The 72,089-nt window shown below is 38.9% G+C and overlaps 1 protein-coding gene and 1 non-coding gene across 2 annotated transcripts; one reads left to right on the top strand and one right to left on the bottom strand.

Moving 5' to 3' along the window:
• The first annotated feature begins 19,982 nt into the window (after positions 1–19,982).
• On the top strand, positions 19,983–68,519 carry NDFIP1 (Nedd4 family interacting protein 1). The gene is made up of 8 exons (XM_043465153.1): positions 19,983–20,234; positions 45,587–45,674; positions 50,867–50,997; positions 54,766–54,853; positions 55,799–55,923; positions 58,184–58,250; positions 61,413–61,518; positions 67,475–68,519. The coding sequence occupies exons 1-7, from the start codon at positions 20,172–20,174 to the stop codon at positions 61,514–61,516; spliced, it is 666 nt and encodes a 221-aa protein (XP_043321088.1). The 5' UTR covers positions 19,983–20,171; the 3' UTR covers positions 61,517–61,518; positions 67,475–68,519.
• A 443-nt stretch (positions 68,520–68,962) lies between these two features.
• Positions 68,963–69,069, bottom strand: LOC122441186. The gene has a single exon (XR_006269306.1). It is a non-coding gene; the product is annotated as a U6 spliceosomal RNA (small nuclear RNA).
• Positions 69,070–72,089: the final 3,020 nt, after the last annotated feature.

Here is a 72,089-nt window from a genome sequence, read left to right as displayed (position 1 = left end):
TTTCCAAGTGACTACCTTTGTCTTGACCTCAGGGTTCAGTGGCCTCCCAGAAGCCCTGGTGCTGTTTCTGGACCTGACTCAAGTCTGTCAATCAGAGAGCTTCCCTGGGAAGCTGAACGAGGAGTTCATGATTGGAGCTATACCATGTAACATGAGTGGTCATGGTTTTCTGCCCTATGGTTCAGAAGAGCAGATGGAGCTGATCTTCCAGGAGGAAGGTAAGAATGAAATACGTGTCCATGCTAGAGAGGTAAATGAAGCATGAGGAGTCCTACTGGTATTTAAGTCTCTGGATGCAGTACAGATTTGGTCCAGCTAGATGTTCATCCTTGGGTCCTGTCATCCTGGATTCTTAGCATAAATGTCAACTTTTTTCACCCCTTCTAACTCAGTAGGCTTCTGACTACCAAAAGAGTCTGAATAAGCTATACTTCAATCTACTTTTTCTTAAAATTTAATTTTATTGTTTTTTATTGCAGTGTAGTTGATTTACAATGTTATGTTAATTACTGCTCTACAGCAGAGTGGTCTGTTCTCTATGTGAGCCTGAATCTGTTTCATAGATAAGTTCATTTGACTTTTTCTCCATAATGCCAGACTCATAATAACTACCTTAGAGCTTTTGATAAACCTCCCTCTGTCAGCAATGTTTCCCCCCCAGATCTCTACAGAGTTGCCTCCTTACAGATCAGATTTTACTTTCAAGGTCACCACCTATAAGAGGCCTTCCCTGTATACCCCACCTTAGGAGATCTTGTGACTCTATCACATCATCCTCTTTATTTTCATGACCATTTCTTCTATATTGTTCCTCTCCTGCTGCTCCTTCTAAAATGAAGGTACCCTAAGAGCAGGAACGTTGTCTTCATGTCTGTATTTCCAAGCATCTACAATAGTGCCTGGTACATTGTAGGCATTCAGTAATCATTTTTTAGGATTGTATTTTTTAATCAAATATTTATAAAGTGCTTCTTATGTGACAGGCATCATTCTAAGAGCTTTGTTGCTGTTGTTTTAGTCGCTAACATGTCCGTCTCTTTTGCGACTCCGTGGACTGTAGCCCACCAGGCTCCTCTCTCCATGGGATTTCTCAGACAAGAAGATGGGAGTGGATTGCTATTTCCTTCTCCAGGGGATGTTCCCAACCCAGAGACTGAACTTTCATCTCCTGCTTGGCAGGTGGATTCTTTACCACTGGGCCACCAGGGAAGCCCACTAAGAACTTTACAAATGAACAAATAAAGTTCTTAGCTTTCTGTTATGAATTCATGCTCTCTGAAAGTTTCCAGTTCCGTCTTACTAGGAAGAAGATTGGAACTCTTCAATAAATATCAAGTTATGCCCATGTTTCAGGCACCGGGCTGAGTACTTGACAAACAGTATCTTGTTTGACTTCTCATAGTAACCCTATAAGATGGTATATTTGCTTGAGACTACAATTTGGTTCCAAATAGGAAAAGGAGTACATCAAGGCTGTATCTTGTCATCCTGCTTATTTAACTTATATGCAGAGTGCATTATGAGAATTGCTGGGCTGGAAGAAGCACAAGCTGGAATCAAGATTTCCGGGAGAAATATCAATAACCTCAGATATGCAGATGACACCACCCTTATGGCAAAGAATGAAGAGGAACTGAAAAGCTTCTTGATGAAAGTGAAAGAGGAGAGTGAAAAAGTTGGCTTAAAGCTTAACATTCAGAAAACTAAGATCATGGCATCTGGTCCCATCACCTCATGGGAAATAGATGGGGAGACAGTAGAAACAGTGTCAGACTTTATTTTTTTGGGCTCCAAAATCACTGCGGGATGGTGACTGCAGCCATGAAATTAAAAGATGCTTACTCCTTGGAAGGAAAGTTATGACCAACCTAGACAGCATATTAAAAAGCAGAGACATTACTTTGCCAACAAAGGTCCGTCTGGTCAAGGCTATGGTTTTTCCAGTGGTCATGTATGGATGTAAGAGTTGGACTATGAAGAAAGCTGAGCACTGAAAAATTGATGCATTTGAACTGTGGTGTTGGAGAAGACTCTTGAGAGTCCCTTGGACTGCAGTCCTGGGTGTCCATTGGAAGGACTGATGCTGAAGCTGAAACTCCAATACTTTGGCCACCTCATGCGAAGAGTTGACTCATGACTGATGCTGGGAGGGATTGGGGGCAGGAGGAGAAGGGGACGACAGAGGATGAGATGGCTGGATGGCATCACGGACTCGATGGGCATGAGTTTGAGTAAACTCTGGGAGTTGGTGATGGACAGGGAGGCCTGGCGTGCTGCGATTCATGGGGTTGCAAAGAGTCGGACACGACTGAGTGACTGAACTGAACTGAACTGACAATTTGGTTACATATACCTAAATCCCAACAACGGTGGCTTAACCTGCTAAAGATTTGTTTTTCTAATGCAACATGAAATTTAGAGTATGAGGTCCAGGATTAGGACAGCATCTCTATGAAGTCATCAAGGATCTGGTTTCTTCTGCTTTCTGGCTCTGTCATTCTTAATGTGTGGCTCTTGTAGCTGGAAAGATGGCTACGGCTCCTCTAAATGTCATTTCCATGCTTTAGGTGGGAACAGAGGGAAGATTTAAGGGCAGAGAATATATATCAGATGAGTATCTCCCTTTTGATCAGGTATATGCCAATTTTCTTAGAAGTTCCTTATATAAGAAAAATATGAGTACTGCTTACATCTCTTTGGTCAAACTGGGTCACTTGGCTACCCCTAACTGCAAGGAAATCTGAGAAGTTAATTTTTTTTTTACTGTGCTGGGTCTTCATTGCTGTGCACAGGCTTTCTCTAGTTTCAGTGAGTGGGGGCTACTCTCTAGTTGCTATGCATGGGTTTCTCATTGAGGTCACTTCTCTTGTTGCAGAGCATGGGCTTTAGGGCACGCAGGCTTCAGTAGGAGTGGTGCTTTGCCTTAGTTGTCCCGCAGCCTGTGGAATATTCCTGGACCAGGGATCAAACCCACATCCCTTGCATTGGCAGATGGATTCTCAACCACTAGACCACCAGTGAAGTCCGAGGTGAGCATTTTTAATTGGGCGCATTGCTGCCCTGGGTAAAATCCAAGTTCTGCTGGTAAAGAGAAAAGGAAGTAGATATTATGTAGTGAATTAGTTGTGTTGGCATGGCAAGGTTCCATTATTATATGCTCTAAAGAGTGACAGTCACAAGTACTCTAGGTATTCTGTGTGTTCAAGGTAAATGGAAACACAAAATGTTCTGAAGTTTGTGTAGAACTTTGGGTGATTGGATTAGGGAAGAAGCATTTTATTTTACAGATGGAGAAACCAAGGTTATAAGTGGCAAAGTGTTTTGCTTAAGATATAGCATCTAAAAAGATTGAAAGGAGAAAAAAGAGACGTAGAACTAAGATTTAAACCCAGCACTGACTAATTCCTAATTTCTTAAAAATTAGGCTTTCTGAGATTTAAATATAGTTAAATTGTGATTTTTCTGGAATTGAAAAAGCTATCTTTTCAAGATAGATTTTCACAGTAAAACATTTATCATTGATTAAGCACTTACTATATATGATTTTTAAATGCATTATCTCATTTTGAAAATGGCTTTATGTTTTTTAATAAGTATTCTTAATTGTTGTAAAAAATGAAGTAATACACACAAAAAAAGCCCCTTAACTCCCCAAAACAAGCTACCCAAGCAGTATGGAGAAAAATAAAGGGAAAAATATCTTAAGAAATCCCACCCCAGGACTTCCCTGTTGGTCAAGTGGCTAAGACTCCACTCTCCCAATGTAGGGTGTTGGGGTTTGATCCCTGGTCAGGGAACTAGATCCCACATGCTGCTAATAAAGATCCCACATGCCACAGCTAAAATCTGGTGCAACCAAATAAATAAATGTGAAAAAGAAAGAAAAAGAAATCTCAACCCCAGAGGAAACCAAGATTAGCATTTTGGTAAACATCTTCCCAGACATCTCTCTTTGCAGATTCACATATTAGATGTGTGTTTAAATACATGAGTGGGAGCAGACCATGTGTCTTCCTATAGACATAAATTGTCCCAGTTGATCATTCCAACAACCTGTAGTCAAAGCTATGGTTTTTCCAGTGGTCATGTATGGATGTGAGAGTTGGACCTTAAAGAAAGCTGAGCGCCGAAGAATTGATACTTTTGAACTGTGGTGTTGGAGAAGACTCTTGAGAGTCCCTTGGACTGCAAGGAGATCAAATCAGTCCATCCTAAAGGAAATCAGTCCTGAATATTCATTGGAAGGATTGAAGCTGAAGCTCCGATAATTTGGCCACCTGATGTGAAGAATTAACTCATTGGAAAAGACCCTGATGCTGGGAAAGATTGAAGGCAGGAGGAGAAGGGGATGACAGAGGATGGGATAGTTGGATGGCATCACTGGCTCGATGGACATAAGTTTGAGCAAGCTCTGGGAGTTGGTGATGGACAGGGAAGCCTGGTGTGCTGCAGTCCACAGGGTTGCAAGGAGTCAGACACGACTGAGTGACTGAACGGAACTGAACTGATGGGTTAGGTATTATTATTTCCATTTCATAGGCTTAGGATAGGCCCAGGACACACAGTTAGAAAGTGGTAAAATAAGACTAGTTTCAGTTTTACCTGAAACAACCACCCCAAATCCCTGGCAGAATCCCAAATCCCTGGCAGAATTAGAATTGGACAAAGCAAAAGTCTCTTTGCCTGAATAGTTTAAAAAATATAGATAGATAGATAATAGATAGATTGGCATACTATCAAGACACCTTGGTGATAGGAAAGTACAGGTGGCTCAGTAGACTCAGCAGTTGTCATGAATAACTCATTATGAATAAACTAAAGCATTTTCAGTGCCAGAGACTTCTGAGACATGTTAATCAGAAGTCTGTGTGAAGCGGTGCTGCACTCAGAGTGACCCCACCTGGCCCCATCAGGTGACTGAGTCTTCTAGGACTGTCAACATTACCTGCTTATGATCTTTGCACGTCATCTTCACTCTGGTGCATTACAGATGGTTTTTTTCATACCATTCCCCCACCCCTAGTTCTGCTGATGCTTTGCTTTCTAGTTGTATTTGCCAGATGTTCTGGACCATGCTGAAATAATCTTTGGATCTGTAGGAGTTTGAGTGAATGAATGAAATAAGGGTCCCTCCGCTCTTTTTGCTGAATAGCTTTATCAAATGCCAAGAGGCCCACTGAAGTCATTAAAAGATGTTTTGACATTAATAGGGTACTGATTAAATTATGACATGTCCATATGTTGGGAAACCATATGCTGATAAAACAAATGGGGTGAATCAGGAAAGAATGCCAAGATGTATTATTTAGTAAGAAGGAAAAAAAACAAGGTGCAGAACATAACATAGAGCATTATTTCTCTCCTTTTTTTTGGTAAGTTTTTAAAAATGTGTGTATACATATATAGACTTTTTCTGAAAGGACACATAAAAATTATTAATAGCTAATAGTTGTTACCATTAGAAAAACTGAACAGAAGTTATCACTTGTTATTCTATACTTTATTTTATATTTTCATACTTTTATATTATTTTATACTTTAATATTTACAATCTTAAACCTTATACATGTATTACTAGTCCAATATTATAATAATTATCTAATATCAATAGGAGTGATCTAGACAGTGAGAATAGGGGCCATTAAATGTCTTCTCCTCTACACTTCTCCATGCTTAAAAACTATTCAAACTTATTTTTAAAAAATCTCTTCAGACAGATTTCCTTCCTCCTTCCCTGGTTGCTCAGATGGTAAAGAATCTGCCTGCAGTTTGGGAGACCTGGGTTTGATCTCTGGGTTGGGAAAATCCCCTGGAGGAGGGCATGGCAACCCACTCCAGTATTCTTGCCTGGAGAATCCCCGTGGACAGAGGAGCCTGATGGGTCACAATCCATGGGGTCACAAAGAGTTGGACATAACTGAGCGACTAACACTTTCATTAAAAGAACGGGAAAATTCATAAAACAATCCAAAGGAACACAATCTGAGAAGCAGTGTAACTGACTGCAGTTTGGGGAACAGATTTATTTTTTTCTTTTCCAATTATTGTAATAAATCAAGCAGGACAGCCAAATAGTGCCAGTGAAGTTCAGTGGTGGTGGCTGCCCTAACCTTATGGGGAAGAACTTAGAGGCTGTGTCCGGGCTTGGCTGTGATTGGTGAGCCGTGGCTGTCCTGGGGGTGAAGGTGGGGAGTCAGGAGGGCAGATTTCCCATGGGTTGATGTCGCTCAGGGACAAGTTCTCCTCAAGTTAGTTCCAGCCTCTTCCCAACACCCAGCATGCCAGCCCATCACAATGTGCTCACCACAGTGTGCCCCCCACAATGTGCCAACATCCCAGGGGGAGAATCTAGGTTTAATGGAAACACGAGAGAACACGAAACCCGATGGTGCATGACATTAGCAGTGAACACTGGGAAACGTAAGTCACAGCTGTTTGTTTTAGGACAGGGTGAAAATCACCATTGTTTCATGCCAATAGGGGCTAAAGCCAGAGAAAACCTGAGTACCTACTAATCAAAAGGGCCAACACCCCCCTATCAGATAGTGGCCCTGCCATATCCCTCATCCTTAGTGAGCTTCTCTGGCCGAGAAGGAGATAGAACTAGGGTGGTGTGGGCTGAGACCAGCAATTTCATCTCTAGGGTCTCCAGGTATGTGTGAGGCACCTCTGAAGAGGTGACATCTCAACTGATTGCCAATAATACAAAGGAGCCAGCCACTGATGCAGCGTGACTGCTGCTTCAAGTTGAGGTACTGTGGGATTTTTCAGGCACTTCCAGGTCAACATGTCACCTCTGGCCTGGTAAGACTGCCAAGGTTTCACTAAGGGCAAAGAGGCATTTCCTGAAAGGGACTTTTTGGACTTTGCTACAGCTTTTCTTCAGTGCGTCTGGTGGAGTACACGGCTGTCTGGACTATGAAGGTGCTTCTTGCGCTGCCTGCTGCCAGCACTGACTAACTGGACTTAGTGTTGCTTATTATAGCAGCACTGAGTGGTCTGTTTATCCTGTTTCTCCCAGAGCTACAATTAGCCGGCACTGAGGGGTCAGGCAGCCCTGGGAGGAGGTTTGGGAGCTTACAAGGCTAGGTCTGTTCACCTCCAGAGGCACCTTTGGGATTTCGTCAAGTCGATTTGATTTAGTATTTAAACTCTTTTGTTTGCTTTTATTTTTGTTTCTCAGTACAAACAGCAAAGGATGACCAAAAAAAAAAAAAAATCCCTCTCCTTTCAAAATTGGCAGATGAAAGATATGAGTCAGCAGGGTTGCTTGATTTTCTACTATGGGTGCCCCATCCCTTCCCGAAAATGCTAGAGATAATCCTCCATCTCCCCTGCCTTGGAGAGACCATGATTTGTCCCTTAGAGTTGGGTGAAGCCAGGGTCTCCAGGGGAGCATAAACAGCATGATGGGAGTAAGTGACTGGGACAAAGACTAGAAATCTTATTTCTAGACGCACCTTGTCTCATTCTTTCTCTTAACAAATATAGTACATTTATGGTGCTCCCACCACAAAGATGCAGCCCTGGTTTTCCAGCACTTAAGAGTCTAGCAGGGGAATTGCTTCTGTTAATAAACTGTGTCTACCTTTGTTTGTTTGTTTTTTTCTCTACCTTTGTTTTGCTTGTTTGATTTCTTTCCCCGAACCTTTCTGTGGCAATCCTGCTCATGGCAGGTTTAATGGGCAAAACCTATTGAATGTTTAAGCTAGTTTAAAATTCAAACCTCTAGTACCTAAATAAGTGAATGAAGGTACTTGGATCCTGTTCCTGCAAAGAAAAGAACTTAAAAGGGCTAGTGTTAGTGAGTCTGTACACTGTACTTCAGCATCATCCCCATCTTTATCACCATATTATTTTGAATCCACCTAGCCATGTCCTTCACCAGACTGCCATTTTCTTAATTAATTTCTTAAATCTCCTTTGCTTAGTGGTGGTTCAGATTAGCATAGACTGACAAGATCAAGGCCTCTGCTATTGACATTATATTTGGCTTTAAAGAAATGAGGTTAGGGAATTCCCTGGTGGTTTAGTGGTTAGGACTCTGCACCTCCATGCAGGGTGCCTGGGTTTGATCCCTGGTCAGGGAACCTGAAAGCCAAAGGAAAGAAACAAGGCTCAGAGGAAATAAACTTTTTGATATCCTGAACAGATAGCACATGGAATTGGTATGACAAGAAAGTATAGGGCTTTATATGACTTCCCTGATAGCTCAGTTGGTAAAGAATCTGCCTGCAATGCAGGAGATCCCAAGTTGATTCCTGGGTCAGGAAGGTCTGCTGGAGAAGGGATAGGCTCCCCACTCCAGTATTCTTGGGCTTCCCTGGTGGCTCAGCTGGTAAAGAATTTGCCTGCAATGCAGGAGACCTGGGTTCTATCCCTGGGTTGGGAAGATCTCCTGGAGAAGGGAAAGGCTACCCATTCCAGTATTCTGGCCTGGAGAATTCCATGGATTATATAGTCCATGGGGTCACAAAGAGTCAGACATGAACAACTTTCACTTTCACTTAAACAGGACTTTATACAGAAGATAATTCCCCTTTTAAAGGAAGTGCAGAGTTCACACAAAAAAAGTGAAAGGGAAGTCATTTAGTCGTGTCCGACTCTTTGCGACCCCATGGACGGTAGCCTGCCAGGCTCCTTCCTCCATGGGATCTTCCAGGCAAGAATATTGGAGTGGGTTGCCATTTCTTTCTCCAGAGGATCTTCCTAACCCAGGGATTGAACCCGGGTCTCCCTCATTGCAGGCAGACTCTTTACCCTTTGAGCTACCAGGGAATCCCTTAGCAACATTATTCCTAACAGCCAAAAAGTGAGGATGATCAAAATGTCTATCAACTGATGAATGGATAAACCAGCTGTGGTATATCCATACCATGGAATATTCACTAACAATAAGAGATGAAGTAAGGATACACATGCTATAATATGAATGAACTTTGAAAACATTATGCTAAGTGAAAGAAGCCAGTCACAAAGGTCACATGTATGATCTATTTATATGAAATGTCCAGATTAGGCAAATCCATAAAGATGGAAAGTTGATCAGTGTTTGCTGGAAGCTGTGAGGGGTGGGGGAGAAGTGAGGAGTGACTGCTTACTAAGTGCAGGGTTTCCTTTTGGGGTGGTGAAAATGTTTTGGAACTAGATAGATGTGATGGTTGCAGAAGATAGTGAGGGTATTAAATGTACATTTTAAAAAGAGTTAATTTCATGTTATATAAATATCTCAGTTTAAAAAACTAAGTAGAAATATATGCTAATATATGGATAAACTTTGAAAACATGCTAAGTGAAAGATGCCAGACACATAGGACCATATACTGTATGATTCCATTTGTATGGTTACATTTGTAATGAAATATCCAGAATAGTCAAATCCATAGAGACAGCAAATAGATAATGGTTGCACAGGACTGGAGATCTGAGAATGTAAAACTGTTCCACGCTGCATATATCCTTAAAACCATTGAATTGTACATGTTAAATGGATGAAGTGTGTGGTATGAGTGTTGGATGTCAATAAAGCTTCTACATTAAAAAGGGATGTATACATTTAAGCTTTTGAAAAATTGAATCATTTCAGGGATAGTTAGGGTAGCTCGCTATCTATAGCTTGAAGAATTCTATCTCCTTAGTTTATCTAATTTGTGTGCTGAGTTTGCGAATTGAGTTTTCTGAAACGCAGGAGTAACAATGAGCATATGAACAGGTGACTGAAAAAAGAACCAGGGGTTCAGAAATAAGCATATGTATATAAGGAGATTTTGTATATGATAAAGGAGATGTTCACAATTTTTTTTTCCAAATTTTATTTACTTTTCGGCCACACCATAGAACACGTGGGATCTTAGTTCCCTGACCAGGGATGGTACCTGTGCTCCCTGAGTTGGAAGTCTTAACCATTGAACTGCCAGGGAAGTCCCAAGGAGAATTTTTAAATGATTATTAAAAAAAAATGGTATGAGATCTAGCTTGCCATTTAAAAACCACCACCACCAACAATAACTGAATTTCTACTATATTCCTTGTTCCCAAGTAAATTGAATTGGACCAAATAAGTATACGTTAAAAAGAAAACCATGAAGTTACTGGAAGTAAACATAGGTGAATGTATTCACGATCTTGGGGGTGAGAAATATCTTCCTAAATTAAAGCAAGACTTTGTTTTGTTTTTAAAGGAGACGTAGATTAGACTACATTTTTTAAAAATGCAAAGGACTTCAATACAGCAAATAACCTTCTCTCTCCTCTTTTCTTTTACTCAGTCTGTTAAAATTTGATCAGTCTTTCAGGGTAGAGCTAAAATTTCCTTCCCCTGTGGTATCTTTCCCAAACATTCTAGCACATACCATCATTTCTTCCTCTCCTGATCAGAAATACAGGGGTGGAAAGAGGAGGTGGATGGATTGTATTTTCAGAGCGCTGTGTTGAGGATTCTGAGTTGTGTTGACCTTGGTAGGAGTGATGGAATTGATTGTCGCTAACTATCTGGGCCTGGGGTAGGTGGCCTTTCCTCTGCCTTTGGGTATCCCATCCTAAGTACCTAAAGCTCAGGGAGCCACATCTTAGACTTTTTTTTTTTTTAAGTCTTGAATTTTGCTACCATACTTCTTCTGTTTTATGTTTTGGTTTTTGGTCTCAAGGCATGTTGGATCTTAGCGCCCTGACCAGGGATCAAAGCCATGCCCTTGCATTGCAAGGCAAAGTCTTAACCACTGGACTGCCAGGGAAATCCCCACACTTCTTGTTCTTAGTGATATGTCTTTGTGTTGCTGTTGTTGGTACTGCTTTTATATTCCCTTAGAATCTCTCGTGGAGCTATGTACAAGAGTGCCCAACAAGTATGGCAAAAACCACTACAATATTGTAAAGTAATTAGCCTCCAACTAATAAAAATAAATGGAAAAAAAAATAAAAGTTCTGTTCTAATAAAACTTTAATAAAATAAGTGGATATTATAAAAAGTATGATTAATATAAATGCTATTATAAAGGAAAAAAAAAAGAGTGCCCAACAAATACTATAATGATGCTGTAAAAAAAAATACTATAAACAGAGTATGATGGCATTCTGAAACCAGTGCTTTCCAGGAGCTGAGTGGTTCCCAAACACAGAAAATACCCCCAAGTGACCTCTAGTGTATGGTGTGGGGGCCAGGAGGGTGGCATGGACTGGGTGTGCTGGTCAGAGCACATCTTTACTTTTTATTTAAACAAAACCTGTTTACCTTCAACTATACCCACTACATGTGGGCTTTGTATGTGGGCAGGAAATGAAAGGGTTTGTTGAAACAGAGAAAGCTGCCCATGAAGTAAGAATTAACAACCTATTTACTGAATGAATGAATACGTGAATAAAATAAAAGAACCCAAAACAGCTCTAACATGACAAGGTGTTCCATGGAGCTCAAGCATCACATGCTTCTGGCAAGAAGCTAGCGAACAGGTCTTTGTATTAAGACTAATTCCAGGTTAACACAGCAGCAGAGACTCAGCTGGCAGGTCTGCCCACAGCTGAACAAGGCTCTCTTCCTGTCTTCTCAGTTCTGCTGGTTGGTTGAAATTCATTCCTACTCTTTCCGGCGTCTTGCACCCTGTTTTAGCTGGCATCAGCCCAGCCAGGACTGCTTTTTTGCAATGGTTGGTCTTAATCTCATCTCAGCACACAAGGAGTTAGCCATAGAAAGCACAGGCCATGAAAACTCCCTGGGTCTCTGCGGCTGGAAAATCTGTGTCACCAGAGGTATCACTAGAGAAGTCACTTCTTCCGCTCACTGCAGTTCTGAAGATGCAGGGAACACAGGCAGAGGCCTGTGATAGTTCCTGGTATTTGCAGGTTACAAAGTACTTTTGTATACATTGTCCCTTTTAGTTGATCTTCAGGAGGTAAAAGACTAAGCCCGAGACCCACACCTTTTTCCTTGAAATCTGTCTATTTTAGAAGAGCAGTTTTTGCCAAAATTCATATGAAAGGTTGTTTCCCCCTGCTTTCAAGACATTTTTGTCCCTTCCCCAATAAGGGAAATCCAGACTCCTGGTGGGAGGCAGGCTTCTGTTTAGGCAGCTGCTAGGTTAGTAAGGAAGGGCTATACCTGGGGTAGTGATGTCTGTGTTTGGAAGGGAAAAGGGAGTGACATTTTTAGGCTGCAAGCCTCTTCTGGGAGAGTTGAGGACAGATCTATTTTTAGAGGCATTCTATGCCACCCACAAAGAACTCAAAAGGTAACCAAGCACCTGGCAGGTTTCCTGCGGGGAAAGTTGTTAAGAGCTGGAGAGCTTCTGCGTATTCTGAGTCATGATGAAGTTTGACTTCATCATCAATCTGATGCACAGAGAGCACAAAACGCCCCCACCCCCACCCGCCCCCAGCCTTGTTTTGAATCATATTTGGTTGCATGATGACAACACACTTGGAGATGGCACAAATTCTCAAATCACGAAAGATTGGGCCTCATACTCACAGAGAGGCCAAGGTGATGTGTGTTAACACCAAATGGTAGATGGTATAGTTCCAATATGGAAAGAATCTTGTATCGGGTATCAGCTCTGCCACTTCCAGGCTATGTGATTATGGGCATGTGATTTAACCTCTCTGAACTCACTTTCCTCATCTGTAAAATGAAGCATCAAGTCAAATGATTTCTAAAGTCCTTTTAGCCCAAGTCTTCTATGACACACACAGAGGCAAGATAATTTTCAGGCAACTTGTTCCCTCATCTATAGAAAAGATGGATATAGACTCTACCTCATGTATTTACTGTGAGTGGAAAAAAAAGATAATAAATGTAAACTGCTTGACACACTCCCTAGCATAAAGTCAGTGCTCAATAAATGTTATTAAAGCAATGTTCATGTGAATAGTGACATCACAAGGAGCTTTGTTAGCCCAGTGGATAATAAAAAGTGTGCCTGAAGACTTTTTATGGTGACAAACAGCAGTGGGAATTTAAGCTGGTATTCTGGATGGCCTACAGATGAGTATACTGACCATATTTGCCAGTGGAATGACACTGGCTTAACAGGAAAAGGGAAGACTAGGTAAGAGAATGTTTGGTGTTTCAAGAGCCAACTGTGCAGCTTCCATTCCACCACCGAGTAGATAGCCAGTTAGACCATTTAAAATCAAAATCTGAGGTTTTGTGACCTGTTTTGTCATCATCAATTCCGGAAAGGCTGTATTCCCAGGGCGCCATCCACCTAGTACCACCATCCTATTAGAGCACTGCTGATACAAGGCAAGGAATTTGGTATACAAGCTGGCTTGTCTTTGTTCTATCTACAAGTTTTTGTTACTGAAGATGTGGTGATGTGGGCGAGACCCACACAGGAATAATGTTAGAGAGGAGTTCCTGAATAATTTGGCCTGGATGTCAACACTGCTTAAAAACCAAGGTATTATTCGCAGGTCTGTATGTAATCTAATTTAAAACTAGAGATTCTCTCTTGTACTTTGCCTGAGGTCTGCTCTAAGTCGCCTGGGAAGAGTTTCCTGAAGACCTATAGGAACCAGCATGCAGGCCCACAAGCTGCTGCTGAGTTTAAACCAACATCAGTGTCTTCCAGAGGGCGCCCCCCGCTCCCCCCACAGGTCGCTTCTCTTTTTTGTCGTAATTAGCACACACTGTTTCTCCCCTGACGCACCACAGGCATAAATATGAGCTTTAGTATTTCCCTTGTGTAATGGTGTTTTTTATGATACTCCCTAAACACAGTAAGGAAACTACCAGCCTGGGAAATGTGAGAAGCCCTTTTCTTACCCTTCCAATCAGCCTGAGGGTTAGAGATTTAAGCATTTCCCTAATCACCTTGTTCTTTTTTCAAGGAACTAGTTCATGCAATTGGTTGGTACATTGTGTCCAAAGATGAGGATCAGTCACTTGATTTCCTTGTGGACGCTTTGCTGTTCCTCATTCCTTTGCCACCCACAATGCCCCTAAATAAATTGTGAGCCACTTGTCAGGGGAGGATCACTCAAAGGTTTTGTGGGATCACCTCCTATGGTTGCACAGATTGTGTATTGCCCAAATGCAGGGTGGGGGTATCAATTGCATAGACTACAATGGGATGGCCATTCCTAAAGTGGGGCAGTGCACAATTTGCACAATCAAGTATGACAGTAAATACATGGACCAGCTGTAGCATCATTCATAGCAGGGAAGATTCTCAAAACTTAAAGCATATATTTTGTTCAGGACAGAGGGATAGATCAGTTTAGCATCTTTGTAATTAAATATTAGTGAAGGCTCTTGGGAGAATTTTTTCCACTGGTTTCAGTATCTTTCTTTTGTTTTGTTTAGCTCAGGTTTACTATCAATTGTATAACCAATGAAATCTTTACTATAATTGGATGACAAATTAATGGTTCACCTGTAAGATGTGTATTACTTCATTTTTGGGTCATCCTCATTCTTGATGTTATTTCAATCAGACAGAGGCCTACTATGTATCAGGCTTTGTTCACACAGAGACAACAGTGAACAAGAAGGCAAACTCTATTTCATGTTGCTACTCTTGTCTTGCTTCTTCTTTCTCATCTACTCTAATCTATGATTTCTTATTATACCATAACCACTGAGATCCTTTTTAGATCAAGACAGTGTAAAAAATAAGTGAATACTGTAAATATCTATGTACCTAACAAGGCACTAAAATATATGAAACAAACCTGACACAACTGAAAAGAGGGATAGACAATTCAGCAATAATATTTGAAAACTTTAGTAATCCACTTCTAATAATAGCTAGAATAACTAGGCAGAAGATTAACATGAAAATAGAGGGTCTGAATTAACTGTAAGCCAACTAGACCTAATAGACACCTGTAGAACACTCCACCCACCACCAGCAGAATATACATTCAAATAAACATGGAACATTTTCCAGGATATACCATATGCTACAGCATTAAGCAAATCTCAATACATTTAAAAGGATTGAGATAAGGCAAAGTATGTTCTTCAACTACAGTGGAGTGAAATTAGCAATCAATAACAGAAATTTGGGAAATGCACAATTATAAGGAATTAAACCACACATTTCTAAGTACCCAATGAATCCAAGAAATCACAAGAGAAATGAGAAAATCCTCAGAGATGAATGAAAATAAAGCCATAACATACCAAAACTTATTAGCTGTTAACTAAAATAAGTAAATAACCACTTTTAGCATTTCTTATGGAAAAGGAAATGGCAACCCATGCCAGTATTCTTGCCTGGAGAATCCCATGGACAGAGGAGCCTGGTAGGCTACAGTTCATGGGGTCGCTAAGAGTTGGACACAACCGAGCAACTTCACTTTCACTTTTCACTTTCATGTATTGGAGAAGGAAATGGCAACCCACTTAGGTATTCTTGTCTGGAGAATCCCAGGGACAGAGGAGTCTAGTGGGCTGCCGTCTATGGGGAATTGGAATACGACTGAAGTGACTTAGCAGCAGCAGCAGCATTTCTTAATATCATTTTAGAGAATAAATGAAAAACTATTCTTTTGTAGTTTCAAGTTCTAGGCAGAAAGCCTCAGTACCTGCCCATATTAGTGCTAAATTAATATTTGTTGAATGAATCAATCAGTTGCATTCCAGTGGCCGGAAGGTAAACTAAGGAATCAGGAGTATATCTCATGTTAGATTCCTACTTGACTAATCCTTTTCCTCTGACTTACTTTTTTGCATAAGCCAATTACTTTTTAAAAGCTTTTATAAATTCCCATCCTCTTCACTCTTTCCCTTTCTTCCCCTTAGGTCTTCTGCATTACTCTGTGATTTAAACTTCCTACTCAAGTTCTTAGCACAGAAACTTTTTTTTGTTCTACTGTGAAGCTAGGAATTGGACCACTGCCTGATTGTTAAATCCAGTCCACCACCTGCTTTTGTATGACCTGCATTAAGAATAGGTTTTACATTTTTAAAAACTTGAAAACAAAAGAAGAATATCTTGTATTTCACGTGAAAATCATAGGAAATTCAAATTTCGATGTCCGTCAACAAAGCTTTACTGGAACGTAGCCACACCAATTTGTCCAGTATTGTCTATGACTGTGTTCATGATACAATGGCAAAGTGGAGTAGCTGTGACAGAAAGCTTGTCACAAAGCCCCAAATATTTATTAGCCCATATTACTATTATTTTGTGTACTCCTGTTCTTAAGCTTTGGTATTAGCATATTTGTGACTTGCTATGCCTTTCTCTCTTCCCATCATGACTAATCCTTATTCTCATTCAAAAACCTTTCTCCTCAATCCTTACTTTATTATCACACCTGGTTACATACTTCTCTTCCCCAGCTCTTGGCATTGTTTAATATAGGCCAACACAACTATAATTAACTTGAGATTTTTATATTTAAAAATATGTCTTGAATATGTGTTTCCTATCTTCTCTATCTCATTGTGAAGACTCCAAGGTTCTTCTATGTTCTGTATTTCCCTTCATACACAGAGCAGTGCTCAAGTTTAGTTGTCAGACAGATCTGAGTTTGCATTTTGGCTCCACAACACCTTAGCTGAGCAAGCGATGTACATTTCTTGACTCTCTTCATTTGCTGAGGGTTTAGCTATGAAGGTTACGGAGATGATGTATGAAAAGGTCCAAGACTCAGGAGATGCTCCACATGCAGTAGTAATTATCAGTGGATAATTTCTTTATTTGCAATAGCAAGATAATACCTTTGCCCTTAAGGAAACTCATAGTGATGCAGTGAGAATTAAAAGAAATAGTAAGTCAGTAGAAATGGCAATGCATTGTTCAGCTGGAGCCCTGAAAAGATAAACTGGAGATACTCAAGGCCTGAAATGAGATATTAGACCAGTGTGAGACTTTGTTTAAAATTTAACAAACCCTTCTTGGTTACTCATTGAGCTTAGTACTGCCTTGGACAGGCCTCGGGTGAAAGACAGAAGACTATATTGTGGATATTTTTGTTCCAAGTGGGCTTCAGTTCAGTTCAGTCGCTCAGTCCTGTCCGACTCTGCAACCCTATGAACCACAGCACACCAGGCCTCCTTGTCCAATTGGGGAAGGGGTGGAGAAACAGACATGAGCTGTGTTCTTACTTGTCCATAATCTTTCTCTTCTCTCTCAGGATGGATGATTCAGAACCAGCAGTTCACATAAAAGGTATTGCACATGGAAAGTATTACTGCTATTCTGTGGGGAAATAAGATTCTAAGTGCTGCAATATGAAATTAATAACTTTCTGTGTGGAAACTCTCTTGACAACACCTCGAGATAAAGCCAAAGAGTGCAATTTTTACAGCCTTGGATTATCTTTTCTGACTGCTTGGCTGGCAGCAGGCATGGATCGGTGAGTCAGAAATTCAGAGTTTTCCCCTTCACTGTACAGTTTGCTTGCCAACTGCAGACCTTATACAGTGGTGACTCAATATCTCAATTCCCCAGCTCACCCAGCCATTGAATCAACACACATCACCTCAGTTTACTTACAAAAGGCTTTTTTTTTTTTTTGCCACACCATGCTCCTTTTATGGAAGTTTAGTTCTAGGGATCAAACCTGGGTCCTCAGCAGTGAGAGCATGGAGTCCTAACCCCTTGATCTCCAGGGAGTTCCCAGTTTACTTACAAAGGGCTTTGGGGGAACTCAGAGGAAAAAAAACCGTCTTCATGGTTAACACAAAACATTTTGGTTCAGGACATCAGAAAAAGAGTACGAAAGGGAGATTGGAAGCTGAATATCAACTTTTTTTTTCTTTTGAGAGAAAATATTCCTGTGAGAAAACGCAGTATTTATCTTATGATAAATATGTATGTCCACATGCAGGGAGTATATATTAATAGCTGTTGAGGGAGAAAGTAATTTAGGAAAGAAATAGATGGGAAGGACAGCAACTTCTTTTCCACAAAAGCCACAAAAGTGCTGCAGACACGCATGAAGATGGCAGCTGTTGCTCCAATAGCCATATGTTTTAGCACAGACATCTTCTTTTTTTATTCCTTCTTACATGTAAATTTAGAAAATCTGGGCAAAGAAGTCTGGATTTCTACTTTCCATTGATGAGATTTTTTAAAATTTCAAATTAGACTTTTTTTTCCCCCTTATATAAGACCACAAGGTAGGATTATGTTTGGATTGATTCACTGTATACATCATTACATTTGAAAGTTGTTTTTCCAGATAAAAATGAACATTTGTGGGACAGACTAAGGAGCAGACCACTTGGAAACACTCAGATTGGCATTTTGCTGGATTTGTTCACTCTCCCACAGTGAAAATTTGTGAGACCAGTGCTTGGAAATAGGAACTGACTTCTTGTAGTTTGGATACTGGCAAGAGGCACAAGAGACGCAGGTTCAATCCCTGGGTTGGGAAGATCCCCTGGAGAAGGGAATGGCAACCCACTCCAGTATTGTTGGCCTGGGAAATCCCATGGACAGAGGAGCCTGGTGGGCTGCAGTCCATGGGAGTAGCAAGAGTCAGACACGACTGAGCACACAAATAACACACACGTGCGCGCATACACACACACACACACAGAATTGGAAGTGAGGAAGAGAAATATACAGAATTTTTGATTCTGTATCTGTTGATTATGACTGGCTCCTACATACAGAGACCTCAGGGTAGGCTCAAAACACACAGTTGTGGTTTAAAACATGTAGTTACCTAAATTTGAATATTAGAAAATAAAACAATAATGATAGTAGTGCCAACTCTAGACTGCCAACTTGGAAAGGCAATCAAGAAGAAATAGGAATAACAACAAGCTTCAGAGATCAAGTATTTTTCTGTGTTGGCCATGTGGGTAGAAGCAGTTCCAGATGGCTGGGTATGATAGAAACAGCAGACCTTAAATGCCTGCTCCAGGATCAATAACTATACTGTGCTAGATGCTATGGGAGATATTTCATAGATAAAATATTTCAAATATTCAAAATATTAAAAAATATTCAAAATATTTCAAAGATAAATAGTGTCATCTTTACAAAGTTTATAATTTGATTGTATGATAATGGTTAAGAAAACTAGCTTGATGAGTTTATAACCCAACTTTACCCTTTACCAGCTGTGTTCTTAAGTAAAATATCTAATGTCTTCAAGCATAACTCCCCCCATCTGTGACACATCAATAATTGTATCTCCTATATGGCCCTTCCCCTGCCTCCTTTCCATTCTTCCACAGGCAACCTCTTACTTTCCTCACCATCTTTGCATATATGTTCCTCTTCCCTGGAAAGCTCTTCATAAGTCTACATCTTTAAAGTTTTGCCTTTCACGACACCTCTTCAGAGAGCTTTGGTTCAGAAAACATCGTGTCTATATCCACAGAGGCTGTTAAAACACTAAAGGACTACATAAAAATAGGGGATGCTATTATTATCACCCAGGGGTCAAGAAGTTTTCCAGGATTTAGGATCAGCAAACTTTTTCTCTAAACGGCCAGATAGCAAGTAATTTAGGATTTGCAGGCCATAGTAAACAAACGGGAGCGGCTGTGTTACAAATAAAACAATTTATGGACACAGAAAGGTGAATTTCACATGCTTTCCACAGTCACTGAACCGGATTTAGCCTCTGCCCTTTAGTGAACTGACCCCTAGTCTACGGAGGATGGCAGACAAGAAGGAAGTGGATAAGAACTGAGATACTGCAGCCAGATAGATACTAGGGGTCAGATGGCTGCTGTGGGAGCCTGTCAATCTCCCTGGGCACCAACGACCTCTAAAATGGGGCTATGGCCTCAGTCTGGGGTGTGTGAGGAGGATTCAAAGTAGCACGCAGAGAAAGCTTGGTGCTTAGAACCAGGCACCCATCACCAGCGTCGCCCTCTCTGCGGTGACCTGCAACCTGTTTCGGAAGAAACCGACTCCGACGCCTCAGCCTCGGGGCGCGGAACGACGGGCGGAGCCCACGGCGGGCTGCTGCACCGCCGGGCGAGGCCGGGCCTTACGGGCCGGGCTGCGCGAGTCGGGGGCGGGGCGGCGGCGCAGCGTCGTCGTCGTTGTCCCCGCCTCCTCCCCAGGGGCCGCGTCTGAGCCTCGGCGGCGGCGGCGGCGGTGCTCACTACCCGAGGAGAGCGGCTGGCCTGGTAGCGGCGGCGGCCACCGAGACCCACCCGAGGCGCGTCCCAGTCGGCCTCCCGACGCCCCCAGGCCGCAGCGCCCGCGCCCCTTCAGCTCGCTCGCTCGCCCTCCTTCCCTGCAGCCGGCTGCGCCATGGCGTTGGCGTTGGCGGCTCTGGCGGCAGTGGAGCCAGCCTGCGGCAACCGGTACCAGCAGGTGAGCAGCGCCCAAGTGCCCCCCCACCCCCGCCCCCGCCCCGACCCCGGCCCGGCCCTGCCCGCTGGCCGCTTCAGGCCTCCTCTCCGGCCCCGCCTGTAGCCAACTCGACGCCGCGGCTTGCCAGGCCTTGCTGGGCCTGGGCCGGCCGGGCGGGCCCCGGGCTCGGATTCGAGGCGGCCGCGGGCCGGGACCGTCCCTCCGCGACGCGGGGCGGGAGTTGGACGGTGGAAAAACCTCCGCCCTGCAGTGTTTTCCGCATTTCCCACGGCGGGCAGGTCGCCGGGTCAGAACCCGAGACCCTCCGGAGGCTTTGACCTGAGGGCATTCAGTTTGCCTTTTTCCACCTTGAATTTGATGTCACTGGAAAAGGGGGGGGGGGGGACACCAAACCAAAAACGTGAAATGTAAAGGAAATTAGGTGGAGAGAAGATTAAAATCCCTGCTGCCGACAGCTCTCCGCAGTGAGATGCGATTACTCAGGGTTTCAGAGCCTAGTCTGCTCGTCAAAACCCATTCCTCTCGCTTGCGTTTAAAGACAGAAGTCAAAATGATACGAGGGACAAGTCCCAGTTCGCAGTAGATTTGGAAAACGCGATGTTTAACTAGTGATGCCCCTAAAATGTCGAACTACGTAACGTTGCAGGCTGCAGGGCGTGTGCCCGGCTGTGTGTTTTCCAAGCTTGGAAGTGACGTTTAAAGAAATTGAATAGCATAGCTGGGGAGAAAATGTATAGGGGATGGGTGGATTATTATCTCGGGTATCATTTCTTAATTGAAGCCCTAGGGAAAAAAGCTGCTTGTTTTACTCGCCTGTCTGTAGCCTGATTTCCCTCGGAAATTCGAGGGAGACATTTTGCAGGGTTTTTAGAGGTATTTAACACATCGTAATTGTGGGAACTGATCCAGGTGGCTAACTGATGTTGACTGGAACCGCAGGTATCTGCGTGCAATTTTTTTCAGATGCTTTCAGTTTAATTTGCATATAAATGGATTGTGCTTTTATGAAATTAAATGTCCTATCATAGATGATCTACAGTTTTATATTTTATAAGTGAGGAAAACCAATATGATTAAAACATGTAGATTAATCCTGGTGGGGCCAGTTGCTGGGTTTTTTTGCTATCATCAGCTCTGTGTTGTAATTTCCTCCCTCCTACAGCCTGACTCCTCATATGACTAATTTTAAGAATTTAGCTTTTTGGTTTCATAAGCACGCTCAAATTGTGGCAGTGCAGTCTAGTCCTTAGTTCTCTCACAGCCTGGGCTACGTGCTTTTTTGTATGACCTTGGGCAAGGCCCTGGGTTCGTCTCTGCTTTAGTAAAATACGAATGACAGGTATCACTTAACTGTCACCGAGGTGTTCACAGATCACATGTATCCCATATTGTGATCTAGTTCATTCTTTCATCTTGCCTAGGATAAAGCAAACAAGCAAAAAGCTGAGGCTTTTCTTTGTACTGCCATCTTCTTGAGCTATTAGGTAATGTTGACATACTGCTAGAAACAAAAAAAAAAGGTGAAGTATTCAAATTATGTATTTCTTGGTGTAGTGGTTAATAGCTTTAAATATGCAAAATTGAGGTATGTTAAGGACAGGCCATCTTTTTTACTTTTAAAAAAATCAGTGTTTTGAAGAAATGTTCAAAAGAATAATGAAAAAAGGAACTGACATTCTTAGAAAATTTGCAAAATACGAAAGCCAAAAAAAACAAAAACAAAACCCAAAACAAAACCAAAACCCCACACCGAAAACCTATCACCTATTGATAACCAAAGTTAATATTTTGTGTATCTTTGTGTAATTACAGCTGTGTAAATATATACAAGAGTAGATCAGTGTATGTGTCCAGATAAGGAAAGTTAATATTGATTAAGCATTTACTCTGTGCCAGTCATGGTACTAAGTACTTTACATCCATTATTTCACTTAATCCTCACAGAACCCCTTTGAGACAGCATTTGATGTTGTATAGATGACGTTAAATGATGAAGTCAAGACTCTAGAGGCTCGATAACTTGCTCAAGGTCACAGCTTCTAAGTAGTGATTACAAGGGTAAATACTCAACTACTTAAACACAGGCTTATGGCCCAAATATAAGCATATACATTAGCAGATACATAAACATTTGTATTGTCTTATGCACCCACACATATGTACTTAGGCACATCTTTGTACATACATGAAGTTTTATGGGCCCCTGATGATACTTTTACACACTTTGTGCATATGTGTACATGAATGTTTACATACCCACATGTTCTGAAACACATTTGCCTTCTCAAGTTTGCATGTGTGTGTATTGAGCACATATATGTAGAAAGGCAGACACTATAGCTGTATAATGAGATGGGTTCATATTTTAACATCTGCATAGCATGCAATTGTATGGCTAGACTGTAATTTAATCAGTTGCCTGTTGTTGGTCTCTAAGGGTGTTTATAGTTTTTTTCAGTCACTAAAGTTTCTTTTACATACATTTTCAACTATTTCCTTAGTATAAATTTGTAGTGGGTGGAAATGCTTGGTCAGAGAATATACGTATTTAAAAGGCTTTCGAATTATGGAATGTTGTTGAATTGTCTAGGCAACCTGATAGAAGCATGGTACTTTTTGGTTGTCACAAAGGGACCTCTGACTTCTATTTGATATGGTTAGTCAAATTGAGCTGGTCTTCTAATGAAGTAAATGTAGGAGAAAACTATGATTCATTCATAACTGCAAGCAATGGTTTTGCCTTTATGGTCTTTTGATTGGTAGAGCAATATGTCCCTAATTTGAATTTAGCATCACCCCAGATTATACAGATAGTCTGGGCTCATAAATTTCCTGTGGCTTTATTTTTTTCTCTTTGTGTTTTAAAACATGAGCTTGTGTCTCCATCCATTCTGAAGCACTGTTTCAGAAAGCTCTAGGTAGGCCCAGTGTTGAGAAACTTGTGTGCTGCTCTCTCTCAGGCCATTTACCCTATTCATCCATTCCAAGCTACCTTTGCCTCACTGTAATAGATCATGGGCTATATCGTGCATTTTCCCAAATACTTCCTGAAATGTTTTGAGATATTTGGATTTAAAACCAGTGAAAGTAGGCAATGATGACTCTGCTGTATCTGCTTAAAAACAGGCTGCAGAATGTTTGTTTTAGATGACTCCCTGCCTGCTAAAGAAGTGAGTTGCTTGTGGCATCACTAATAAGTTTGTATTGTAGTCTGCTGGCGTTGTAGATCAGCTTTGGGTAAGTTCTTTCAGGATTGTGAAGGAAGGTTTTGATAAATGAGGGAAAGAATTTCATCTCTGGCAGGCCAAACATTTGGCATGTTCAAGTGTTAGATGACGTCATGATTCTAGAGGAAGGAGTGAATGCTTCCCCTGTGGCTCTTTTTTTAATTTTTATTTTGTTTAGTATATTCACGTTGTTGGGCAGCCTTCATTTCACCACCCTCCATTTCCAGAAAATCCTTACCCCTTAGACAGTAACTGTCTTATTTCCCCCTCCCCAAGCCCCTGACAGCCACCATTCTGCTTTCCATCGGTGAATTTGATTACTCTGAGTACCTCATATAGGTGGAGTAATACAGTATTTATCCTTTTGTGATTGGCTTATTTCACTTAGCATAATTTCCTCATGGTCCATCCACATTGTGTCATGTGTCAGAATTTCATTCCATTTTAAAGCTAAATAACATCCATTGTATGTGTATACTGTATTTTGTTTTATCTGTCAATACATTTTAGCCATTGTGAATAATACTGCTGTGAATAATGGGTAAATAAGTTTCAAAAGAGTCCAAGCTTTGAATTCTTTTAGGTATATACGCAGAAGTGGAATTGTTGGTTTATATGGTATTGCTTACCTGGTAGCTCAGCTGGTCAAGAATCTGCCTGCAATGCAGGAGACCCCAGTTTGTTCCCTGGTTCAGGAAGATCCCCTCGAGAAGGGATAGGTTACCCACTCCACTTTACTTGGACTTCCATGGTTGCTTAGATGGTAAAGAACTCGCCTGCAACGCGGGAGACCTGGGTTTGATCCCTGGTTTGGAAAGATCCCCTGAAGAAGGGAAAGGCTACCCTCTTCAGTATTCTGGCCCAGAGAATTCCATGGACTGTATGGGGTCCAAAGAGCCGGACTTGACTGAGTGACTTTCACTTTCACTATGGTATTGCTAGTTTTAATTATTTGATAAACTGCCATACTGTATTCCATAGCAGTGCACTGTTTTATATTCCCACCAGCAGTGCATAAGCATTCCAGTTTTGTCACATCCTCATCAACACGTATGCTTTCTATTTGTGTTTTGTTTTTGTTTTTGATAAAGCCTGGGTGTGAAGTGGCATCTCATAATGGTTTTGGTTTGCATTTCCCTGATAATTAGTGAAACTGAGCATCTTTTATGTGCTTGTTGGCCTTTTGTACATATTGGAGAGATGTGTATTCAAATCCTTTGCCAATTTTTGAATTGGGCAAATTCAGACGTTCAAATTTTTGAATTGTTTGCTTTTTGTTGTTGAGTTGTAGGTGTAATTGCTTTCTTTTTTAAAATTTTAATTGGTTTACAATACTGTGTTAGTTTAAGGTGTATAGCATAGTGGTTTGGTATTTTCTCAGGTTATAGTCCATTATAGATTATTACAAGATAATGAGTATAATTCCCTGTATATGTATATTCTTGTTGCTTATTTATTTTACATATACTAGTTTGTATCTGATAATCTTACACCCCTAGTTTGTGCTTCCTTCCTTCACTTTCCCTTTTGGTAACTGCAGGTTTGTTTTCTGTATCTGTGAGTCTGTTTTCCATATACATTCATTTGTATTATTTTTCAGATTCCACATGTAAGTGACATACAGTATTTGTCTTTATCTGACTTACTTCACTAAGCATATTATTGTCTAGGTTCACCTACTTGCTGCAGATGGCAGTATTTCATTCTTTTTTGTGTGGAATAATATTCCATTGTGTGTATATATTAAGAAGGTGTGGGGGGGGTGTGTTTGTATCTCACATCTTCTTAATCCAGTTGCTGATGAGCCCTTGGGTTGCTTCTAGGAGTAATTTGTTAGTATTTATTTATATTTTCAACTTTTTACTTTGAAAAGTTTCAAGCATATACAAAAATTTAGTGTAATAAAACTTATGCACCCGTTACTCAGCTTTAACGATCAACAAATAGTTAACTTTTTCCACTTATACTGTCTATTTTGTAACAAATTCTAGAAATCACATCATTTCATCCATAAATATTCCTGTCTGTAACTCTAAAAGGCAATGGTATGATATTTTAAGCAGATATTATCACAAGGAAATACATCATGAGAGCACTTTTGTATAATTTGTTATGAATGCAGAACCAGGATTTGTGAGTGACCAGGAGCTGCAGATCTTCAACTATCCATTGTATCTGACTCTCAGTGAAGTCCTCTAGGAAATTCTGGCATTGTCTAAACTGATGCCACCCATTGGTTTCCCTACATATAACTTCAAATTACTTTATCCTGAACATCACCAATATTATATTACTCTATATTAAATTAAATTATAAAATAATCCTACCATGAGAGTAATATTGTATTTTGCTAACTAAAAGAAGAAAGACTTAGAGAAATTCAAGTGACATTCTCTGATTTACTTGTTCTTGGGCTTTAAAATGATTACTCTGATTTCTTAATAATTTATTCTTATGTTATCTTTGAACAGTATTACTGTTTAGTGGAACCATATTCTTGTAGTAATGGATAATGCTCATTTAGATAAAGCAACTTTTAACACTTTAGTTAGAGATTAATGCAAAGAATCAACTTGGTGATCTCATCCTTATTCTCAAGTTACTTTTGCCAATATACCAGGCAGTTGGTGAATATCCTTTATTGAATCTGTTGAATTTTACACACTCCAGTTGTGATTCATTGCTTCTCATGGCTGTGTCGATAGATGTGTAATGTATGTTGTTGCCTTCATCAACTGAGTGTTAACAGATATCCCTTTGCACATCTTGCTGTTACAATTAGACTCACTCATTTTTTGTCAGGCAGATTCTTTACCACTGAGCCACCAGAGAAGCTACAGCTCACTCATTTTTTTTTTTCTGAATACCACAACTTAAAATTTTATATACCATCTCTCAGTATTGATCAAATTTAAGAACATTTCTAGTGAAATATTTTCTTACTGTATTATATATTTCTCCCCTAGCAGTTTAGTATAATCTTTGACAGTTTTTCTTTTAAATTTGTGTATTGCAATCTTATCAGTTGGTAATCAGTGGCTTGAATGTGATTTGGAGGTCTTTCTGGAGATTGGATAGTTTATGAATGGAAACATAAAGGTTGATGGGACCTCCCTGGTGGTCCAGTGGTTGAGAATCTGCCTTTCAATGCAGGGGACACGGGTTGGATCCCTGGTTGGGGAACTGAGACCCTACATGCCGTAGAGTAACTTAGCCCGTGCACCGAAACTACTGAGACTGCAGGCTACAGCTAAAGCCCTTACGCTGCAACGAAATATCTCCTGTGATGCAGCGAGGATCCCTCTTCCTGCAACTAAGACCTGATGCAGCCAAATAAATAAATAAAATACAAAGGTTTAAGGAGTGGTTTCTGTTTAATAACAATTTCGTTTTGTCATTCAGTACTTAAATGTGGCAATAACGTTGAACATTTCTTGTTACAGAGTGGCACACAGATACATTCTTCATATTCTAGAGTCAAATAGTAACTTGTAAAGGAAAGCTTGACTTCCTCCCATTCTTTTCCCTAGAGGCGTGACTGCTTTGCAAGTTTGGTGTGTGTTCTTCAGGCTTTTTTCCTTTCCTTAAAAAAAAATGTTAAAAATATTTTTTAAAAATAAGCTTTTTGTAACATTTTTAGATTTTCAAAAACATTGACGGTAGTATAGTTTCTGTATACACCAGACCTAGTTTTGCCACTAATGTCGTGTATTAGTATGATACATTTGTTGATAATTAATGAACACTTAATTAATATTTAATTAAACAATTAAGTTAATATTGATATGTTATTATTAACTGAAATCCATACTTTATTAAAATTTTCAGTTTTTATCTATGTCTTTTTTTTCTGTTTCAGGAGTCTATACAGATTCCACATTACATTAGGTCATCATATCTCCGTAGTCTTCTCTTGGTTGTGACAGTTTCTCAAGTTTTCCTTGTTTTTGATGACCTTGACATTTTTAAGGAGTATTAATTATTTGTAGGATGTCCTTTCTTTGGGATTTGTTAGATGCTTTTCTCATGATTAGATTTGGGGAGGAAGCCACACGGAGGTAAAGTGCTGTTTTCATCACATCATATCAAGAATGCATACTGTCAACAGTATGTCAACTACTGTCAACAACTTAACATGGTTGATGTTGACCTTGATCACCTGGCTGAAGTAGTGTTTGTCAAATCTCTCTACATAAAATGACTCCACCTTCCCCCACCCTTTTGTACGGTGCTTTTTGGAAGGAAGTCACTGTGTTCACTATGTACAGCTTATACTTAAGGATTAGGGAGTTAAGTTCTACCACCTCATTGAAGGTAATGTGTCTACATTAAGTTATTTGGAATTTTTCTGCATGGGACATTTGTCTCTTCATTATTTATTCATTGATACTGGTATGGGCTCATTAATTTTATTCTTTGAGTTATAAGCCAGCACTATTTTGTTAGGTTGTTCTAGCTTTTGCCATTGGGATCTCCTTCAGTTGGTACTTGTATCCCTTAGACAGAGCTCCATCTTTGTGGGTTTTAAAGCACTTCTTAACTTTTTGACACCAGGCTCACCATGTATAGTTTCTGAGCCATCCTGGATTCAGCTGTTTCTCCAAAGAACTCTGGTTCCTTTTATTGGAGAATGATGTTAGAAACCACGGTCTGTGTTCATTGCACTTGAAGACTGTTGCTTTTTTTGTTCTCTTTCCTTCCTTTTCATTCTTCCCTTACTCTTAGTAACCAGCACAGTTTTGTTTTTTTTTTTTGCATATAGTAAGTATTCATTAAATACCTATTGAATGAGTTCAGTCCCTGAGAATGTATTATGGTATGTAATATTAATTATATTAATTAAGAGAATAAGATAGTGGATAAATGGCATCATTTTGAGATGGAAGAGATCATCTCTTCCAGAGATTTGCAGGAAGCTTCTGAGAAGATGGAGCTTGAGCTTGGCCTTGAAGGACGGGTAAGAGGTAGGTGGGGACACCAGGACTTGGGAGAAGGGGCTGGAGATGGACTCTCACGATTTGTTGTTTCCCTGGGGAACTTGTTCACTTGCTAGAAAAATCACCTGTCACCTTTTCTGGCCAGGATCCCTCCTTCCTTTACCTGGAATGCTGCCTTCTTCCCAGTGCCCCTCTCAGTTTAGGTAGTCTGTCCTAAGGGGAGTTTGAGTTCCTCTCTTCTCCCTCAGTTAAGTTAGTTTCCTGTGAATACCAGATTCCCCTTTCATGACACATTTTGTAACCACATTTTAAATCTTTTTTCTGTTTATTAGGTTGATACAAAAGTAATTGTAATTTTGCATTGTTGGACTTTGCTGTTTGACATTGGAATACATTCTTAAATGTGATATAAATCATTTTAATGTACATTTTGCACTTTATATTTTTTTTGCTAATGACATTACTTGCTGTTTGTTTTGTATCTATTTTAGACTAGGAAAATGATGTTAGATAAAATGCAAATTCGAGCAATTTTCTTATGAGTTCAAAATGAGTCATAAAGTGTTGGAGACAACTCGCAACATCAGCAACATATTTGACCCAGAAACTGATAATGAATGTGCAGTGCAGTGGTGGTTCAAGAAGTTTTGCAAAGGGGATGAGAGCCTTGAAGATGAGGAGCATAGTTTCCAGCCATTGGAAGTTGACAGTGACCAACTGAGAGCAATCATTGAAGCTGATCCTCTTTCAACTACATAAGAAGTTGCCGAAGAACTCAGTGTTGACCATTCTATGGTTGTTTGACTTTTGAAGCCAATTGGGAGGGTGAAAAAGCTTGATAAGTGGGTGCCTCATGAGCTGATTGAAAATCAAAAAATCATCCTTTTGAAGCATTGTCTTCTCTTATTGTACACAACAACAACAAACCATTTCTCTATCAGGTTGTGACGTGTGACAAAAAGGGATTTTATGCAACCAGTGATAAGCAGCTCAGTGGTTGGACTGAGAAGAAGCTTCAAAGCAATTCCCAAAGCCAAACTTGCACCCCAAGAAGGTCATGGTCACTATTTGGTGGTCTGCTGCCGGTGTGATCCATTACAGCTTTCTGAATCCCAGCAAAAGCATTACATCTGAGAATTATGCTTAGCAAATTGATGAAATGCACCAAAAAGTGCATGCCTGCAACCAGCGTTGGTCAACAGATGCTGGGCCCAGCAAGGGCCCAGTTTTACTTCATGACAACCCCTGACTGTACGTCACACAACCAATGCTCCAAAAGTTGAATGAATTGGGCTACAAAATTTTGCCTCAACTACCATATTCACCTGACCTCTTGCCAGCTGACTACCACTTCTTCAAGCATCTTGACAACTTTTTGCTGAGAAAATGCTTCCACAAACAGCAGGAGGTAGAAAATGCTTTTCAAGAGTTTGTCAAATCCCAAAGCATGGATTTTTATGCTACATGAATAAACAAACTTATTTCTCGTTGACAAAAATGTGCTGATTATAATGGTTCCTATTTTGATTAATAAAGATGTGTTTGAACTTAGTTATCAGTTCAGTTCAGTCGCTCAGTCATGTCCAACTCTTTGTGACCCCATGGACTGCAGCATGCCAGGCTTCCCTGTCCATCACCAACTCCTGGAACTTGCTCAAACTCATGTCCATTGAGTCTGTGATGCCATCCAACCATGTCATCCTCTGTCATCCCCTTCTTCTGCCCTCAGTCTTTCCCAGCATCAGGGTCTTTTCCAATGAGTCAGTTCTTCACATCAGATGGCCAAAGTATTGGAGTTTCAGCTTCAGCATTAGTCCTTCCAATGAATATTCAGGATTGATTTCCTTTAGAATTTATTGGTTTGATCTCTTTGCAGTCCAAGGGACTCTCAAGAGTTCTCCAACACAACAGTCCAAGAGCATCAATTCTTCGGTGCTCAGTTTTCTTTATAATCCAACTCTCACATCCATACATGACTACTGGAAAAACCATAGCTTTGACTAGATGGACCTTTGTTGGCAAAGTAATGTCTCTGGTTTTTAATATGCTGTCTAGGTTTGTCATAGTTATAGTGACATATAACTATATAGAACTTAGTTATAGTAAGTTAAAATTCACAGTCCCAAGCTGCAGTTACATTTGTGTGTGTGGGCTCAGTTGTGTCTGATTCTTTGCAACTCCGTGGACTGTGGCCCACCAGGCTCCCCTGTCCATAGGTTTTTCCAGGCAACAATATAGCCCTGTAGTTACATTTGCACTAACCTAAATATTTAGTTTTTATATCTTACATACAGTTATTCTTACGTATAGGTTAGAATCAGATATTACAGGCTTGTTACCAAAAACAGCAGTCTCCTGCTTACTTTTGCCTGTTTCTTAGCTCTTTCTTTTGCTGTTTTGTTATTATTTGTGAAGGTAAAAAACATAAGATATTACTTATTGATTTCAGTTTTCAGCATTTTAAAAATTGACCACTAGGAGATTTAAGGGTTTAGCTCTCTTTTACCACAACTGCATATGCTCCCATTTCCTGTCTCTATATCTTTCTAGTATAGTTATATCCGTATTGTAGTTAGATCAATATTCAGTATTTACAGTAATTTAAAATAATAAATAATGTTCACAGCTGAGATATATTGTATGCTGTGATTAGTTTTACTTGCCTAACAGTACCTTATTTTCCGTAAAGTTAACCACAGTTTTTTTTGTTTGTTTGTTTGCCTCATTTTCTTGGTATATATCATAAATTGCTTATAGCATGACTCATCCTCAGACTCTCACTTAATCTCAATTTTTTGATATGTTCAAACACATCAGGTATTTTATGGATTTCATTGTTGGGTGGGGGATGTGTGGCTCTTTTTTGGGTTGTTTTTGGCTGCATGCAGGTGTTAGTTCCCCAACTGGGGATCAGATCCAGGCCTGTGCGGTGGAAGCATGGAGTCTTAACTACTGGATTGCAAGGGAAGTCCGTCTTTCCTGTTTTTTTGAACTGTACCATAGGCTGCTTTCAGGGTCTGCTGTTTAGTTGTCATCCTAAGATTTCCTTTTCCAGTTTTTAAAATCGAAGCCCCTTGCCTTGATTCACACTTTTTTTTTCTTGCTTGTCTCATTTCTATAGAATACACCCTCAGTACTTTTCTGAGAAAGAATGCATGAGTTGTACATTTTTGTGGTTGTTGTTGAGACTTAGAACATCTAAGACTTTTCTTTTTTAGTCTGCACCCTTACCTTGATTTCTAGGCTTCTAGGTCGAAAACAGTTTCCTTTAGAATTTTGAAGCCATTTGTTCCGTTGCCTTCTGGGTTCCACTATTAGGAGGACTGAAGCCAGTTGTGACATCTGATTCTTTAAATGTGGCCTACTTTCTGTTTTTCTGGAAGCCTTTAGGAACTTCTTTTGTTCTCAGTGTTGTTAAATTTCACTGTGTTGTACCTTGGTATAGATCTCTTTACATCTGTCGTGCCAGGCACTCAGTGAGCCCTTTTGGTCTAAAAGCTGATGTCCTTCAGTTCTGGGAAATTTTAAAAAGTGTTTGGTTGACCTTTTTTTTCCTCTGCTTTTTACCGCCCCCCCCCCCCTTCTCTCTTTAGATCTTGAATCTTTTATACTAATTCTTAAAATTTTTTAATCTCATATTTTTCACCTTTTTCTCAGCTTTCTATGAGATAGTCTCAATTTTCTCTTTGATAAAATTTTAATATATTTTAAAAAATTTTCAAAACTCTTTAATTGCCTTCTCCCCCCCACCCTTTTTTTTAGTAGCAGGAAATGGCAGCTCACTCCAGTATTCTTGCCTGGAGAATCCCATGGACAGAGAAGCCTGCCAGGCCACAGCCCATGGGATCACAAAGAGTCGGACATAACTGAGTGTCTGAGGACAGAGAATGGAGTTCAGCATATAGTAGATGCTCAGTAAATGTTAGAATCTTTCCTTTAGTAGCACACTGTCCATGTTTTATGGTTTTAATTTTTTTCTCTTGTTTCTCTGAAATTATTGAAAATTTTTTCTTTTTAAAGTTTATGCTTTCCTGCATAGTTCTTTCCTCTGTGTTGCCTTTATTCTCCTTGCTTTGGTCTTTTATGATCTTTGAGTTAGAAGTAGGTGATCTTTGCCTGCTTGGTTAAAAGTACACAGCTGGTAGAGCAATTTGGAAGCTCACTGTGGTTGATGGAGCTTCTTGACAGGCCTTACTACCTTTTAATCTAACTCGATTGTTTCTTTGAGTGACAGTGGTTTTCTGTCTCTTTTCCTAGGCTGGTCAGTTTCCCCAGCGCTTAGGCCTGGCTGCTACTATTCTAAGAGCTGATTGGTAGAGGTAGACTGGGGGATCTCTAGGTTTAGTACCTAAGTCTCTCACTTAATCACTCCTTTCTGACATTCCATTCTTTCTCCAAATCTCTGGTGTCTCCATTCCAGACTTCTACTGCCTCACACTCTCCAGAGAGTAAACCTCCAGTCTCTTAATGGGGATTCTGGGAGCTGTGTGTGTTTAACTGGGTCTCCATCTTCTCTTTCTGCTTTTAAATCTCATTTTCACTCTTAATTTCTCTGGTACCTGCTACCACCGGTTCTCAAGCGTTGAGAGGGTACGGTGCAAGAGAGGTTGCTTTCCTGCTTTCTGGTTTAGGATTCAGGTTTCTTGGGTCTGCTGTGTATGTTCTCACCTATCCTGCTTCTAACTTGCAGGATTTTATTGCTGCTTCCTCTCCTGTTAGTAAAGTTTTGTTAAATTTGAGGCAAAAAAGAAATTAAAAAATGACTAACATTTACATTTGAGAGGGTTTTGGAAGGGACAGAGGGGCTTTTCTGGTGACTCCAGTGGTAAAGAAGCTGCCTGCAGTGCAGGAGATGCAGGTTTGATCCCTGGGTCGGGAGGATCCCCTGGAGGAGGAAATGGCAACCCACCTCAGTATTCCTGCCTGGAGAATCCAATGGACAGAAGAGCCTGGTGAGCTACAGTCCATGGGGTCACAGAGTTGGACATGACTGAGTGACTAACACTTGCACTTTTTTTGAAGGGGTGAGGCAGATCTGTGTGTTCAATTTTTAACTGGAACCTTATGATTGTGATTACTTCTTTTGATTATGTTTTCTTTGATAAGCTTTTGACTTAATGAGGTCAAAAGCATCAGTCATGGCCTGATAAAGTCTTTGAGTGATGTTAATTATAAAATGCAAGCAGTTACACACTTGCATAGTAGAACATTCTGTGATGAGGTAAAAGCAAAGATAAAGAAATGCTTAATTCGTCTCCCTCTTGGTTCTTATTGTTCTTCCAAGAGAAGGGAAACTCCAGACAAGGCCTGAGTTACAGCAAACTTTTCCCGCCTATAATCTCTGCCCCATTGTGCTCTACTGTAAGCATCATCATCTGATAATAAGCAAGTGTAACTGAGAGAACTCTGGTAGCTCATGGGGCCAGCAGAGCCAGGAAGGCTGCAGTTAGCACGAGTGTCTGGATTCTGGACATGTCTGTCACTTTCAGGTTTTGTGTATTTGAATATACTCTTTTTAATTTAGACTATTTCATTTTTTGATATACCAATTGGTTGTTTTTAGAACGGAGGACTTTTTAGGAATTACAGTATGATCAATTAAAATACTAATTTTCCTTCATATGTACCACAAACTTATTGAATACCTAGTTGTACCCAATACACTATGCTAAATATTTTCTTTCTAAAGGTTGGAGAGGTTATTTCTCCTTTGTTTCTTATTTTTGTTGCATGCATGCTAAGTCTCTTCAGTCATGTATGACTCTTTGTGACCCTGTGGACCATAACCTGCCAGGCTCCTCTGTCCATGGGATTCTCCAGGCAAGAACACTGGAGTGGGTTGCCATGCCCTCCTCCCAGGGGATCTTCCCGACCCAGGGATCAAACCTGTGTCTCCTGCATTGCAGGTGGTTTTTTACTACTGAGCCACCTGGGAAGCCCTAGCCTTGTATTTATTTGGTGAATTGTAAAGTAATATGAATACTTTTAAATAAACGCAAACTAGTAAGTTGAGATGGCGTTAAGATTAGCTGCCATTTCTTTAGGTAGGTTTCTGTTAAAGCTACACCTCCGTGCCTGATTTAGTCAGCATGTGCTAATAAAGTATCCACGATATGCCACTCCCTGTTAAGTGCTGGGGTGAATACAGTAGTGAACCACGCAAAGGTCCCAGTCTGCAGAGGGCTCACAGTCTACACTGTTAACTGGCAATCAGGCAGGGGTGCATATTCCTGTGGTGCAGAAAGTGAGGCTGACAGCGGGTGTTTACAGAAAAATAAAGGTTTATTTGCAGGTTTCAAGCGAGAAGAACCGGGCAGCTCATGCTCAAAAGACCCAAATTCCGTAATGGCTTTCAGGCAAGACTTTTTAAAGATAGGTGTTGGATAGGAGGGTGGTAGGATATGTATGTGATTAGATCCTGGACCTCCTTCTGATTGGTTGGTGGTGAGGTAGCAGTGATATTTTGGGAAAATCTCAACCTTCTTGTTCCAACTGATTTGGGATCCGCTACCACAAACTCTAATCTCATAGTCACTAAACTCTACTAGTTTCTGCAGAACAGCTCAAAGGTATGCATCAGATTGTTATCTATATTCCTTCAGGAGGAACTAGGAGTCCTGTGACTATTCTAATCAATAAATGCTTGAGTCTGGTCTTTGGAACTTCGGGAAGATCTGGGAGACTAAAGCCTTTCTACAAACAAGAAACAGGATGTAGAGAGGGACTTTTGTATCTAGAAAGGCCCCACAGGGTCCTGCTTTGTTCCATCCTCCCCCTCCCCCCCCGCTTTTTTTGATAGCCTTCAATTCTGAGAGGAATAGGAGCAGGACAAGAAATGAAATAAAGTTTAGGAGAGAGATTAATCATAAACTGAGCAGAGGAACTCAGTTTTAGGGGGACTCAGTTTCACAAATCCTCTCCTAGTCTTTTCTCAACCCTTCTGGAATTGTTAGTGTGATTTATCTGCAGAAACATGCACAAATCATAGGTGTGTATTGTAGCTCAGTGAATTTTCACAAGCTAAACATGCACCTCAGCTAGTACCCAGTTCAAGCAGCAGCATTACCAGCACTCCGAAAGCTCCTATCATGTGCTCTTCCAGTTGTGTCCCTACCCAGGGTAACAACTCAACTGGCAGGTTAGGTTTGCCTGGTTTTGATCTTTATTATATAAAGTATAGTCATACAGTAAAAGCTCTTGTGTCTGGTTTCTCTTGCTCAACATAATTAGGTTTATGAGATTCACCTGTGATATTATATGTTGTTATAGTTTGTTCATTCATGTGACTGTAATATTCCATGCTGTGAAGTTAACATGATTTAGTAACCCATTCTGATGTTAATGGGCATTTGAGTAGCCTCCAGTATTATGAATAGTGTTTCTTTGAATACCCTGGTATGTCTTTTGGTGAACATGTGTTTCTGTTCGGATGTATAACTAGAGTAGAATTGGTAGGTCATAGAGTATATATGAATTCATCTTTAGTAGATATTGCTAAACAGTTTTCTAAAGTGGTTCTGCAAGTTTACATTCCAAGTTTGAGAGTTCTGGTTATATATATGTGTGTGTATAAAATCTTAATGGAGACCAGAAATGTTCTGTATGCCAAGTCCAGAATCCTTTCAGTTCTGTTGTGAGTTTATAAATAGGAACAAATAATTTTTTAAAAATTGTTCTTGAAATCTAAATAGATGCCAGTTGTAATCCATATTCTGTTGGGACAAAGTTTTTTTCATAAAGCTTTGATTAATATATTAAATGATGAATGATTAAGAGTTCTTCATGATGGTATTTTAGAGCCTTAACACATCTTAGAAGACAACATCAGGATTTTAAAAACACAAAAGAGTATTTACCATTCACGGACTAGATTTTATATAAATTATTTTAAAATGTGTGCTTAGTTGCTCAGTCATCTCCGACTGTTTGCAATCCCATGGGCTATAGCCCACCAGGCTCCTCTGTCCATGGGGATTCTCCAGGCAAGAATACTGGAGTGGGTTGCCATGCACTCCTCCAGGGGATCTTCCCAATCTGGGGATCCAACTCAATCCTCCCACTTTGCAGGTGGATTCTTTACTTTCTGAGCCACCAGGGAAGCCCATCTTAAAATGACTCTTGTCTAATTCGTGTTTATTCTGTAAGCAAAAGATGAACTGTCCTGTCAAAGGCAAGGAGAACAGGCTAGGAGCTTAGTCTCCAATTCAAGTTATCTTTGCTAGGACTTTTAATTCCTTCTCCAAATAGGTTCTGGAGCTCTGAACTAAGAACCGAGTTTTCATATGGAACTAAGAAGTGGAGAAAAGGTAAGACTCAAGACATAGATTGGATGCCACTTCTTAAAGGATATTATGTTCAGAGATAGAGGGGCTTACCTAATTGAAAGCTGTGTGATTGTTCCTTATTTCCCCAATCTTTATAAAATCATGAAGAGTGGTAAGGAGTGGGGGGCACTTATCGTTAACCTGAAAGGCTCTTGGCTGTAGACTTTGCCTAAGCTAGGTGACCCGAAACATTGGGCACCATTTACTTGACAGGGTCTTGATGAAAGCCATCAGTGGTGAAAATATTTCAGTTGGATGTAAGACGTGGATTCCAGGGGTTGGCAGGTTGATGGCAGTTTTCTGATGCCACCCTAAAATCTCACAATGCACTTCCCAGGTGGTGCTGGTGGTAAAGAACCTGCCTGCCAGTGCAGGAGACATAAGATGTGAGTTTCATCCCTGGGTGAGGAAGATCCCCTGGAGTAGGAAATGGCAACCCATATTATATTTGCTTGGAGAATCCCATGGACCGAGGAACCTGGTGGGCTACAGTCTATGGGGTTGCAAAGAGTTGGAGCATGACAGTGCACAGAGAAGATATGGATCCCAGAGGTGGTCAAGTTGATGGCAGTTTTCTGGTGCCTCCCAAAAATCTCACAGTGCCACGATCCTAGCCATAGTTGTCTAGTTTAGTGCCTTAATGAATGAGGAGTTATTTCTCCTGGTGCCTTGGCTTCTTAAGAAAGTTGAAGGGACTTCTGGGTGGTCCTGTGTTTGGGAATCTACCTTGTAATGCAAGGGACTTGGTTCGATCCCTGGTCAGTGAACTAAGATCCCACATTATGCAGAGCAACTAGACCCGTGCCCCCACAACTGCTGAGCAGGCACGCTCTGAAACCTGCGCGCCACAACTAGAGAGAGTCTGTGCACTGCACGAAGACCTGAGTGCTGCAGCTAAGTTCATTTAAGAAAAGAATTGTTTAAAAAAAAAGTTGAAGTTGGAGATAAGTGGCTACTATCTTGCCTTCCTCTCTTCTCTCTCCATGGTATGCCTTTACGTGTTACTTGGACTTCACGTGAAAAATAGAAGAAAAGCCATCGAATTGATGATCATAGTTTGAACTATTTGCTCTCATTTCTAAGGACTAACATAAATATTGACTTGGAATATTTTCTCTCCTTCCAAACCAAATTGTATTCATCAATTTATTTATACATGTTAATGGTGATAACCACAAAAATCTTTACATAGCTTTACAAACTGGTGGCCGTTCTAAGGATATTTACTGTGGTATTCTTTTCATCTGTTATTGCCATTGTCTTATTTAAAGCATTATCCTAATTACTTTGCTTTTCCTTTGCTTTGGTAAATTTTGATTTTTTAATTGTGTTTTTAATTTCCTAGTAAGAGGATTTGCATTTTGTCTTTTCCCTCTGCCATGAAAGATGTTTAGGATAGTCTAGATCTGGTGGTAGTTTGTTTTTTAAATTACCTTTAGGGAAACAATAGAAAAAAATAATGATGTTTATTCTTTGCTCTTAAAAGAGATTGTTGGTCAAACTGTCTTTTAATTTCTTGATCCTAATATTTTTCTTTTCAGGGAAGGGAAATATTAAGGGATTTTTTAAAAGTGTGATTAGTTTGCAGTTCAGTGTGTTATTTTCCTTTATTATTTTTATCCATTCACTTATAGGTGTACTGTGTTAAACTCTGAAGATATTGATGGGATCAGGACCCATCCCCTCTCGTTAAGGGACATAGACATTGATTTAGCAAGGAAGTACTCATTTGGAATAGTTGATTTTCAGTGTCCTTTTAAATAAATTGTACATTATATAGATTTGCAGTTTTAATATTAGAAAATACTCTTCCTATTTTTGAGTTGTAATCCACATGCCATATAGTTCATCTTTTTGCAGTGTACAGGTCAATGATTTTTACCGTATTTACAGGTTTTGCCACCGTTCTACTATCTAATTCCAGAACACTTGAATCACCTGCAAAAGAAACATAGTCCTATTAGCAGTCAGTAACTCTACTCCACACTTTTCCATTCCCTAGCGCTTGGCATCCACCACCCTTTCTGTCTCTATTATATTTGCCTTTTCTGGAGACATTATATAAATGAAATCATACACTATGTGGTGTTTTGTGATTGGCTCCTTTTTCTTAGCATAATGTTTTCAGGGTTCACTCAGGTTTTAGAATGTTATCAGTGCTTCATCGTTTTTGTTTCTTGGTTTTTTTTTTTTTTTGGTTAGGGTTATTTATTTCTGTCCATCCTTTTTGAAAGTGTGTGTGTTAGTCTCTCAGTTGTGTCCAACTCTTTGCGACCCCATAGTCTGTAGCCCACCCCCCAACCCCCAAGTCTGCTCTGTCCATGGAATTTTCCAGGCAAGAATTTTGGCATGGGTTGCCATTTCCTTCTACAAGGATCTTCCCAACCCAGGGATTGAACCTGGGTGTCTTGCATTGCAGGCAGATTCTTTAACATTGAGCTACCAGGGAAGCCCATCGTTTTAAATGGATATACCAGATTTTGTTTATCCATTCATCATTTGATGAACAATTTGACTATTATAAATAATGCTGCTATGAACATTTTATGTAAGTTTTTCTGTGAAGATATATTTTCAATTTTCTTGAATATATGTCTAGGAGTGGAATTTGCTGGATCCTTTTTTAATTCTGTGTTTAACTTTATTTTGAGAAACAACCAAACTATTTTCCATCTTGTGTATGAGTGTTCTAATTTCTCTGCATATTCAACACCACTTGATTTTGATTTTTTCCCCCCTTTTTTCCTTTTGTTTATGGCCATATGCTTGGGTGCAATGTGATATCTTGTGGCTTTGATTTGCATTTCTTGATGACTAATAATGTTGAACATCTCATGTATACTGGCTGTATATATCTTTTTCGGAGAAATGTCGGTTAAAATTAGATGGTATTTTAATTATTGAATTTTGTTGTCAAAATTACCTTATATAAATATCATCCCCTAGTTAATAGTAAGTTAGTAGAAAACTATTCTTGAATGTATAGAATTTGTTGGTGGTGGAATAATTTATAGTCAGTATATTATATACAAGTATAAGATCTGCAAACTGGTGGTTGCCAGAGGGGAGGTGGATTGGGGGGCAGGTGAAATAGATGAAGGTGATTAAGGGGTACAGAGTTCAAGTCATGGGAATGTAATGATATATAGCATAGGGAATATAGTCAGTAGTATTATAACAACTTTGGTGACAGATGGTAACTAGATCATGGTGATCGTTTTGAAATGTATATGAATCTTGAATTACTATAAAGTGCACCTGAAACTAATATATGATGTTGAATGTCAATTATACTTCAATTACAAAAAAACCCACTATAGTCTATATACAATAGAAAATTTTTAGTCCTCACAAACTTTGGCTGTTTCTGAACAACAGAGTAAAATAGCACACCCAGTTGTTTACCTAGAGAAATGTGCTTTTACTTTCTGGTAATTATACTCTCATTTGTTGAGATTTAAAGAGTATGCAAAAACAGTGGGTTGATAATTAGAGGTTTAAAATATTGCATTTTAAGGTAAATGTTTTAGAAGTTAATGCTAAAATTAGAAGTGTAAGTAGCATTTAAAGCTGAAGTTTAGGATTTTCTGAGACTGTTACTATCTGAAGAAGGTATTTAAACTTACCAAAATTTTCTTGCTGTTTAAATAGGATTCACCCAAGAAAAAAATGAGTTGCAAAAATACTATAACTTTATGGATTTATTGGATAAGTTCAGCGTTATTTTCAACATACTTGTTATGTTTGTGTGAATTATGAGGTATACTTTGATAGCGCTTCTCATGGATTTATGAGTTTTGGGGTTGATCTTCTCTTTGATGTTTAGTAGAATTTTTTTTTTAATTGTTCTTCCATTCTTAGTAGAGAGAATCCAAGAATGACTTTTATGTGCCTTTAGGTACTGCCATCCTATACAGTTGTAAATGTTGACCTTAGTTTGGCCTAGTCTGAGTCCTTGTTCTTCTGTTGCTTAAAAACAGCTCATTTCTAAATTGAAGCTCATCTTTAAAACTACTGGGATTTCCCTGATGGCTCAGATGATAAAGAATCTGCCTGCAATGGAAGAGACCTGAGTTTGATCCCTGGGTTGAGAAGTTCCCCTAGAGAAGGAAATGACAACCAACTCCAGTATTCTTGTCTGGAGAATTCCATGGACAGACCATGGGATCGTAAAGAGGCGGACATGAGTGAGCGACCAACACTTTTCAGAACTGCTTTTGGGAGGGTAGCGAGAAGCCTTTTTACTGTGGCGGGAGCTCAAATAAGAATTTAAACTTGTAGGGTTTGTGTCTTTAAACTTGTTAATTGAAGTTTGCTTCTCTTAGAACTTGAGTTATGTATGATTTCTTTATGGGAGATTCTGTTGTTTAACTAAAACACCATGTATTTATTTCTAATAGGAACAGTGTGGATAGGATATAGAGGAAGATAGTAACAAGGAAAAACATCCTTTATTTTAGTTGTACTTTATTTCACAGACTTAATATACAGGACAAAACATTTCAGCACCTGTTGGTAGGTGTTTTGTTTTTTTTTTTAAACTGAGGGATTGAAGGCAAAAGGAGAAGGGGGTTGCTGAGGATGGTTAGATAGCATCACCTACTCAATGGACATGAATTTGAGCAAACTTTGCAAGATAGTGGAGGACAGAGGAGCCTGGCATGCTACAGCCTGTGGGGTCTTGAAGAGTCTGACATGACTTAACTTGTGAACAACAATCAAGGCTAAGAAGTACCTAGAAGATTGTGCCATATAAATAAAGTGGGGACGTGGAAGAGTTTTAGGGTTCTTCTGGGGAGCCATAACAAAGTCTGCTCATGGTATAAGGAGGAATGCAAGTAATCAGGAAATAGGAGTGAGGGCACTGTCAGGAGTGTGGTGAAGAGAAAGACCATCTGAAGTTTACATGATTCAATTATTCCTTGATCAGCAGTGAGGACACAGTTTTGTACTCAGTACTTTATATGGCATGTATAGGTAATTGTATAACCAAGGGAAAACCACAGTTTAAATCTTATTTGGAGATAAGTAAAATTGATGAGAATTGTTTAAAAAAAAATTATGTGACAGAAAAGAATCCAGAGCCCCAAAGGTATTTATTAACTGTCACAATCAGTCAACCCCCTCCCTGGCAGGAGCATAGCACAGGGGGAGGGCAGAAGTCCCACCACTTTTCAAACTTGTCTCTCCACAGCCCCTGCAGAGGAATCTGTAGCAGGTGGGCTGGAATCAGGCTTCCACTGACCCAGCTGCTAGAAGAGACTGGGCATCTTTCCAGCGACAGCCTCAAATTGGCAATGACACATATTCTCTTAGAGAGCCCTGGGAGAGCGTGAGGATCCCCGAGCCCCAGGGATATGTTAGGGAGGACTGCATAGGAAAGGTTTCCAAGGACAGAAAAGGGGAACCTTAAGAACATATTATGGAACCACATAACCAGTCTCACAGCCTTATTAGATAAGGCCCACTTGAGTTGTAGTGCAGTATTTCCCAATGCCCCCACAATCCCTGTGAGTGAGTGTGTGGCTTGTTTGGCTGGCAGAACCAAATTAATGGCAGTAGATGCCCCCAAGGTGTAAAAAGATGTACACCTAGGGATTCTGTTGTATAGCATGTTATTATTCACACTCTGGTGATCACTGAATACTTCCTGAAGGTGATTGCCTCTTTCCCTCCAACATTGTAGTGTTTTATTTTAAACGCCTTTCTTGATGGAGCCTAAATTTATCACCAGCATTATAGAAAAGAAGTCAGAGTTGCAAACCCTGTATAGTGAGGTCCTGAGATCTTCCTAATACATCAGCCTCCTTAATCATAGTAGGTGTCTTTTTGTTGGTTGTTTTTTCAGCTAGAAATAATATTAGTATGATTGATTACTAATAATTACTATTTATTAATTAATGATTCAAAAGTGGTGAATTTTAATGTAAAAAATTTTACCTCAAGATGTTTCTTTTTTCCTCATTAAAGAGAAAATGGGGGTTTCTGAGTCAATTGGAATTTCTTTGCTCTGTTATCTGTTACCCTGATGTGGGATGATCAAGTTTCACATTTCTAGGTTGCTAGGAGACAAGCAACCTATCTTGCAGATACACGTGTTAAAACTCCTTTATGCTTTATTTCTTAGAATTCTGTATTTCTTAGAATTGTCATGCTTTCTTTCTGAAATCTTAATTATGCAGAGGTAACGGGATTATTTGACCAACCTCAAGAAATAGAAAAAAAGTCAAATAAAAAATGAGAAATTAGGTTTAAATAAAGAACATGACTGGCTGTAGTAAATTAAGGCAACATTCGTGAAACTCTTTTTGCCTTTGCTTTTGCTGCTGACTTGCTGCTTTTTGCAGCTTTGTTTTTGCTGGGGTTTTTTTGCACTTCCTGCAGTGCACAAGAGTGGTAAGTTGGGAGTAAATTGAGAATGCTTTGTCTGGAGATATGCAGGTGTTAAAACTGTTCCAAGTGAACCTGGCCCCAGGATCTCTATTTAAATAATTTACTGATTTGGTCTCCCAGAAACATTTGGATTTACTGTAGCTATTTTGCCCAGAAGCCTTCTTCTGAAGGGCTTCCCAGGTGACTCAGTGGTAAAGAATCTTCCTGTCAATGCAGAAGATGCGGGTTTGATCCCTGGGTTGGAAGATCCCCTGGAGAAGGAAATGGCAACACACTCCAGTATTCTTGCCTGGAGAATCCCATGGACAGAGGAGCCTGGCAGTCTGCAGTCCATAGGGTCACAGAAAGTCAGATACGATTGAGCATACATACATGCACTTCTTCTTACATTACATCTTACATTACAATTACAGTTGTAATTGTAATGTAATGTAACTTACATTACAATGCAGTTATTTTGGGAATGCCTTAAGTTTAATGTTAGATAACTAGTGTTCAAAAAAAATGTTCCCATGTGGTAGATAATGATGAAAATTTGGCAGAATTCACTTGAAACTGAATGCTTTGCAATATTACTCTCCCAGGTAAGGCTAGTGGTAAAGAACCTGCCTGCCAACGGAGTAGACTTGGGTTTGATCCCTGAGTCAGGAAAATCCCCTGGAGGAGGAAATGACAACCCACTCCAGTATTCTTGCTTGAGAAATCATGTGGACAGAGGAGCCTGGTGGGCTACAGTCCCTGGGGTCACAAAGAGTCAGACATGACTGAAGCAACTTAAAACACACACGTGCTTTGCAGTATTGATCAGAAAGGTGTTGTTTGCTTCTAATTTTGAATAGCGTGAGAATTGAAGACAGATCTTTCAGATTTAATATCTACTTCATGTGAGGACACGTCAGCCTTTCTCTTCTTAGGTTTCAATTCAAGATAGAATTCTTTGCAGCAGTTGGTTTAGAAGGATTTGTATTTTACCTTTGACTCAGTTGGCTCTATATGTCTTTTAAAAAAAATTAAAAAGATATGGGCTGTTTTAAAAATAATTTTATTTATTATTTTATTTTTGGCTGTACTTGGTCTTCGTTGCTGCATACTGGCTTTATTTGCAGCTTGTGGGGGCTTCTTGTGGTGGTTTCTCCTGCTACAGAACACAGGCTCTGGGAGTGCAGGCTTCAGTAGTTGTGGCACACGGTCTCAGTTGTCTGCTGCATGTGGAATCTTCCCAGACTAGGGATCGAACTCTTGTCCCCTGAATTGGCAGGCGGATTCCTATCCACTGTACCACCAGGGAAGTCCAGCTCTATATAGCTTGATGGTGTACATCTGGTACCCAAACCCCCAAATCAGTTACAGTGATAAATACTACGTTAGTACTTTACAGATTGACTCCCATTTTCAACCAGTTAATCTTTTTTTTTTAATGTTTTTAATTTTTTCTTTAAAATTCTTTTGTAAAATACAGACACAGAAAACTGAATAAATCTGTAGCATTTACTAAACATGAATGGCATTAACATCCACAAAACCAACACCCAGATCAGGAAGCAGTCCTTCCATCACCTCTGAAGCATGTTCTCATCTGCCCACCGATAGACTGACTCTCAGCCAGTTCATCTTTTAAATGAGCTGTATTCTGTTGTCACAGTGGAAAGTTAAATCACATGTTTTTGTTTATGAAGATGAGTTGGGTAGACTGTCTAGACTGGTAGTGGCAGAAAGACAGTTTCAGTGTCAGTTATGTAAAGTAACTGGAGCTATAGATTTGACCAGTGAGAAAGTTACTGATACAGAAGAGGAAGATGTATTGACAGAGGTTATATGTTGAATTTTATGTTTTTGTAAATATCTCAATTATTTAAGATACAATCTTTGTGCAGACTGAGTAGACCTTGGTTTTACTGTGATTTGTCTTTGTCTTAACAGATTTTTATTATTCTAACTGGAAAAATTATACAAGTGATAAATGTTCATTACAAAACATATGTATACACAAGGAAAAAAATCTCCTCTGATTGCATCTCCTAAGATAAACAGTGTAAACTGTAGATGTCTATCATAGACCTGCTTTCCATCACATAACTGTCTTTCAAAACCAAATTATGTGATTCATATGGTTTGATAAATTCTTTTTTATGTAACAGTACAACACAAATCTTTCTGTTCAAGTCATCGAATTTTCTTCATTTTCATTTTTGTTGTTACTTAGTAATCCTTTGTGAGATCAACTGTAATTTATTTAATAAGTCCCCTATGATTGGTATTTAGGTTGTTCCTGAATAGCATTTATTTGCTACCTTGTTTGCATCTTTCTGATTATTTCCTTAGGATAAATCCTGGGAGTGGATTAAAAGGAGCTGCACATTTTAACACTTTTGAAACCCACTGCCAAATAGCTTTCCAGAAAAGCTATTCCAGTTTTCAGGTTTTCCTCTCATTGCCTTTATATTGCATTAAAATGTGAAATTTTTATTTAGTTGCAGAATGAAGAAGAGCCTGGAGAGCCTGAGCAGGCCGCAGGGGATGCCCCTCCGCCTTACAGCAGCATCTCTGCGGAGAGTGCGGGTAGGTGACAGGGTGAGATGGCTGCTGAGCTCTTGAAATGCGTTAGCCAGAGACTTTTGTCTACTAAGTATTTGTTGGTGTTTGTATTTGGTTCAGCTTTCTGTAAGAAATCTTTAACATTATTTTTAGTTTGTAGCCTGAGGTGAAAAAAACTCATGTTACTGTTCTGAAAAACAGATAAAAGCCCCATTCCAGTGTGCCTTTTTTATGGAACTTAATTTCATTCCAGCGGACTCTTAATATAAGGGTAGAATTCAAAAACCAAGTGATCGCCCGTTTTTTTCTCTTGTTCTTTTTATAGTTTTCTTGTTGATTGTTCTGCCCTTTGATTCTAGTACCTGTGACCTGGAACATAATATGTTTGATTTCTTTTATAATAAATAAAAAGCTAATAAATCCTTAAATAAAAAAAGCTAGAAGTCTCCCAACTTTTTCATTTTCTTCCTCATAGTTCAGAACCTCCTTAATTAATTTTTTTTCTTCCCATCCTGTCAGATTATCTTTATAATTTTCACACATAAGTTTAGAAGAGATGGGGAAAAGAAATAAAATTGTGATAGTTTAGGACTTTTGGTAATTAAATCTTTGTGATACCAGTTCTGCTTTAATTGCTGAAAGCTGACCAGTTTTGATGGAACCTCTCCCATATTCTCTGAAACAGAACTGTGGCAGAGTGGCAAGTATGTGACTGATGGTTAGAAGTGGAGTGGTGCACACGTGTTGGTGGGGAAAAGTCAAAAACCACCTTTCTGTATATTCAGTTTACCTGTTTTAATTTGTGGTATATAAATTGTGGTAAACAAATACTGGATTTTTGTTTTGAATGTACTAAATTAGAAAAGATTGTCATTAAACTTTTCATGGAAACTTAAAATTTTATGTAAGGTGTCTATATTGATGGATCCCATTTTTAAAAAATCCTTTGAAATAGGGAAATAAAAATATTCTTGATTTCCCTCAACTTAAGGTAGTAAGGAGAGTTCCCTGGTGGCCTGTTGGTTAGGATTCCAGGTTTTCACTGCCATGGCCCAGGTTCACTCCCTGATTGAAGAACTGAGGTCTTGCAAACTGTGGTGTGGCCAAAAAAAGCTTTCCTTAAAGTGGTAGATACCAGTTTTGTTCATATATTCAGAATTACTATGGCTATGGGCAATTCAGACTATACCCATCAATTTGTAATACAATTTTTGTATGATTTAATTAAAAGTAAAAAAATTTTAAGGAAATTATATATGCATGTACATGTGTGCATATGTATGTAAAGTAGTTATTTTGACATAGAGAAAAGCAAGTTTCTTGAATTGGATTAGGTGGCAGCTTTAGTTTCAATAATACATTTTCCTAATTTTATTCTAAAAGCTTTGATATTTTATTTTTCTTGTTTAGATAGGTCTGCATTCCATCTGGAATTGTTTTTTTCTGTATAGTATGAGGTAGTGGTCAAGATTGTTTTTCCTTACGGATATCCATTTGGTCCCACACCATTCATTGAAAAGACCGTTTTTCCTCCACTGTACTGCAGTGTCACCTTTGTCATGAATCAGGTGACCATATATGTGTGTGAGTATCTGTTTTCTGGATTCAATGCTTTCTTTGGTCTGTTTATTCACCTTTGTGCCTATACTCCACTGTCTTAATTCCAGAGCTTTATAATCTTGATATCTGGTAATTAGGTCCTTTAGTCTTTTCGTTCTTCAAAATTGCTTTGATACTTCTTGGCTTTTTGTATTTTCATTTACAGTTTAGAATCAGCTTGCCAGTTTCCATAAAATGGGAAGAAATAAAAACTCTCCTGGAAGTTTAGTTGGGATTGCACTGAATCTGTTTATTAATTTGAAGATAATTAGCATCTTTATAATATCATGTCTTCCAGTCTATGTTAAATCCCTCCCATTTATTAAGATTTTCTTTAATTTTGCTGAATAATATTTTGTGAGTTTCAATATAGAGACCTTGCATCTTGTTTCTTACATATTTTTTTCTTACATCTTTTTAATTAGATTTATTCCTAGGTATTTTATTTGTTTTGGTGCTGTTGTAAATGGTCCATGTATACTTTTATTTTCTGTTTGTTGTTGACATAGAAAATATAATTGATGGTTTATATTAACTCTGTGTTCAGAGACTTTCCTAAATTCATATATTAACTCTAATAATTTGTAGATACTCTTGGATTTTCTGCATATGTAATTATGTCTTCCATGATTGAGGACAGACTTAATAGACTTATTCTTTTCCAGTCCTTTCGTCTTGTATTCTCTCTTCTTGCCATACTGCATCAACTAGTACTAGGTTGGTGCAAACAAAGTTTCAGTTTCAGACTGTGAGTTTTAAATCATTATAACTAGGCTCAAACACATCTTTATTAATCAAAATAGAAACCGTTAAAATCAACACATTTTTGCCAGGGAGAAGTTTGTTTATTCCTGTAGCATAAAAATCCTTGCCTTGGGATTCCATGAACTCTTGGAAAGCATTTTCTGCCTCCTGCTGGTTGTGGAAGCATTTTCCCTGCAAAAAATTGTCAAGATGCTTGAAGAAGTGATAGTCGCTTGGCAAGAGGTCAGGTGAATATGACAGATGAGACAAAACTTTGTAAGCCAGCTCGTTCAGCTTTTGAAGTTTTGGTTTTGTGATGTGCAGTTGGGCATTGTTGTGAAGAAGAATTGAGCCCTTTCTGTTGACCAATGCTGGCTGCAGGCTTTGCAGTTTTTGGTGCATCTCATCCATTTGCTGAGCATACTTCTCAGATGTATTGGTTTTGCTGGAATTCAGAAAGCTATATTGGATCAGACAGGCAGCAGACACCAGACAGTAACCATGAGCTTTTTTTGGTGCAAATTTGGCCTTCGGAAGTGCTTTGGAGCTTATTCTTGGTCCAGCCACTGAGCTGGTCATTGCCGGTTGTCATATAAAGTCTACTTTTCGTGGTACATCACAGTCTGATTGAGAAATGGTTTGTTGTTGTGTACAGTAAGAGAAGGCGACACTTCAAAATGACAATTTTTTGATTTGCGATCCACTCATGAGGCACTCACCAAGTTTTCTCACCTTTCTAATTTGCTTCAAGTGCTGAACAACTATAGAATGGTGGATGTTGAGTTCTTATACAGCTTCTCGTGTAGTTTTAAGAGGATCAGCTCTGATGATCCTCTCAGTTGATCATTGTCAACTTCCGATGGCCATCCACTGCTCTCATCTTCTAGGCTGTCGTCTCCTTTGCAAAACTTCTTGAACTACCACCATATTGTACATTCATTAGCAGTTCCTGGACTGAACGCATTGTTGACATCATGAGTTGTCTCTGCTGCTTTACGACATGAATAAGAAAATCGCTTGAATTTACTTTTTGTCTAAAATCATTTCCACAGTCTAAAATGAAAATAAAATACACAGCAAGTAATAAGTCATTAGCAAAAAAAAAAATAAAGCAAGAAATGCACATTAAAATGATGTGTAACATGACCACATTTATTTAAGAATGTATTCCAGTATCAAGGGCTTCCCTTTTGACTCAGCTGGTAAAGAATCTGCCTGCATTGCAGGAGAGCTGGGTTCAGTCCCTGTGTTGGGACTATTTCCTGGAGAAGGGAAAGGCTACCCACTCTAGTATTCTGGCCTGGAGAAGTCCATGGACTGTATAGTCCATGGGTTTGCAAAGAATGGGAAATGACTGAATGACTTTCACTTTCCAGTATCAAACGGCAAAGTCCAACCATGGAAAACTGCAATTACTTTTGCACCAACTTGATTTGTACGTCTAAGATAATGTTTGATTAGAAGTGGTAATTGTGGGCCATTTTTGTCTGATTTTCTAATCTTAGGGGAGAAAGCTTTTAATAACTTAGCATTAATTATGATATTTACTCTAGATTTTTCATAGAGATTTGTGAAAAGATTAAAGAAATCAGATTTAGGTATTTTTTAAATCCTTCTGCCCATGTGAAAACAATGAATTTTTCTCCTTTTTTTTTGTTAATGAGGTGAATTCTATTGATTGATAATTTCAGTAATATACTACAGTAAAATTGGAAGTTAATTATAGTTAAGCAAGGTGGAGAAAAAAATGTTAATCTTGACGCATAGGAGTTTTTTCAGAATTCTTAAGTTTTTAAAAAAATTGTGTAGAAAATTTAATCCATTTGTAAATAGATCTGTTCTAATAAGACATATTGAATCTATTATAATAGAAATCAGTGAGAATGAAGATGTAAATTTAAAAAGAGGGGATGCAAGATTCCACTCAGTAATGATTCTAACTGAACCTGTGATTACCTTAAGCGTGTCATAGGAAACAATACATGGTAAAAATAATGTGAAAGAATCAAAGTGCAAAAATCTATGAAATATTAATTTTAACCCTTTTTTCAAGTTAATTTTGATGTTATAAGTGGGAGGAAACCATGGTACAGATTTCCAAACACACAGGTGAATTATTTTTAGCTTAAACTTTACCTTATGCTATTATTAATATTCCATGCTTTTGTGAACACACCACATGCATGCTGAGTTGCTTCAGTCATATCCAACTCTTTGGGACCCCATGGACTGTAGCCCAACAGGCTCCTCTGTCCATGGGATTCTCCAGGCAAGAATACTGGAGTGGGTTGCTGTGCCCTCCTCCAGGAGATCTTCCCCACCCAGGGATAGGACCCGTGTCTCTTATGTCTCCTGCATTCGCAGACAAGCTCTTTTACCACTAATGCCACCTGAGAAGCCACCACATAGTGAGCCAGAAAAAGTGTTCAAAAGCATTTGGCAGGGAAAGTAAAGTGAATCTGGAATTTAAATAATCGAAAAGCCGATAAGTTTAAAAATCATTCCCAATCCCATGTTCAGCATCTTTTGATTCAGTTATTCTACGTGTTATGTTTGAGGAAGGCTTCCCTGATGGGTCAGTGGTAAAGAACCCACTTGCCAGTTCTGAAGATGTGGGTTTGATCCCTGGGTCAGGAAGATACCCTGGAGAAAGAAATGGTAACCCACTCCAGTATTCTTGCATGGGAAATCCCATGGACAGAGGGGCCTAGTGGGCTACAGTCCATGGGGTCGCAAAGAGTCGGACTTAGCAACTGAAACAACAGCAAAATTTTAGAGGAATGGTTGGTTTTTGTTTGCCAGAGTTAGCAGAAATCCTTTTTCCTCATTTCAGCTAATCACTGGATAAGTATGACTTCCTTTTTATTTTGCAGCATATTTTGACTACAAAGATGAGTCTGGGTTTCCAAAGCCCCCATCTTACAATGTGGCTACCACACTGCCCAGTTATGATGAAGCTGAGAGAACCAAAGCTGAAGCTACTATCCCTTTGGTTCCTGGAAGAGTAAGTCCAACTTATACCTTGTTATTTGGTACTAGTTTATGGGAATTAAGTTCTTTGCATTATCAACTTTGTGATATTACTTAGATTAAATTGATTAGTAAAAGTACAACTAATCTTTAAAATCCGATACATTTTTCTTTTGGGATAATAGACTCTTATCTTTTCCTGAAGATAATGGAGGTAAACAGTATAAAAGAGCAGAAAAATCACTAGTCAAACCAGTTCATTTTTCCTGTATCTCTACTACTACCCTCACTTTCTCAAGTCTCCTTTCATGGCTGAAACATCTTGGAGCAGAGCTGATAGAGGAATATACCAATTTTGCCTTGATCCTGTATACTTAATATTTCGGTGTTAAGTAGATAGCTGCTTAGGAATTTGTGGAGAGAATAAACATGTGCAGCTTCATAACATTAAACTCAGAGGGGGCTCTAACAATCATCTGGTTGAACCCTATGCCACCAGCAGTCCAGATCATGCCATCTGTGGAGGCATAATGATTTCAGATTCCATCTGGCCTGATGTTACTTCTTGAAAGTGGAGGTGGGATGTAATGAAAGCCAGTGGAGAATTTTGGGCACTCGTGATTCATGATGTCAGACCCATAAGTGATACAATTGTGGTTTCACATGTATTCATTCAGGTTGAAGCTGGTGCAAGTGGGACCGTGGGTCTGATACTGGGGGAAAGGAGAGCAGGACTCAGTCCCTGGAAATGGGGCAGTCAGGGCTCCAGACCCTAGGCCTAGCAGGAAGCTAGAGTAAAAGATAAGAATAAGAACATAAGTTCAGTCTGGGCAGTGCAATGACTCAAGGCCTAGAGGTTCAGGCCTTAGGATGATAGACTGCAGATCACATCTTCCATGACGGGTAGCACTCCTAAAACCACTGCTTGGCAGAAGTTACAGTTCATAAGCATAGTCTAGGCTGATTCTGCATGGTGACATGCATTCACTTCTTACAGGTGCAAGGAAGAGCCCTCATGGAGCTCAATTGTTTAAAGAGAAAACAGTGTTTTTATAGTTAACATGTATTAGAAGCAAACAACATGGTTGACACTGTGTTTTGTGCTTACATATATAATATATATTATTTTCAGTCCTCACAATAACCTTGCAAGGTAGAAATTATATTATCTTCATTTTACAGATGCAAAAATTGAGACCCAAAGAGATTAAAAATTTCCCAAAGTCATATAACTAATTAAAGTAGCATAGGTGAGTCAAGCCCAGACATTTTAGACTCCAAAGTCCTTGTATCTACTCTCTAGACCTCTTGAATTATGGTAACTGTCCCATAGAAATAGACCAGGAGATTAATGCTGCTTAATCACAGAACTCTGTTTTATTTCACAAATATACACATTTAAGAACTTCTTAAGGGGTTCTATTATTTGACAAATATGTATGGAACACTTTTATATACAATTTGCTATGTATTTTGCAGTGGATAGATAGAAGGCTTTGTATAAGGCAATGCTCCTGCCATACAAGAGCTTAAAGTCCAACTAGGGAAAAGGCCCACAAAGACCTGTATCTTAAGGGGCAGCACAAGAGCAGTGAGCATTAAGAATTGTGACTTTAACCTTGCGATCATGGGGAAGATGGGATTTGAAGTGGGCCCTGAGTTTTGATGGAGAAGAACATTCCAGAGGGGAAAGCTCGGAAAGCAGATGTGATTCAGCCAGGTACAGGTCAGTTTCTGTGGTTGTAGTGATTGGTGTTGGTTCAGCAAAGAGTTTGGCCAGAACTGTAGGTCGTAGAATCTTCCGAATGCTAGGCTGAGACATTTAGACTTTACATGTAGGTCTCACAGAATCCTTCAAAGTTTTTAAGCGTGGGTATGATAAGACAAGTGTGGTGTTTTAGAAACAGTAACCTGGTGACAATTTAAGGAGGAATTCTGGGACTAGAGATACCAAGATAGAAAGAATGGTTAGAAGACATTTATAGTCTTACTAGGCATTACTTCCATGTATTTTGGTAGTTTATTTTGAATAGTTATGCACAAAACAGTTTCTCTCTTTTTATTTTATTTATCTTTATTTTTGGCTGTGCTTGGTCCTCATTGCTGTGCTGGCTTGTCTCTGGTTGTCGTGAGCGGGGGCTGCTCTGTAGCAGTGCACAGGCTTCTCATTGCAGTGGCTTCTCTCATGCAGAGCATGGACTCCAGAACACATGGGCTTTGATAGTTGTGGCACGTGAGCTCAGGAGTTGCAGCACCTGGACTCTAGAGCATAGACTCAATAGTTCGGGCACATGGGCTTAGTTGCTCTGCAGCATGTGGGATCTTCCCAGATCCGGACCGGAACCCATGTCCCCTGCATTGGCAGGCAGATTCTTTACCACTGATCACCAGGGACTCCCACAAAACAGTTACTTTCGAATTTGGCAAAGCCTGTTCTTCCTGCTAATATGAATTCAGAATACTAGGTATTCCTTATTTTAAAAAATACGAGAGAACCCATTCTTGTATAAATTTCAAACATTAGAGGAAAGATGGTAAATTAGATGAAGCTGCTACTTCCACTTCTTTGTTTCCCATTCTTCAGGGGCATAAGTTAACAGTTTATTAGGAATGTCCCCATCCCTTTTCTGTGTAGGGCAAGTTTTGGTTCTCCCTAAAATTTTCTTTATTTGTTTATTTATTTTTCATTTGAGGAACCCTCATTGGATTGTGTATAAATCTACCACTTGAAGTGTGTATTCATTTTTTTTTCCCAATATTTCAACACATACCTACAATTAGTTGAAAAGGTAGGGGACTTTCCTGGTGATCCAGTGGCTAAAAATCCACGTCCCAGTGCAGGGTACACGGGTTCAATCCCTGGTCTGGGAAGATCCCATATGGAGCAGGCAAACTAAGACTGTGCCACCACAGTTGCTGAAGCCCACACGCACTGAAGTCCGTGCTCAAGAGAAGCAACAAGAGAAGCCACTGCAGTGAGAAGCACATGCATCTCAATGAACAGTAGCCCTTGCTCGCCACAACTAGAGAAAAGCACGTGTGTAACATCGAAGGCCAAGCACAGCCATAAATAAATAAGTTTTAAAAATTAAAGAAAAAGGTAGGCTACATATGTTGGTGTCAGTGTTGGTCAAGATCATGTTCCTTCTAGGCTTGCAATTCTGTTTTCTGGTTAGGATGGAAAGGATTCTCTCTGCCAATAAGATTGGAAGTGAGGTTGTTTCAGACCTGTATATCGATATAAATAAACAGTTCCGGAGTTGAGCATGGGCAGCACTGTTAGACTCTTCATATATGTTCACAGTATCTTCTTCCACCTGCCCCCACTAAGTCATTCTCATAAAACTCTTGAGCTAAGCAATGGTATCTTCTAAATAGGCCCAGGATTACTAATATTCTGGGCTAAACAGGCCCTGTATTACTGATATTCTAGCATTTAAGCCAAATGTGTAAGAGAATTTTCTCCTTTTTCTTTATATGTATATTTCTTTATGTTTATATATATATGTATATATATAAGGAAGAGTGAATAGTTCTTTGTGAACTTTATAATTTTTGAAATACATTGTTAAAGAACTTGGGTTACAAAGTGAAACATTCCTTTCATTTCAGAAAAAATTTTATCTTAGAAGACCAATGAAAAATTTAACGTATACTAAACGTTAATGCTCTTAGTTTTAAATTGAGCCAAAGCAGTACATTTTCTCCTTGGAAGTCACTTTTGTCCCTTTCTCAGTTTTTCTTGATGTCTTTCCTTGCCTTGAAGTAATTTATTGTGAACTTACCTTTTCTTTTCATTTAGGATGAGGAGTTTGCAGGTCGGGAGGAGTTTGATGATCCTGACCAGATGAGGATAGGAAACGATGGGATTTTCATGTTAACTTTCTTCAGTAAGTGTATACACACAGTAGAGCCCCTCCCCCCAAACTAGAGTGCTTTAGATTCTGAGTGAATATGATGAAATTAAAAGAACTAATTGAGCTAATATTTTAATAATTTTATGTATTTGATGCTTTTTACTGACACGTTCAAAGCACAGTACACTTTCGTCTTAATTTCCTGTCTCTATCTTCAATTTCCATGAGTATCTATGGAAAATATAATTAAAGCAGTTATGGGGGATGCTACATTTTTACTTGAGCTGAGCTTCATTTTTCTGATCTCCAGAACCCCTTAAGCATTCCTCCTACTCATTCTTGACCTGTAAAATAGGAAGTAAATGCCTTTGTCTGATGAATTCTGTTTTGCATGCTTCTATTTTCCAACACATCAAAGTCAGCCTAATTTTTCCCACTTGATGTTATTTTGCATTTAACTTTCCATATGCCTGACTTGGGACTGAGCAACTATTTCTTTTATTTGCTGTATTAAAAAGATATGAAGGAAGTGCAGTGTTTTTAGAGGTAACGCATTGTGTAAGCTGTCAAAGTTTACAGAAGCAAGAGGATGAATGACTTGAATCAGATTATTTAGGGGCACTAATTTAATGTTCAAATAATGTTTAATTACTCAGGTACAACATATACAGTAAAGGGTGCAAGTCATAAGTATGCAGTTTGGTGATATTAAGTTATTTCTTAAAGTGTATAGCACTAGATGTAATAATAAAACACTTGATATTTAGAAACTGTGCTTTCTTGTTTGCTTTTGGGAGGAAGACAGAGGATGGCAATTTTGGGGAAGTGAGGTAAGAGTTGTGGAGGGTGGGCTCAGCTCGTTTATTCTTGGGACAGCCATTTAAACAGAAGTAAATGCAGAGTGCACCCTTAGAACTCTTGCTCCTTGGATAACAGGACGTGTCTGACCTGCCTCTTTTCTTCTCTCGGCTTTTACAGTGGCATTCCTCTTTAACTGGATTGGGTTCTTCCTGTCTTTTTGCCTGACCACTTCAGCTGCAGGAAGATATGGGGCCATTTCAGGATTTGGTCTCTCTCTAATTAAGTGGATCCTGATTGTGAGGGTAAGTTGTACACCAGCAGTGATAGTCTCTGGAGAAGAATGAGTGGAATAATTTTGAATATTTAACTTTTTTTCATTTGCTTTTTTGGAATTATCTCAACATTTAAAATGATTTTTTTTTTGTTTGTCTTTGTTCTGGTTTCATAAAATTGAACCTAGATCAGGTGTAGCTGGTTCATCTACACAAGTTTTGTAGTCAAGTCTACAAAATATCAGTGGCCCTAGGACATCTATCCTTGTTCAGCTGCTTTCTCTGTTTTTAATGTTTATAATGTGATAATACATGTATTTGTTCTGAAATTAGTTGTTTTTATAATAAGAGTCTATTAACTTTCTGGTATCCATCAAAAGCAGACATTCCTCTCATTAATGCTACTGAAGTTTTAGTCCTTCTTCTCTCTTCCCCTCTCTTCTTTTCTTCCCCCTTCCTCTCTCTCAACCTTCTTCCCTTCCAAGTTTGGTTGTAAGTAGCATCATTGGTTATACCAGGGTGATTGGAGAGCCAGAACTGTTCAACAAGCCCTACTCCATTAGGGGCCCTTATCTCTAAAGTAAATAAGAGAGAGATCTTAAGTGATGTAGGAGTTACCAGTTAGTTAGAATTGCATGAAGTAATTTAAAGTTGTAAAAGATCTAGTCTCTTAAAGTGTCCTGTGATTTCAGATAAGTTTACTGCCATTGTTAACTTTATAATATAAAACCAAGGTGTTTATCATAAATTGGCATTATTAACTAATGGGTGTTGACTGAGCCATGAAGTTTTTCAAAGTCATTTATTCTAAGGCAGTTAGCATTTTTAGAATTCCAAGTTCCTTTGAGAATCTGATAAAAATTATGGGCTTTTCTCCTAGACAACTAACATATACTCTCCTAAAACATAGTCTTTAGGTTACGAACTCAAGCTATAAAGAAGTTTTTCATTCCTTCTCTAAATCTTATTAATCAAGAAATAAAACTATTTTAATGCTCAAACTGTGCTAAACTCTAGACTGTGTTAACGTCTTCAACAGAAGCAAGATCAAAGTAGTTACCAATCTTTTTATTTTTACTAAATTTTTAAAAGAATTAATCAGCTGTTATCAATTAGGATGGTCTTTTGAGTAACAGAATATGTAGCTCAAAAATGGCTTAGAAAACATTGGGGAAATTTTATTTTCTGTAAAAATAAGTCCTGACATGGAGGTCAGTTAAATGTTTCACTGACATCATCAAGGACAGTTGACAGGTGGCTCAGCATGTTAGTATAGCTGCTCTTCCCTTAGGGTTAAGATAGCCATGGCAGTTTCAGGCATCACATTAGAGACACAACAGTGCTCAGAAGAAAGGAAACTATTTCCTCTCCCTTTCTTTTTAAGAACTAAGAATATTTTCTAGCAGCCCTTAGTTCCCACTGGCCACAATGGTATCATGTGCTATATAGTCCCTGGCAAAGGAATGGGATTATCATCATGTACATGGTAAAGCTTCCAAGGTCAAGGCATGGCTGAAAGGGCAAGAACAAAATCAGGGACCATTAGAAAGGAGGCCAAATATAGTTGAGTTTGGCACTGCGTAAGCAAAATAAAAGTATCATCAAGACATATTTCTGGGGCTTCCCTGGTGGCTCACTGATAAAGAATCTGTGTGCCAATGCAGAAGACACAGGTTTGATCCCTGATCCAGGAAGATCCCACATGCCACAGAGCAACTAAGTCCATGTGCCGCAACTAATGAGCCTATGCTCTAGAGCCAGGGAGACTTAACTACTGAGCCCACAGGCCACCAGCTACTGAAGCCTGCGTGCTCTCGAGCCTGTGCTTCGCAACAAGAGAAGCCACAGCAGTGAGAAGCCTGTGCACCGAAACTGGAGAGCAGCCCCAGCTCTCACAACTACAGAAAAGCCTGCACGGCAACGAAGACCCAGCAAGGCCAAAAATAAATAAAATTTCTCTTAAAAAAAGACATGTTTCTAAAAGGGGAAAAATATTTTTTAAAAAACAAACAGGTTTGAGCACTTTCAAAACAAGGAGTATGTAAAGCTGAAAGCTATCGTATTTCAAGATTGCTTTTCTATGAAAGGAAGTATATTAGCAAATACTGTAATCATTTCAAATCTGTACTGTATAAAATACTTTGACTAAATTTTTAGAAATTTTTGTAAGCACTAAATGAGCAACAGCTTTTGTGTACAAGATAAGATCTTGTGTTTTATAAACCCTTAAGCTGAAATGTGAAATAATACCTGCAGAGGTTCTCTTAAAGTATTTTGCTTTATTTTTCAGTTTTCCACTTACTTCCCTGGATATTTTGATGGTCAGTACTGGCTCTGGTGGGTGTTCCTGGTTCTAGGTAAGTGCTTTTAAAACAAAGGAGAGAAAAGATTATGTTAAATTTTAGAAGTAAAATTACTTTTAGTAAAGCTTCATCTCTCTTTCTATACAGTAATATATTAGCGATAATAAGTATACTTTTTAAAATATGTCAAAGATTAGGCTGTTATCACCATCAGAGTAGCATACATATTCATAGAATGTCTCTTAGTGGTGGTAAATTTTTCCTAACCCGTCCATACACACTTCTCACATTTTCCATGTTGCCAGAGGGGCATACCAATAAGATGACTTTTTATAGTCCTGAGATTTTTTTTCCCCCTTGTGAGTTATTGCCACAAAGGGTTCACAAGCTCAACCCCAAACTGCTTATAGGTATACTGTAACCTACTGAACTACTCATGAGTGTATGTGGCCTATCTTCAGTTGGATATATCAGTAGAAAACAGAAAATATATTGTCTTGCATAACTTCTGGAAGAACCACCATTGGCTGTCCAGAATTCTTTAGTTTGCTCTTGATGAGAATAAGATTTTTTTTTTTAAACATACCAGCCATTTCAGGTAGTTGGTCTTAAGATTATACTTACTAGTGTAACTTTTTATTGTAAAATCTTTTCTTCCAAGACATCTTAAAGAAATGAGCAGAGTTGCTTCCTCATTATTTGTAGAGAAAATTTGTATGATATAATAGCAGACCATCATCATTGCTATCATTTCTACAAGACAATAGAAGGGGCATCTTGCGGCTGTTAAAGGTGGTATAATTGTCTCACTCTGCTTCTGTGGCATCATTTTCTCCTATCCTAACATTTCTTCTGTCTCAGGCCTTTTTGTTATCTCCTCAATTTGGATCTTTGGTTCCCAGGGTTGCTAATGGGTCTGGCTAGCACAGTGTAGAGCCCATGACCAAAAGCTGCTTAATATATTCAGGGCCTACCTGCTTTGCCTTGGGTAACAGAGTCATGCACTGATGACTCTAAATTTTACTTAGAAAATACAAGTCATTCATGATGCCATCCCCTACCTCCCCAGTAGCATCATTTTATTCTACTCTTGGTCACAGCTTTCCAAGGAAAGATACATAGTGATTTTTACCCCTTCTCTTGATTACTGAGAAACTTAATAATTAAAAAAAAACAACCTACAGGAGAGTTACTTTAGAGAAGTAGTTCCTTGACTTGCTATTCTCCAGACTGTATCTTTAAGAGAAAGTCTGACTCCTCATCTTCTCCCAAGCCTAAAGTCCAAGCAAATCCTGAATAAGCCAAAGAAGAGCCATTAAGCATAATTTTAGGTTGATTGTTGACAACATAGATAATTTAAAGAAATCTAATAGGCTGATTTCCTTCCTCTATTAAAGTTTCATGGGAGATGAGTTTATAATATTTTATAATTGATCATTCTTGCTGTCTTACTGCTTAGTGGTAAGCAGAAAATGGTGAGACCTCAGATGTACTTAGTACATTTGGATCCAATGTTTGAGTCATCTTTGGCACTCCTTGCAGAGAGAATCTTTTGTTGTTGTTACTGTTTTTTTATTTATTTAGTTTTTAAGCGGGGGATGGTTTTCCTGCAAAGACCGGGTCTATACAAAGTTCTTGAGCTGGCAGCTCATAAGCTACATCTAGCCTGTAGTTGTGGCTTGTATGTTCCGTAGTTATTTTCAGAAGTTATTTTTTTTAGTTGTCATCATTAAATGGGCTTCCCTGCTGGCGCAAGTGGTAAAAAACCTGCCTGTTAATGCAGAAGACATAAGAGATGTGGGTTCGATCCCTGGGTCAGGAAAATCTCCTGGAGGAGGGCATGGCAACCCACTCTAGTGTTCTTGCCTAGAGAATCTCATGGATAGAGGAGCCTGATGGGCTACAGTACACAGGGTCACAGAGTTAGGCATGACCGAAGCGATTTAACCCACATACTTAGCGCACACACGTCATATAAAAGCCAAGAACTTTCACATAAAATATCTGATTTTTTTTAACCTTTTTAAAATTGAAATATCTAGCAAAGCTGACCTATATTCCCATATGGCACCCATCCTTTGACTCGAGTTAGGTTGTATTGTCGCTCATTTTGGTGCCAAACAGGGTAGTTTTCACTGTGCTCGGTGCTGATGACTCTTGGTTGCTGCCTGATATCATTTCTTTCTTTTTTCTGATATCATTTCTGACTGAGTGCAGGGCATCTTCCACTGCTTGAGTATAGTTTAAAATGTACCCAAAAGAAAGTTATTGCTCAGAGCCGGTGAGATGGGAGGAGGGTAGGAAATGGGGAATGGCTACTTAATGGGTACAGATAGTTTTAGGGATGATAAAGAATTCTGAAATTGGATTATAGTTTTAACTACTAAAAGCCAGTGAATTGTACACATTAAATGGGTAAGCTTTGTGATATGTAAGTTATATCTCCATAAAGCCATTTGGAAAATGTGTGTAAGACCAGGGGCCATCTCTGGAGGAGGAGGGCCAGGAATGTGTGAGCTACCACTGGAGGGAGCTCATCATCTTCCCTGCTGACTCCTAAATTAAGAATAGAGAAATAGAATTTAGAGTTGAGACAGAATTCTTGTGAAGGTAAGGGCAGCCTGACATCTAGTGGACAGCATTGTGTACTGTTGACAAAAAAAAGAAGCCATAACAAGAAAGGATGACATTTTTTTATTTGAGAAAAACACTGTTTATAACCTCTCTGTTTTTAGTGTTAATTATCTTGGAATACTTTTTTGGAACTCAGAAAGTAAGTTTTGGAATCCCTGGCTGTCCAGTGGTTAGGACTCCACGCTTTCACTGCTTTGGGCATAGGTTTGGTCCCTGGTTGAGGAACTAAGATCCTGGGGTGGGTAAGGAGAGGAGGTTTTGATAATGCTTCTCAATGAGGCTTCCAAAAGTAAATGATGTAAATGTTTGGCCCCATCTTGTCTTTTGTTTTCTTTTAGACCAATTAGATTCTGAATGTGCAAAAGAGACTTTTTTTTTTGGCCCTTGAGATTATATGTTCTCACTGAGAAATGGAAAATTTGGTGTAAAATCAAATCCTTTGAAAATTTTAGAGGAAATTATGGTTTGATAGCTTTTCTGATAACAGAAAAATGAAGTTTTTGGTATCAGGAGGGATATTTCTGGGATTGGAGTTAATGTGTGAATTCTAAACTCATTCTTGACTTTTCTTTTTTAAATTAGGCTTTCTCCTGTTTCTCAGAGGATTTATCAATTATGCAAAAGTTCGGAAGATGCCAGAAAATTTCTCAAATCTCCCCAGGACCAGAGTTCTCTTTATTTATTAAAGGTATTAAAGAAACAAACTTTATTCCAGTCCCAGTGTAATCATGTGATGCATGGGTAGATTACTGTTCACGTTTAGAGTAGAATATACAACCTGTGGTAGGGGATATAGAGGCAGTAGGAAGCCATAGTCCTTTCCTTTTAGTTTCTAGTTTAGTAAGGAGTGTTTCTATGAAAAAACTTTCTTAAAAGGCAAGTTAGAAAAACTACCAGAGGAGACAACATTATCTCATGTTTGGACAATGCAGAAGAGAGTTGACTAGGACTCAGGGTCCTTAATCTTTGAATCGTGAATCCTGAAGCCACTGCTTGGGTTGTACTAGTTCCAGAGGTAAGTAGTGAGAAGGAACCTTTCAGGCCTAATCATTAAGCTCTGTTTTGTGGGGCCCCTAAACCCAGAGCTGGGAGAGTCCACAGTACTTGAGGAACTCCTTATGGCTACTGACAAGCCTACCAAGGCTTCCATCTCCTAAAATCAATGAGGGACTTTTCCTGGGCTTTTTCTTCAGGTTCACATCCTGATGTTACCATTCTGGTGGGAGAGTCAAACCCAAGGAAAGGAAGGGGAGAAAAGGGCCTTTTCTCCTGCCTAGAACAGGAGGACTAAGCCTTGCCAAGGCTGTTTGGTTCCCCCATGGTTTTCCCCAGAGGCTGACTCCATCTTGCATCACCAGCTGCAAAAAGGAGGAGACAGGGAATCTTGGGGAAGAGTACACCAGAGAGAAGTCTCTGGTAACAAAATCTGATGGGCCTTCTTGGAACTGATTCTTTGTTCCTTAAGACTGTTAAGGACAGGTAGAGCCAGGCTAGTTGAACACATCGGGCAAGGATTTGTGAAGGTTGTAACAGTTGAGATAAACCTTGAGATAAACCTAGAAAGTGTAATATGGAAAATGATAGTGGAAAATGTTGGGTGGGGAAGCCTTTTAGAGTCACCTGAGGCAGTGTTGAATAGGAAGAGAGGTAGAGAAGTATGTAGCTGGCTCAAAGGAAGCAGCTTGTAACATAAATGAGTGTTGAGAATTAAGGCTGAAAAGTCAAGCTGAGAGCATTCTCAAATATCTTGAACACTAAGCCCATTTGCAGTGGAACCTTCGAACTCACAGTCCTTTAAACCCAGTCACGTATTGGCTCAACACAAGGCTGATTCCATGTGAGCCTGTATTTGCTGTTGGGTTATTTCATAGTTTTTGTAAGTAATCATATGCTAAGAGTGGAGTTTTCGGTTTTGAAGATTTGTTGTGGTCTTAGGGTACAGAGTAGCATTCTCAGTTTTGAAGATTTCATGGTAGTCTCAGAATATGTGCTTCTAGAAAAGAAAATATCTATCGTATTTAATTTGCCAGATTGTGAGAGGGTGTTGAAAGTCTTTAAGCAACAGAATAATATGATAACTTCTTAAGTGAAATAAAAATGTTTTCAAGCATAGCATAATAGTAATAACTAATACTTGTCAACTTTTCAATATGTCAGATACTGAAATAAGCATTATACATGTACTCGTACATATACATGTACAATGTGCTTGTATAAGCAACAAAAGGTTATTAGTGACAGAAAAGTTCAGATACATGCATGGTAGAGTATATTCATAAAGCATTCTTAAAAAGTTAAAGCATGTAAAGAACCTAGGTTCTTTTGGTTAAAGTCAGTTTCTTCAAAAGAGTGTGTACTTTTATTTGAGAGACAGTTTTAGTCTTTATATTTATGACTTTTTTTTTTTTTTTTCGAGAAAAAGAATGCTTTATTACATGTTTAAAATGTCCTGAGACATGGTGTGTCCTGAATTTGAATTGGGTTACATAGTCTGGGTGCAGATGGACATTGACACACTCGCCTGCGCCCTAACCCCTGTGATGTATCTGTTACATCCTGACTTTAAGAAGCTTGTCAGATGTTTTGTGTGGTTTTAGTAGTTTTATGTAGTTACCATTGTCATCTTTTTTCTCCTTCTGTATGTCTGATTATAATTTATAGTTACTTCTGATCCTTCGCTTTAACTCTTACCTACCGTAGGTTCAAAGTTAAGTCTTTGGGGGTAGTCACAGTTCTCCTGATGATGAGCTTCTGAACCCCCCTCCACATTTCCCCTCATCCACTGGTGCCCACAGTACCCTGAGAGGACAGATCCCTCCCTCCCTCTCTGCCTTCCTTCCTTCACAGATTCTGTAGATCTTGTGTATTGGTGGCTTTGAATTTCTAAATGAATGAGGCCACACCTCTGTCTGGTCACTTCATTCTTCTGGTCGAAGGCAACTTCTGGCTTCATTAGGGGATGCATACATTCTTTATCTTGCATCTAATACAGGACAGGTTGATGTGACAATGGAAGTGGAGAGAGAGCCTGAACTTTGCAGTTTTCCTGTATTGTTAGGGACTTTGAGGATTTTTTTTTGTAAAATTTGTTGTTATTGTTTTGACTTCCTAAAATTTCTGAAATGTTTTATAGATATATTCTAAATGTAAAACAGTGCATATTTAGAGTTATGATTTGAAGTAGGCAGCCCTTAGTTAAGCAGTAATGCTGTTGGAGCTGTGAAGGGGTATTATAGATCTGGTATTCTCTGTGTTTTGGAGTCAGAAGCATTACAACACTTTTAGGAGTTGTCGGAAACTTAGAGGTGTTTCAGTGGAGGGCATAATGGGGTTTCATTGCTTTCCTGTCTGACTTTGATATCCTAGTTGATTTGAAATCATCCCTGACATGCCTAGAGGACTCAGAGCTCTAAATTAGGGGTTTACAGACTTAGAGCAGCATTTAGAATTTTAATGACTTCCTTACTAATTTTCAGCATCCTCAGAAGGAATCCACAAAGCTATAATATCCCATGGGACTGAATTTCCTTTATTCATTGACACAGGTAGGAACTGTCCATCCAGAACCAGAAATAGAATGTTTTCTTTCTCTAGTTCATAGGAGATTTAGTTTAGTTTGAAGATGTGGTAGAAAACCATCATGTAAGATATGAAGATTTTCTTTCACTGAGACCTCTTACTTTCTTTACTGGAGGTATCACTGGTTAAAAGCTAGCTGTGGGCTTGCTTTTGCCAGAAAGCCACAGATAGGAAATTGCTAAAATAACTTTGCTGTAGAGAAAAATAACTCAATTCCCATGCTAAGGTCTGGCACTGTACTAGAAAAATGTATGAGGATAGTGACTTTTCTAGTTAAGACTGCCCAAAATATAGTGTACACACACACAAGGCTGCCCAAAATATGGGATACACACACACAAACCTTGAAATACCCTCAAAAGATCTTCTTTCTTACCAGCCATAATAGGTATTATAAAAGCTGAACACTAAAGCTCATATACTATCATCACAGGGTAGCTCTCGGGTTCCCTTCTGGAGCTCATTTAAGCTTATAAAGGAAATCTGGTTTCCTGCCTCACAGCAAGAAAAGCCAAAAGACACGGCTAGAGCTAGGCACAGTGGCATCAAGAAGTGTGTGACTATGAGGAAGCAGGAAAAACAATATGTTCCTTCTATGTTGTATGAAAAGAAACAGATACCTTTTAGAAACATCTTTATCTGAAATGGTCAAAAATATAAAGTGTCCATACTTTATCTTATTTACCAATTAACTGGAAAATAAATTTCATCAAGTCCCACTTCCTTTGATGCTGCCAGATAATTGAGGAGTTAGCTATACATAGTAACTATAAGGTGGTAACACAGTTAACCTGATTCTAACTCTACTCCAAAAGTACTTGTATATGCAAAGTATAATGGATCTTAAATTTGATACCTCAACTACTTCTGAAATAGGAGAGGAAGAAAGTTTATAAGCCCTGACAGCATTAATGAGATGGGACCCTTCATAATTAGATAGTGATTGCTGTGATCTGCTGAGTTATACATTCTAGGCATCAGATATCTTCTTACCTTTTTTGCATATGATGATAAATGTTTTCATTTTCTTTTTTTCTATAATCTTCCCCCTCCTCCTTAATACATCTTTATTTCCAGTTCACCTCAAGTTAGTTTGACTTATTTGGGCTGTGTTGTAAAGTACCAGTACAGTAGAAAATATTTCCCGTGGAATTTTTGCTTAAAAAAAAATCACACAGGGTCCAAGAAGAAATCGCATAGGCTGCTGTATTCCCTTGTTTCTGAAGTGATCTGATCTAAAGTTTAGTGGTGATATTCACAGTCCCTAAAACCTGTCTCTTTTCCAGTTTACATTCCATCATTGTTTTTGTAGCAACCTATGAGTCAAATTGATCTCAACAGGCCTCTGAGTCGTAGAGAGCAGTGAATACCTCTATAGCAATCTTTTTCATTTGGAGTTTGTATGGTGAATGAGATCACTGATTAGTAGACCTATCTAGTACCTTTTAATGGATTTTTTTTAATACCGGAGAATAGTTGATTTACAATGTTGTGTTATTTTCAGGTGTACTACAAAGTGATTCAGTTATACATACACATATATCTATTATTTTTCAGATTCTTTTCCCATATAGGATATTACAGAATGTTGAATAGTATTCCTTCTGCTTTACAGTAGGTAGGACCTCTTAATGGATTTTTTAGTGTCTTTTGGGTGGCTCTGACTTTGAGGGATCTGCTAAAACTAACTTATCTCCATGCACATAGTGTGAACTAAGTGACCTGGTAGTTATCTGGACTGTATCTCATATTCTTGGCAAAACTCTAGTGTTTTGACCTAATAGTAATTATTATATCAATTTTTGTTTATTAGTGGTAACTGATAAAAACTGAATTTACGTAGACTTGTAATGAGTCTAACTAGCCTCATTGCAGAAATCTATTTGTCATCTGCCTACCAGACAGATTTTATTTTTGGTTCAACTTGGCTTCAGGAATCCTTATATTCCTGTGTCTTTGTCCTTGCACATTCTGAAATCTCCCTAAAGAAGAGTTGCTGTTACATCTGTATCATTGGTTTGCTTCAGATCAAAACACCAACTGAATTTGGAGTTTGGGAAAATATTAATGTTCAAAAAGAATATGTTGATTTCTTCCAGACTTGTAGCTTCTCTGCATCTTGTCAACTTTTTAAAGATGTATGCAGTAGTCTAATCAGTCTATAAAAGGGCTGCTTGTGGCTTTTACAGTAATTTTGAAAGAAGGAAGGGCCTAGGTATGAGCCCATCCAACTTTCACTTGGTGTAGGGTACCACAACATAGTTTCTCAATAAGCTTTTATTAAGTGTTAATATATCTCTTTAGAGTATTTTTTTGGCACTAATACAGGGAGTTATTTGTATTTTTTCCATGAGAACCAAACCAGTTTATATGCCAATACAAAAATTCATCAAAGTGTTACATGAAAATTGCATTTATAATAAATGGACATCATTTTGAGAGTATTTATTTGAGTCATGTAAATTGCTTTATAAAATTGGGGCTGCATACACTTTTTTTTGTCTCCCAGAGATAACCTCCCCCAAAATACAGTAACTTTTTTCCCCTAATTATTGGTTCCTGTGAGTTTACATCTGCTTTCTAACTTTGCTGTGCTCCAAGGATAGCATGACATCACTGGCATCCCTGTTGGAAATCTTTCATGTGAGATCTGGCAGAACTGGCAGGGTAAACAGTGTGTTTGGAAAATTGCCTACGCATTTGGATTCTGCTGTCTCTTTGTCCCCAAGTTTCAGTCATTGCCATTGGTGTTAAGTGTGGGATGAAGTGCTCCTTGAATTCTGTTCTTGTGTTAGGTTGAGAGAGAGAGAAAACGATCCCTGACCTCATGGGATTTAGAGAAAGCATTTAAGTCTTTCCTAGTTCTGGAGACCTTGATAACTTTAAGAACCAAAAATGTAATGTTTATTGAATACTATGATGTCAGTGTATAGTAATCTTAAAGCTATGTTAAAATGTACTTCTTATGTCTCCAAACATCCTGCCTTCTTTTGTGACTACATCCTTCTTTTAGCCAAAATAACAACCTAACCAGAGTTCCAATATTCAATATCCTTCTCTGGCAGATGTTTTCTGGCAAAGGCCTTCCTGCATTTATGAATTCTCTCCCAAGAAGCAAGAGAACACCTGCAGGAAGTGAATCAAGATGTGGAACACAGAGGAATCATCACCTGCTTTAAAAAATAAAGTACTGTTGACAAAGATCATTTCTCTCTATTTGTTCCTAGGTGTAAAATTTTAATAGTTAATGCAAAATTCTGTAATCATTGAATCATTAGTGGTTAATGTTTGAAAAAGCTCTCGCAGTCAAGTCTGTGATGTATTAATAATGCCTTATCTATTGTTTGTAGTCATTTTAAATAGCATGAGCCTTGTCCCTGTAGTCAGTAGGGGGCAATCTTGCTTTTATTCATCCTCCATCTCAAAACGAATTTGGAATTAAATATTTTAGTGTAAGATATGTATAATGCTGGCCATTTAAAAAAGGGGTTTTCTCAAAAGTTAAAACTTTTGTTATGACTGCATTTCTGCACATAATCCATTTTGCTGTTAAAATTAATCTAGAAATTTATTTAATTGTACTGTGAACACCTGGAAGCAAAATCATAGTGCAAAATACATTTAAAGTGTGGTCAAGAATATGTTCTTAATTGGTAAAAAATAAGTGTTAATTTCTTATAGTCTGTATTCTAATTTTGCAGTATCTTATTCTGTGTTGTGTACCTAAGGGATTGTAAAGGTGTTGTCACTGTATAAAATAGAAAGGACAAGGACAAATGCAGCATAATTACTAATAAATTGCAATTCTCGACACTTTCTATATGATTGGAATCCCTGCCCCCTTTTTTCTTTTTCTTTTGTCTCCTGATGATTAGGCCAGGGGCTAGAGTAGAGAGGGGATTAGGTACTAGGAGCAAAGAAAGAATTAGCTTGGAACTTTTGAGATGATCCCTAACATACTGTACTACTTGCTTTTACAATGTGTTAGCAGAGACCAATGTGTTATAAATGTAGAGTGATGTGCTTTCTGCCAAGTGATAATTCACCCTGGTTTGCTATGTTAAAGCTGTAAATACAACAGAACATTAATAAACGTCTCTTGTGTAGCAACTTTTGCTGTGGATTACTGTTTCTTGGTTTGCACTTATTAATTGCCAAGGCGGTTTTTTCTAATCTTCATTCATATAGATACATACACAGTCATTCAATAAACACAAAAACTGGTCTTGGGCCAGTTTTTTTCTTTTTTAGCACGGGAAGTTTCTTTCATATCATATTCAGTATATTCCTTAAAATGTATTAGTTCTTCAAAAGACGATGGGCTAAAATAAGGGAGGAGTTGTAGAGATTGTAAGTCATTCTGGAATTCCAATTATGCTTCATTTTTAGACATAATCTTAGATAATTTATTTCCAATGTTTTCTGCATGTTCCCTGCATTTGCCCTTTTTCTCAGTTGAACACAGTCAACTGGTTTAAGTCCTGTGAGCAAGTGCCCAGGTGAAGCTAAAGCTTTCTCCTTCCTCCTGATTTTCTTTTTTTTTTTTTCTTTTTAAAAATATGGAACGCTTCACGAATTTGCGTGTCATCCTTGCGCAGGGGCCATGCTAATCTTCTCTGTATCGTTCCAATTTTAGTATATGTGCTGCCGAAGCGAGCACTCCTCCTGATTTTCTATTCTTGTCTCAGTTGTGTTAGATTTAGAGACCAGTAGTTTTTATAATATCAGCTGTTTGGTTTTCTCCCCCTCCACTTAATATATAAAGAAAAAATGTAGCAAGATGGTTAAATAACTATACAAACCAGCACTAGCATGGTATGATAGCTGCAAATGTTCATTTATTTGCTGCATGCGAACATCCAGGATCAGCTTAGGAAGTGAGTGTTCAGGGGTATCAGTAGGTAATGCATAGAAGTGTGCATGATTTGAAAGCCAAACAGGAAAACTGAGTGCCTCCTGGAACAATGTTTCAAAGACTACTTATTCTAACTCATTTATTGATTACAGTAAGTATAACTCGTTTATTGATTACAGTAAGTAATATAACATTATGTTCTTGTTTACAAGTTGTATTTTACAACAGATACAGTCTTCAAAGTCTCTGAAGATTTTTTTAATATTTTGAATTAGATTGTACCAACCATAGACTTTGGAGGAGTTTATAGCCTATCATGTTCTAATAGTCTGAATAAATTTGGACATTGCAACAGAGAGAGCTATTTAAATTATCTTACAGGACAAAATAGAGGGGCCCTAGATCACATTAACTAAAACATTGTAGTTTTGCTTTGTGTTTACTCTATAGGTCTTATGCCTTATTTGACTTTGTGTATTTGAGGGCTGAAATATTTGAAATCCTTATTTCTGCATATTTCTGCAAAGTCCTTAAGACTTTGTTATACGTAAACCTAAGGTTGGTATGCTTTAAAATTAATTAGGATGGTGATTTCTCTCTTTCTTAAATGTTCTAAAAATTCAAGTCTTTGCAGATATATAAGTTACCTGGGGTCCTCACTGTTAGGGTGGAAACGTTCTGCAGTATTACTTTTTATTTTTCTTTCTCGTTTTCTGTGTCCCTTTGGTGGGTTCATTATTAAGAATAACCCTTTCAGATAAAGGAGAAGTGTTTAAATTATTTGAGAGAGAATACTGAGGAACCACTGTCATTTGCACAAGGTTATGGAATAAATTGGCTTCGACCTTGGGCTGAGGGACAGCTGGGGCTCATCTATGACTTCAGAGGTCCCTCTTGCCTCTGACTTACTGTTGCCAATTGGAATGATGCAAACGAAGTTATCTGACTTGAGCTGTGTCCCGCTGTGGGTTATTAGTAACCCAGATGAAATTTCTTTTGGCCTTCATTATATTCTTACACTATATTTAAAGGTAGAAAGAACTCCTGAAAGGGAGTTTCAGGGCCAAATGATAGTAAGGGGTTGCCTGAGGTGTCAGTTCTAGGTGAGAATCAGGAAAAATATACCCAACAAATGGAGTGCTGGCCTCAGCTTTGAGTCCAACTCTACCACCTCTTACAGATATTGAGGGGTTGGATAGTCCATATTGAAAAATCACTTGTTTCTAATACTAGTAAATACAGATAATCAAATTTTAACTTAAAACATGCCAAGAATAGACACAGAACTGTATGTCTATGTAAAATACGAGAGAATAATTTATGAAAAAGTAATGTGGGTCCTACTACCTACCTGAATCTGTTTTTTTGTGAAACCTTAATGATGAATACAGGAAAACCATGTATGACTATAAGATGTAGCTTAATAATTTTCAAGTTTGGCTGATTTTTTTAGCTAGTTAGATTTTCACCTTTTCAGGCCTTCTGAAGATAATTTGAGGGATGATGAGAGGTGTAGCAAAATGCAAATATGTTTCTATAGATGGTTTGTGCGTTAAAAAAAATTATTGCTTTGCATGTTTTTTAAGCCTAAATAGCAGTTACAGTCTCTAAGGCTGATAAGGTGAGATAAGTGAGAGCATTTGGTGCACCACCAGTACTAAAGGTAAGTACTGGAGGTGTAACTTCTGTACAGTGTGTGGTTGTCCCCATTTAGAGCACCCACAAAAAGTGCTGTTTGACAGGGTACTTCTGAATATTGGCTCTCTGTATGTTCTGCCGCTGAAATGGAGGACATCCAAAAACACCAAAATTCTTTAAGGGAAGGGTAAGTTCAGGTCGAGAATAAAAGACTTTCAGGAGGAAAGGAGTTACAGAAACTGATTTTGTGTTCTAAAAAGGGGCTCTTTGATAACCTAGTTCCTTTCTGATGTACAGCTTTATGACCTATAGAAAGAACCTGCTCTTTGGACAACCTAAGTGGACAGCTCTCCTCCTGAGGACAGTTTCTCTATCTAGAAATTTGAAATAGTCCCATCTGCTTCATGGTTCTTTGGTCCCCTCAACCCTCCAGTTAGTCTCAGATGTTGTCACTTGTAGTATAGATACATTATTTCAGTTTTGTTTTGATGCCTCTTTTTGCTTAAAAGTCTGTTTTATTTACCAAGAAGCATTGCATTCTGATTTTGAGAGTTTTAATTCAGTTGGCAAATTTGTAAGATGTAAACTTAAAGGCAAATTATTAAACCTGAATATGGAATATGTTAAATAACAAGAATTATCTTATGTTTATGCAGGATTTCATCTAGGTCAGAAACTGGGATGTAGTTTTGTGAAATAGACATCTCCCTACCCTGCTTTGTATCTTGTTCATTCTGCTCTGAAAGTGATTCGTTTTTACAAGTTATGTGAGAAATGAAATATTTCACTGACTTTTTCTCATCCTTATGTGATTGTAGGTTTATAGACAACAAAACAGAGAAAAGCGGTTTCCCTAAATCTTATACAAAGATTAGTGCTGAACTGCTGAGAAGTCTGAATTCATTGTTATTCATTAGTTACCTGGAAGGTTCACCAGTGGGTCAAAAACCTAAAAAAAAAAACAAAACAAAAAACTCAGATATAGGGAAGGTGATTTCTCGCCACAAAGGATTATCAACTAAACTACAGAACTAAGGGAGTGCTGCCTTCTGACTCTGAAACCCAGCCTGATTCTCTTCTGAAATTCATCCTGGGCTGCACTGATTTTTCACCTTGCTAGTTAGGGTTTGCATTGACATCCCCTACTGAGAGCCGCTTCCTCCAGTTACTTAAGCCAGTTACTTCCT

The sequence above is a fragment of the Cervus canadensis genome, chromosome 4 (assembly GCF_019320065.1).
Source record: "Cervus canadensis isolate Bull #8, Minnesota chromosome 4, ASM1932006v1, whole genome shotgun sequence".
Lineage (NCBI taxonomy): Eukaryota > Metazoa > Chordata > Mammalia > Artiodactyla > Cervidae > Cervus > Cervus canadensis.
Note: the sequence above shows the minus strand (reverse complement) of the source record. Positions and strands in the feature narration are given on the sequence as shown.

What these genes read in the sequence shown, in the direction of transcription:
- NDFIP1 (XM_043465153.1), top strand. Translation starts at nt 20,172, where the DNA reads ATGGCGTTGGCGTTGGCGGCTCTGGCGGCAGTGGAGCCAGCCTGCGGC. An exon ending in GCGGCAACCGGTACCAGCAG is followed by an intron (nt 20,235 to 45,586) that starts GTGAGCAGCGCC and finishes ATTTTTATTTAG; the next exon opens with TTGCAGAATGAAGAAGAGCC. An exon ending in TTTCATGTTAACTTTCTTCA is followed by an intron (nt 54,854 to 55,798) that starts GTAAGTGTATAC and finishes CGGCTTTTACAG; the next exon opens with TGGCATTCCTCTTTAACTGG.